This window comes from Anomaloglossus baeobatrachus, chromosome 1, assembly GCF_048569485.1.
Source record: "Anomaloglossus baeobatrachus isolate aAnoBae1 chromosome 1, aAnoBae1.hap1, whole genome shotgun sequence".
Classification (NCBI taxonomy): Eukaryota; Metazoa; Chordata; class Amphibia; order Anura; family Aromobatidae; genus Anomaloglossus; species Anomaloglossus baeobatrachus.
Genome location: NC_134353.1, coordinates 87,090,167 through 87,162,255, shown reverse-complemented (window position 1 = coordinate 87,162,255; position 72,089 = coordinate 87,090,167). Strand labels below are relative to the sequence as shown.

The window sequence follows — 72,089 nt, the reverse complement described above, 5'->3', positions numbered from 1 at the left end:
TATACTAAAATAATTAAAATCAACAAGTTAAAAACTGTCCCATACAACTTACAAAAAAGAACTAAATCCAAAATGCTCATTTAGTCCTGCAGGGGCGACCGTGCCCAGTGTATAAATCCACCTACTCTCCAATTTGCTTAAGTGCCTAAATCACCTCCTCTCGAGTCAGTTTTAATCTGGTCAATAGCCTTGATTTTTAGAGAGGAAGGATTAGAATTGTGGTATAATTTATAGTGCCTCGGTAGAGTCTTGAGATGTTCATTCTCCTGTGCTGTTTTAGATTTTTCTATATCTCGTACGTGTTCCCGTACACGGATTTTTAATTCTCTATTAGTGAGGCCTATATAATATTTGCCACAATCACATTCTGCTTCGTACACCACATTTTTTGACGAGCAGGTCAGGTGTGGTCTGATAACGTATTCCTTCGAATTTTTCACATCAAAAAATGTCTTAGATTTGACCATATGGAGGCATCCTTTACACATCCCACAGGGAAAAAACCCAGGGGATAGTTGTATTTGAGGCTTCTTTTTATAGTTTTGGTAGCAACTTTGAACCAGCAAGTCCTTCAGATTTCTTGACCGTCGGGCTGTGATCATGGGGTGATCTGGTAAACATTTTTTTAGAATAGGATCAACCATTAGAACACTCCAATGTTTTTGGAGGATCGTATGCAAATCATACCACCGATTATTATAAGTAGTGATAAGCCTGACAGGCTGTTCCATTTGTGTTTCTATGGACTGGGGATAAAGTAATTTTTCCCGAGGAGTATTTAACGCCCTCCTGTACCCTCGTCTGATACATTTCTTACTATAACCTCTGCATAAAAAACAGTTAGTCAATTCCTTAGCTTCGGATTGGAAATTACATGCAGAGGAACAAATGCGTTTTGCTCTTAAGAATTGTAAGGTAGGTATACCTTTGATTGTGGCTGGAAGGTGACACGACTGAGCATGTAACAGGGTGTTAGTGAAAGTCTTTTTTCTGAAGACATCCGTACTGATGTCCCCATTGGGAGAGGCCTGAATTTTTATGTCTAAAAATTCCACCTCTCGACCATATTTATAGGTCAAATAGATGTTTTTGTTATTCATATTTAACCGATCCATAAAGAGTTTTAATTGATCCACTGAACCCTCCCAGATGAACCAGATGTCGTCTATGTACCTGATCCAATTTTGGACCAGGTACACGGACTCATCTGGCTCAGTCTGGAAGATCTGACGTTCCCAAGCTCCCAAAAACAAATTTGCATACGAGGGGGCGCAAGACGCCCCCATCGCAGTTCCTTGTGTTTGCAGATATATCTCCTCCTTAAACATAAAGCAGTTATGTCTCAGAATAAAATTGAGTAACAGGAGGATCAAATCCACTAGTTTGGGGTCCAGGTTGCTTGATTGTAAAAAGAATTCCACAGCTGAAATTCCGTCTTGATGTTTTATGGAGGAATATAGAGCTTCCACATCCGTGGTTACCATCAAAGCCTGTGTTCCTATATTGAGATTGTCTAATCTTTGAAGAACCGCAGTAGTATCTTTAATGTGAAAGGGAAGAGTAAAGACTATAGGTTGGAGATAATACTCAATCAGATCACATATTTTCTCACAAAGGCCCCCGTTGCCTGAAACAATCGGGCGTCCTGGAGGGTTTACCTGGTTTTTATGGAGTTTAGGGATAATGTAGAATGTTGGCATCCTAGGATTTGGAATTAACAGAGAGTCCATGATTTTCTTAGGGATGGTTCCCTCGTGGAAGGCCCTATCTAGAATATCATGGAGCTCTGTTTGATATCTTGACAGTGGATTATAAGTTAGTTTTTTATAGTTGTCATTATTTCTGAGGATTTTATAAGCCTGTGTCTCATATTGATCGTTGGGCCATATAACTAAGCTCCCGCCTTTATCGGCGGGCTTAATCGTTATATTCGGCAGGCATTGTAGTTCTTTTAATGCTCTTCTCTCAGAATAACTGAGATTAGAGGACCGATGGAAGTTACCAGCCAAACCTTCTATCTCACCACTGACCAACTTCACAAAAATATCCACCGCTGGACATGCACTAAGGGGTGGAAACCTTTTAGATTTTGGATTTAAATGTTTCGGAAATTGTATAGAGTCACATGTTGTGACCTCAATTTAACTGCCGGTCAACTGCTCAGTACTTAATGATGGTTCATCACTACATAGTGCACTTACATTGTCAATATCACTGGTGTCACCTTCCATAGCCAGAGAATTTAAAGCTGATAGTGCTTCCTGTTCTTTTTGGGAATCGTATGTTTCTCCTATATTGGATTGATGAAAAAAACGTTTTAATAAAATCTTTCTGGCAAATAAATGTAAGTCTTTGACAACAGTGAATTTGTCAAGGTCATTGGAGGGTGAAAAGGATAGTCCCCTCTCCAATACCCTGATCTGACAATCTGTGAGTGCATAAGAGGAAAGGTTTATTACCTTAAGTTGATCATCACGAGTGAACCCATCATGATGGTAAATCTTGGATTGGTTTTTGGCTTTATCTCCATTCCTTGTCCTCATATATCTCTTATCCCATGTCTCCACTTCATATGTTGATGCCTCCCCCTCACTGGTTGAGGCAGCAGAAGATATTGATGAATTTCTCATTTGTATCTTTTCATTCTTTTTTGGTATTTGCCATCTAAAGATCTTTTTTGATTCAAAGTCCGCCTTATCTCGATGATATTTTTGTCCTTTTAGTTGACTGATTTCAACTTCCCACTTCTCAATATCTTTGTCTAAAGAAGTGAAGAAGTCCTGTAGGGTTTTTCCCTCTATATCTTTAACCATGATGGGTGCGGTAGTGCCTGCGTGTGCGGGGATGATGGGTGCGGTAGTGCCAGTGTGTGTGCGGTGATGATGAGGGCTGTAGTGTCGGGATGTGTGCGGGAATGATGAGGGCTGTAGTTTCGGGGTGTATGCGGTGAAGATGAGGGCTGTAGTGCCGGGGTGTGTGTAGGGATGATGAGGGCTGTAGTGTCGGGATGTGTGCGGTGATGATGGGGGCTGTAGTGTTATGATCTGGAACCATGGAAGACCACCATAAATCATTGGTAAAAGGTGACAAGAGCATTGGCAACTAATCTGGCCGCCATCCCATTACTAACCATCAACACTAGAAGTAGCCGAGGGGTGAACTAACATTCTGTGCACCGCGAACCCAGCCGGAGAAGCTAGCTATCCTAAAGGAAGGAAAGATGAATAACTCTCTGCCTCAGAAAATAGATAAAGAATAGGGTCATTCCATGTCAAGTGGACCAGTGGTGCCCACTCGACCTCCGATTTTGCTGAAAATTTATAAGGATGTACATGTATTTTTGAAAAAAGGTTCTGTAAATTTTTAGGGCCATATCTCAAATACATTGGGCACTGTTGACCTTTCACTGGAGGTCCCACCAAGCCTGCAGCTTCAGCTAAGAGGATTTTGCAAACTTTGGCACATAGCCATTAGAGTTCTATACTGGCTATGATGCTGAAATTTGGCATACTAGCTCAACTTTTGCTGCTAAACACGATAAAATTATTACCGGCTATGACAAAACAATATTTCGGCCGCAATTTTGTGTCAAAGTAGCTTGTAAAACGTGTTGCATAAAATTTATGCCTAACTTTGCCCATATATAACTCAAGAACAAAAAACAATAGTAACTGGTGCTTTGCCCTGTACACCAAACATCTACATGACTTTGCATTGCTGCAATATCACGGTCAAAGCATATGTATTTGTGGAAATATTCACACCCACATATGATGACAAACTTTAAAAAACCGAATTTTACCTATTTTTAGGTCACATTTCTCAAAAAGGGTACCCCTAAAATATAATTCCAGCACCAGCTGCAACAGCAATGGGCCGACAATACAGCTTCTCTGAACCGATTATGTTGCAAATTCAGCAACAATTCCAGACCACTTAGACTGAACATTATGGCTTGGGAACCAACAAAAGATACCCAATATTAGGCTTGGGATCCTAGGCAAAGACACCCACCCTCAGGCTTCGGAACCTGCGATAAAGAGACCGCCCGCGGCTGGCCTTGCACGGCTATCGGCCATGGCTCCTAGGCGATGGGGCTGCCAATTCTCGAAAGACAGCATTATTACAATTCTTAATAGGATTATAAGACCAATTCTTAGTGAATTGGTTGTGGTATAACCACCATGGACCAACGCAAGGGTTTGAATAGTGCAGTTACCATTCATTGCGTATTAATAAACAACACCATGTTCAGTAGCATTTTTCTTTTCTTAAACTGAGAGACTCCGAAAAAAAACCCAATGATCCTTGTAGAGAAAAATGTGCTCTTTCTAATGATATCAGAATTAATATATTTTAGGGGTACCCTTTTTGAGAAATTTGACCTAAAAATAGGTAAAATTCGTTTTTTAAAACGTTTGTCATCATATGTGGGTGTGAATATTTCCACAAATACATATGCTTTGACCGTGATATTGCAGCAATGCAAAGTCATGTAGATGTTTGGTGTACAGGGCAAAGCACCAGTTACTATTGGTTTTTGTTCTTGAGTTATATATGGGCAAAGTAAGGCATACATTTTATGCGACACGTTTTACAAGCTACTTTGACATAAAATTGCGGCCGAAATATTGTTTTGTCATAGCCGGTAATAATTGTATCGTGTTTAGCAGCAAAAGTTGAGCTAGTATGCCAAATTTCAGCATCATAGCCAGTATAGAACTCTAATGGTTATGTGCCAAAGTTTGCAAAATCCTCTTAGATGAAGGCGCAGGCTTGGTGGGACCTCCAGTGAAAGGTCAACAGTGCTCAATGTATTTGAGATCTGGCCCTAAAAAATTACAGAACCTCTTTTCAAACATACATTTACATCCTTATAAATTTTCAGCAAAATCGGAGAAGGTCGAGTGGGGACGATTTTTAAAACTGGTCCACTTGACATGGAATAACCCAATAGCAAGCCCCCCACATTCAAAGACTGCGGTGATATAGGAAAACACAATACACAGATAGATGCTAGGATTAGCAAAATGTGAGGCCCTACTGACTTAATAGGACAGGACAGGAAAGGTGGCAAGAGAAAAATCCTGCAAAAATCCAAATACATGATAGTACAAAAAGGCCCTCAGATTACTAGATCTGAACTCTGTCCTATTCCAGGCGCTCTTGTCATACCAATGAATAGAAAGCAGGAATCATTACAAATTCAAGAAGAAACAAACACATGGACTTATAGGAGTAATACTCCAAACATAGCTGTAGGGAGCTTCCCAGCTAAGCAACTGAGAGGGAAGATCCCTGCATGCAAATAAACTGACAACAACCACAGCAAATGACAAACTCAGATAAGAGGAAAAGAACCAAACAACGAATAAAGAGCAAAGCACTTATCTGAGGTAGATGTGGTCTGGAGCAGGATGAAGAAGGCTGGTGAACAAGGAACAACTGACATCCGGCATAGCCTGCTATCAGATCAGGGTTTAAATAGGCAGAGAGTTAGCAATGGAAACGCCCATTGCTCAACACACCTGGTCTCTGACCAAACCATTCCTGGCCACAAGAGGGAGCCTCACAGCAGCCAAAGCATAACTGAAATTCACAACACTGTAGTGTCGGGGTGTGTGCGGTGAAGATGTGGGCGGTAGTGTCGGGATGTGTGCGGGGATGATGAGGGCTGTAGTGTCGGGATGTGTGCGGTGATGTAGGCGGTAATGTCGGGATGTGTGCGGGGATGTAGGCGGTAGTGTCGGGATGTGTGCGGTGATATAGGCGGTAATATCGGGGTGTGTGCAGTGATGTAGGCGGTAATTTTGGGATGTGTGCGGTGATGTAGGCAGTAATGTCGGGATGTGTGCGGTGATGTAGGCGGTAATGTCGGGATGTGTGCGGTGATGTAGGCGGTAATGTCGGGATGTGTGTGGTGATGTAGGCGGTAATGTCGGGATGTGTGCGGTGATGTAGGCTGTAATGTCGGGATGTGTGCGGTGATGTAGGCGGTAGTGTCGGGGTGTGTGCGGTGATGTAGGCGGTAATGTTGGGATTAGTGATGGGCAGTCCGGCTCTTTTTGGTGATCCGTCTTCCCATGGCGCCACTCACCAAAAAGAGCCGGCTCATTCGGATCGTTCTCGGCTCCTTATTAAATATGTGTTCACCCCAGGTGAACACATAGTTAAGATTGTAGTGACGCCGCTGAAACCACGCCTACCCGCGGCTAAGCCACGCCCACTTACAAGGGACCAATTAGATTGTGGAGTGGGCGGGGTTTAGATGCGGGTGGGCGGGGTTTCAGGGGCGAAAAGAGCCGTTTAGCGATTTTAGTGGCTCACTTTGGTGATCCGGCTCCTGTCAGTCACTGCAGGGAGCCGGATCTTTATGTCGGATCGTTCGCGACCGACACATCACTAGTCAGGATGTGTGCGGTGATGTAGGCGGTAATGTCGGGATGTGTGCGGTGATGTAGGTGGTAATGTTGGGATGTGTGCGGTGATATAGGCGGTGGTGTCGGGGTTTGTGCGGTGATGATGGGGGCTCTCTCTCTTTCTTGGCTAAAGAAAATAATGCAACGCGTTATTTCACTGGAATCTGTTGCCTTTATTATCACACTATTTGCAAGGTATCCATCACATGCGTTACACAACGCATTGCGACGGATGCCGTTCAACGCAAGTGTGAAAGTAGCCTTAACCTAAGCTAATCGTGCTGCTCACTTCAGTCACTCAGGGGATTTGCGGTCACCGGTGAGTCCTTCACGGGTGACCGCTAATCAGGACGCCACACACAGACAGAGCTGCGGTATGATAATGAAGTCGGGTGAAGTTCACCCGAGTTCATTCTCATTGCGTGACTCTGTCTGTGTCTGCTGTCAGCCGGCATGTAGCAGAGCTGAATTGCCGGGGGAACGCACTGTCAAAAATGCATCCAACACGCATGCAAAATGCATGGAAAAAGCATCCAAAATGCATGCATTGTGGATGCATTTTTTTTTTTACAAACGCAGGGTCCAGTCTGCCAGAGGGTGCGTTCTTTTCCGCACTGCAGAGAACGCAACGTGCGCACATAGCCTTACACATCCTCTTTGTTGCTGCTCCGATCATTGTTTACAGGATGCAGAGGTGAGGCCACGACTACAACGTACGTCATCGCTGCTGCCAATTATATCATAGCTGCTGTCTACACTGGCAGAGTCATATTTAGTTGTGACGTCCCTGTTGCAGCCTGTAAGAAAAGACTGGCGAGGCATAGGGTGAGTAAGGGTAAAAGCACATGTTGTGTATTTAATTGCAGAAATTTCTGCACCATTTCTGCCACTTGGCAGGAAATACGCTGTTTGACTAATTTATTGTGCGTTTTTGACGTGTTTTGCTACTTTTTTTTTTTTGCATTTTTTTTTTTATAGGATTCAATGGGTGCAAAAAAACTGAAAGATTTCACCTACTGCAGATTATTTTCTGCACCAAATCTGAAAGGAGAAAAAACTCAACATGTGCACTACACTTCAGGATTCTCATTGGATTTGGTTGCAGTTTGGTGACAAAACTGCACTAAAAAACCGCATTAAAAAGGCAATAAAAACGCACTGTATGTACACAGCCTTACAGTGCAAAATATGTGGCTGAAGAAATTTATTGTAATTGAACTTGTTATATCGTCATTTGGTACATTTACTTAGAAGTTCTGCATGACTCCTATAGGGTAGTTTCCAGGAGAACCCCCCTCTGTAGTGATGGGCGATCCCCCAATTGTCGAGATCAGGGAGACTTGCCCGATCATTTTGTAAAAATTGAGATCGGGATCGAGATAACACAATCTTGCGTCCGATCACCGAACTTGGACTTTACAGTTATGGGATGGGACGGGGGGGGGCTGTAAAATAAAGACTACAGTTAATAATAAACTTTGTCATTATACTTACAGGTCCCGCAATGCGTACTGCAGACTGTCTCCCGCCGCTTCTGCTTCCGAGTCCGATTATCGCTGTGCCCGCCCGGTAACCATCGCTGACGATAGGACCCTCCGTGATGTCATAGCCGTGTGACCAGTCACGTGGGAATGTTATATTATTTCATTGGCTATAGAGTGTGTCACATGACTATGACGTCATTGAAGGTCCTGTAGTGTCAGCATACTTGCCGGTACTCGGTGCTCGCCCGAGCATCTCAGTACGGGCTCTTTCCATTTGCGTACCGCTTCCAATGTGGGAGCATCGAAAGTGATATGCTAATGACCCTCTGCTGCGGGTGTCAGCCGAGGGTCATGCGACTGTGACGTTCTCCTCATCTCCTCTGCGGTCTGTCTCTGCATGCACTGCACTGCAGTCGCATTACATGCATGTGCAGAGCGATTTTACACACGCGTGAGACGAGACTCGGTGCAAAACTCAGCATGCTGTGACTGCACCGAGAGCACGATTCGTGTGGAGAAAAAACAGGACAGAGGAAACTGCCTCATTGATTAATACTGGTGCAAGTGCAATCCAATTTTTTTATCGGATTGCACTCGCACATGAGAATCGCAGGTGGAAAAGAGCCCTACTCAGTATACTCGGCGACCGTTGTGTACCGACGAGATGCTCGAACACATGCGTGGCTCCCCTCCCTGCATGTCGGCGCACTTTACAGAGTCAGCCCACATGCAGGGATTGGTTACCACACACTGCAATGCCACAGCCGGTGAATGGTGGCACCACGAATCAGGTGATCGGGGATCACCGTTGCTATAGTAACTTGTTAGGTTACTATGGCAACGGTGGCAGCGGTGACGTCACCGCTTACCAACCCGCAGCCTCTGCTCACTCATTCAGTGATTAGACAGCCCGGGGAGGAGCTTGCTTCCTCACCCACGTGCTGTCTGATAAAGCAGATCTAAATCGGTGACACACCAGGATCATGGAGGGGTGAGAGGGATTAATAAAGATGGAGTCCCTAAGTGTGTCTGTGTATTTATTTCTAATAAAGTAATTTTTCTCTGTGTGGTGTCTTTTTTTTTAAAAAAAAAATCCTTTATTGGAGATTCTTAATGGCCGGGTCAAACTTGGCCTGACATTAAGAATCTTGGGCTTACTACCAGCTGGTAAAACAAAGCTGGTATTAACACCTTATTACCCAGAGTGACACCCGGCACTAGGGCCACTGCAAGAGTTGGATACAGCGCCAGAAGATGGCGCCTCTATGAAAGCGCCATTTTCTGGGGCGGCTGCGGACTGCAATTCGCAGCAGGGGGGGGAAAGCTGGGCCACCCTATGCTGCGGATTCCAATCTTCAGCTGCCTAGTTGTACCTGGCTGGACACAAACATTGGGCAAAGCCCACGTGGTTTTTTTTTAATTATTTCATGAAATTCATGAAATATTTAAAATATTTAAAAAAAAAAAAAGGGTTTCCCTATATTTTTGATTCCCAGCCGGGTACAAATAGGCAGCTGGGGGTTGGGGGCAGCCCGTACCTGCCTGCTGTTCCTGGCTAGAATACAAAAATATGACTAAGCTCACGTAATTTTTTTTTATTTTTGACAAAATACTTTAAAAAAAAAGGGCTTCCCTGGATTTTCCATTGCCAGTGAAGGTAACACAAGCAGTGGGGGTTAGCAGCCAGTAGCTGCTTGTATTACCCTTATTTAGCAATAGAAAATGTAGCTAGTAATAGAAAATGTAGCGGGAGCCCACGTATTTTTTTTGTATTTTTTTTTTTAAATAACTAAAAAAAAAAAAAAACGGGCTTCCATGTATTTTGATTGCCAGCAAAGGTAAAGCCAGGCAGATGGGCGCGGCAGCCCGTAGCCGTCAGCTTTATCTGCTCTGAGAATCAAAAATACCGCAGAGCGCTACGTAATTTTTTTAAATTACACAGGTCTGCGACTAAAAAGCTGTTTGATTATTTTCATCTAATTTCCATGTATTTTGGTATGCTGAAAATGAAAAAAAATATTGAAAAAAATCCTGGACGTCAGGATTTGCCACAAAATGCAAAATTCTCTTCAAATTTAGTACATTTTTCATTTTTTTTAGGGTTTTGAAATTACTATTAATTAATTCACATCAATGAATTGAAGATATATAATGCCAAAAAATATAACTTTCAAAGAAAAGAACTTTCAGAGTGAGCTAATGAAACCAGCATCAACATTTTGCAAGCTGAATGAGCGGGCTCTGACATGCCCGGGCTTGTTTCAATTGTTTTATCTTTGTCCTCGCCTGTTCACGCTTTTTAATCTCAGTTCGTGTTAGCTCTTCATATTCAACCATGTTTCCCAGAATTAGCATTATGGCTCAGCGGAAGTGTATTAATTCGCCTGACAGTTTCTGTTATATTTGTGGTGAATATACAGTGTTGAAGCAACAGCTGAATATTACAGACTTTGTGAAAAAAGTATACTTCGCATATTTCGGACTAAAGCTTGGAAATCAAGATACAGCTTGGGCGCCTCATAAAATGTGCAAACGGAGCGTTGAGGACCTCCGAAATTGGTTCAAGGGAAAGAAAAAAGCTTTCCGTCATGGGATTCCTATGGTATGGCGAGAGCAAAAGAACCATAGTGACGATTGTTACTTTTGTTCATGTGATGTGAAAGAGTATAATTCAAAATGGAAGCATTCCATTTCATACCCCAATATTCACTCAGCAATTCGTCCCATCCCCCATGACACAGATATACCAGTACCCAAAGCCCCTGCTACTTTGGAAGAGATAACTATGTCCGATGAATGTGGAGTCATACCTGAACCAGATGAATTAAGTTCTGACTTTGAAGATGATACAAGACCAAAATTGTTTTCCCTTGAGGAGATGAATGATTTGGTAAGAGACTTAAATCTTCCCAAAGATGCCGCTGACTTACTCGGCTCAAGGCTCAAAACCAAAAATGTATTGTTGCCAGGAGTGTCTTTTTCATGGTTCAGACATCGTGAAGACGAGTTCGTTCCTTACTTTGCCCAGGAAGATAAGTTGGTTTATTGTCGAAGGTTTGATGGGTCAATTCAAAATCCAATATGATTCAGCGCAATGGCATCTTTTTATAGATTCTTAAAAAAAAAGTCTAAAGCAGTTTTACTCCACAATGGCGGTTTTTATGCTTCCATCCCTGTAGGTCATTCCGTACACCTCAAGGAAACCTACGAGAACTTGGAATTGGTTATTTGTAAACTTAAATATGAAGACCACGGTTGGCAAGTGTGCAGGGATTTGAAAGTCTTGTGCATGCTGCTCGGGCAACAACCTGGGTATACCAAATACCCTTGTTTTCTATGTCTATGGGACAGTCGAGACCGACAAAATCACTGGACCAAGAAGAATTGGCAGCCGAGGGTGCTCACAGTTGGTGAAAAAAATGTCCTCCGAGAAACTTTGGTTCCTCCCCATAAAGTCCTTCTACCACCTCTCCACATCAAATTGGGATTGATGAAGCAATTCATAAAATCACTTCCAAAAGATGGAGAATGCTTCAAATACTTGGTCGCCAAGTTTCCAGGCCTCTCGGAGGCAAAATTGAAGGAATGTGTGTTCGTCGAACCAGACATTAGAAGGCTTATAGCTGATCAAGAGTTTATCAATACCATGACGCATCCTCAAAAAGAAGGGTGGATTGCATTTAAAGGGGTCATAGAGAAATTTTTAGGCAATAACAAAGACCCTGGCTACAAACAAATCGTCGGACGAATGCTGAAATCATTTCAAGCTTTAGGTTGCCTGATGAGTTTGAAAGTGCATTTCCTCCATTCCCACCTTGACAACTTTCCTGAAAATTTGGGAGCTGTGAGTGAAGAGCAAGGTGATCGATTCCACCAGGACATTAAAGAGATGGAAAGAAGATACCAGGGAAGATGGAGCATTACAATGATCGCAGACTACTGTTGGACGCTTCAGAGAGACATTGCAGATGCTACTCACAAGCGTAAATGTACCAAGAGAAGCCTCACAGGGAAGAAGAATCGATTATAGTGTGTGTTAGGCTACTTTCACACATCCGGATTTTTGCTCTGCGGCACAATACGGCGTTCTGCAGAAAAACCGCAACCGGCTTTTGTAACGCCGGTTGCGTTTTTTTTTTGCATAGACTTACATTAGTGCCGTATTGTGCTGCAGGGGCTTGCGTTCGGTCCGGTTTTTGCCGCATGCGGCAGATTTAGCCGATGCCGCGGCCGGATCAAACGTTCCCTGCAACGTTTTTTGCTCCGGCAAAAAACACCGCATCGCGCCGCATCCGGCCGCTGCGGCGCATTTTTCAATGCATACCTATGGAGGCCGGATGCGGCGCGATGCGGGAAAAACCGCATCCGGTCGCCGCATGCGGTTTTTTCCACTGCGCATGCTCAGTAGCATGCCGCAACCGGAAAAAAACGGACGGGCCGCATGTAAAAACTTATGCAAAGGATGCGGTGTTTTCGCCGCATCCGTTGCATAGTTTTCACAGCCGGATTGAGCCGCAGTGCTCAAACCGGATGTGTGAAAGTAGCCTAAGTGAGCTCATTGCAGTTAAAAAAATGATTTTCATGAAACATTTGTAATAAAAAATTCATTTTATGAGTCTATTTTCATTTATTTTGAGGTATTGTCTTATTTAACATAGTTACTTTTTTTTTTCAGACCTGTGTTATTTATTTATTTTTATACAACTATATATTGTGTACATTATATACACAGCTCTGGCAAAAATTAAGAGACTTTAGAAGAATTTTTTTTTTTTTTTACTCAAAAAAAAAAAAAAAAAAATTATATATATATATATATATATATATATATATATATATATATAAAGAGAAAAATCAAAAGAACTGAAAATTTTGCAGTGGTCTCTTAATTTTTGCCAGAGCTGCGTGTGTGTGTGTGTGTAAGTATATATATATATATATATATATATATAAAAATAAATTGTAAAATGTACACAATGTATAGTTGTATAAAGAGAAATAATTTAAAAAAATGATGTAACGCTCTGCTGTATTTTTGATTCTCAGCGCAGATAAAGCCGACGGCTACGGGCTGCCACCCCCATCTGCCTGGCTTTACCTGACTGGCAATCAAAATACAGGAAGACCATTAATTTTTTTTTAATTATTTAAAACAATAATTAAAAGAAAATGCGTGGGCTCCCACTGTATTTTGATCGCCAGTCAGGTAAAGCCAGGCAGCTGGGGGCTGGGATTCTCGGCAGCCCGCAGCTGCCCCTGGAAATAAACATTGTTTCTTAGCGCTATTTTCAGACGCTTTACCCGGCTCAGCCAGTTGCCCTAATGGTGGTGGCACGCTGAGTAATAAAGAGGTTAATACCAGCTTTGTATTCAGATGGTACTAAGCCTAAAATTCATGGTGTCACGCCAAATTAGACATGGCCACCATTTCTAGTAAACAGTAAAAAACAAAACACAACACAAGAAATAAAACAAAAAAACATTTAGAGACTCCAAATTTATTATAAAAAAAAACTCCTTAGTCTGACGTAATCCACAGGTAGAGCAATGTCAGCTACGAGTGCTCTGTATAGACACAGTTTATACACAGTGAGAAGCACAGAGAACCAAGTCAGCTCTGCTACAGCGCTCTCTACAGAGCAAGATGCAGGCTGACAGTGAGGGGATGATTGCACTTGCGTCTCGCACGTTCATCACCCCGCACGGACTGATCTCAGGACTGGAGTGCCTCAGCTGCATGGAAACACATGCAGCCGATCGCTCCTGTGGAGAGATTGTGTGCCGTGATGTGACACTTGCACAGTGACAGTCAAAGTTCAATCAAGTCCACGAGCCATGGACTCGGGTGAACCCTGACGTCATCGCGAACATAGCCGAAAACAGCCGATGACTGCCGAGTGACGAGTAGTGCAGTGAATACCCCCGAAAGTTAAGAGGACCTTTGATAACGTCATAGTCATGTGATCAGTCTGTAAGTTATTCTTGAATTTGTCGCAACCGCCTTCTTGAAATTCCATCATAGGTTTCTATTGGGTTTAAGTCAAGCAATTGTGACGGCCACTCCAGAATCAGAGGAATCAAAACAGCCTCTGGTGAGGCTATTAAGTGTTAAATTGCAATGTAATAGGAGAAAGCAACATTATTTAACACAGCAATAATATGTGGGAACGGACTGCAGCCATCCTAAGTAGTTCACAATCTGCTGGCAGTGCTTGCACAGCCTGTATCTCTTCCTGCATACTGACACAAGGAAGCAGTGTCTGCTAGGACACACTGTGATATATGTACTAACAAGTGAGTTTTCACTCATCCCAGAGTTCAGATTCTGTTTTTATGAGTAGTCATTCCACTATGCTAGAGGTCATTCCAGTTTGAATGTGGTCTGTATATGCCAGAGATCCTTATTTAAATCCAAATACCATGCCTGATGAAGAGACCTGAGTAGTCTCGAAAGCTTGCAATTATTACCATCTTTTCAGTTAGCCATTAAAAGGTATCAACCACTGAGGACTCTCAGTTCTTTTAAACAATTTTTTTTATCTCTACTGGCTAACACGGTACAAAGATATATTTTACTTGTATTTAAATCCATTCTGAATTTTTTTTGCTGCCTGTTTTATATTGTAATTTATTTAATTGGAGCATAGGACCTCTTTTGGACCACAAAATCATATGCCTCCCCACCCTGCAGTATATGTGTGATACATAACTATTAAAGAAAAGTTGCCACGTTTGTATATTAAAAAAAGAAAAGTTACATAACATGATCTTTTAACAAAAGTTGAATTGAATTTACTATATTTTTTTACATAATTGTTTAATACAGCCACTGGGGCTGCCTTTTTTTCTTTGCAGGTCACAGCACAACACTTACAATCTTCAAATATGGCAGCCCATGGTCATTGGTCATTGGAGATAGGGTCGGTGTCCGCCTGCTATCTCCTACACTAAAACCGCATCAGCTGTGACCTGGTGCTATGTTAAGATAGCCCGGCGCTGTCGATTGGGCTCCACTTATTCTCTATTGCCAGGACCTGAAACCGAAAGCAATACTGCCTAATTCCGGCATAACAGATCCTAGGTTGCTAGGAGGAAAAGCTGCAAAGAATGGAGGACAGCACGGACGGAAAAGCAGCAGACAACAGTGAGGTTCTCAAAGGAGCAGTGTGGACCTGGACTAGAGAAGCAGCTAAGACCATGCCTCAACCCGAAGGAGCAGTAAGCACCATGCCTGGACCCGGAGGAGCAGCGAGAACCGTGTGTGGACCCGGAGGAGCAGTGAGGATCATGTCTCTAACCAGAGGAGAAATGAGCATGCCTGTACCTAGAGGAGACCATATCTAGAACTGGAGGAGCAGCGAGGACCGGACCCGGACCCGAAGGAGAACTGGAACAGTGACGTCAGTAGGGCCCGTGGTGGTGACTTTATCCTTTGGTAAGATTCAATGTAGCAGCCTCTCATGAATATCAGGCAGGGCTGTGGCGGTTTGCAGGGTACTTTTTTGTATGAAGGCCAAACTCATGTTTTTTATGAATCAGAGATATGTAATTTAACTTAGGCTGAAATGTTGGGATTATCATGTGGGTGGGATAGGCACACACCATGTCACTCAGGGGAAGGCACATATCAGTCAGTCAGGGAGAGGCACACATCATGTCAGTCAGGGGGAGGCACACGTAATGTCAGTCGGGGGATGCACACGTCATGTCAGTCAGGGGAAGGCACACGTCATGTCAGTCAGGGGGAGGCACACGTCATGTAAGTTATTTAGGGAAGGCACATGTCATGTCAAACAAGATGAGGCACACATGTTAGTCAGTCAGAGGGAGGCAGACGTCATCTCAGTCAGGGGGGGGCAGACATCTTATCTACAAATAGTAGCAGATCGACATCTGAACTATTTTTTTACATTTTCTTCAATGTTAGAATAATAAAATCCCAAATAAAAGACAAATACATTTTCTTGATGAAACAAAAAGCCTATGTAAAAGAATTCAGCCTAGGTATACAGAAGAAAAAAAGTACACAAGAGGTTTGTGTTTTTTATTTCAATTTAAGTATTTGATTAGCACTACATACTAATCTTACAATACTTCTCTCTTTAAGGAATGAATGTATCAGGAGCTTCAGGAGATGAGCCAAGTGTTTCAGGACCCAATTTGCATTTTGTGTCTCTAGCCTCCCAAAAATATAGAACAGCAACAAGAACCTGAAGTTGTTCCAGACTTTGGTGTAACTGTGGATGATGTATTGAAATGCCAAGTGCCAAGGAGTATGTTTGTTGTAAGGATATACATAATGCAACTTTGATAGTAGAAGAGGAACCAACATTGTCATGCATCACCAAATGCAGAATTTTTTTTAGAAATATGTATCAACCACGATCAGTTAAAAATATGTGAAATGTACATAAACTTTGGGAATTATCATCCCCTTCCACTGGAGAATAGGTAATGGTTTATGCTTCCTGAGAAAGCCCATTTATATGTACATGCTAAACATGTACATGTTTTCCAAGAATTACAGGAATGATGCTTGCTGAGTGTTTACAATGTGGATGCATGGTTATCTGGGGCCAAAGAAATGAAGACCTATTACGTCATGTGCGGTGAAAAAAGTGAGACAATTTTTCCATGAAGAATCTGGTAACTACATTGGTTTTCAACATGTATGTGACTATTGAGCCTCTGATATGGCAGACAGCTAACTACATAAAATGTTGATTGTTGTTTATGTTGTTAAGTTCAGAATGTAGTCTAGTTCAAACTAGGTTATACACAGAAATATGAAAATATGAAAATAAAATTGATTTGAGCAATTTCTTTACAATTTCTGTTCATATGAAGTGCCTACCATTGAAACTTTAGGGTATGTATAATTCGCAAATATGCATCTTGTGCAAACATTTCAGGATTCTCATTGACATTTGTTGGCATCAGGATTCCCTTTGTTTTGTGACAAATCTGTATTAAAAAACGTATCAATAAAATGCGATAAAAACACAACATAAACAATAACATGGTTTTATTTTGACATTTTAGAGACGTACACCAAAAGATGTATTATTTTTTTTTTAAACATCTTTTGGCGATATTTAAAGGCAGCATCTGTGATCGGGAACACCAAATGTGCACCAGTCCATTTTTACATAGTTTTAGAACATCACCAAACATTGGAAACAAATATCTGAAACACATTGCCATGTACAGTTCACTTTTTACTTGCCATTTCTTAGTAATCTTGGAATAGTACAAGCTGTGACTATAAGATCCTTGGATCTTATCCTTTGGATACTTTGGACTCACTTTTTAAATTGTAGCTTGGGAACTTTCTTGATTATGTGCCAAACTAATCAGTTTGGTTCTCACCTCTAGGGCTGAGCGGATCCGGACTATAGAAGTTTCAAAGAAGCCCGGGTGTCGGACCTGGATCCGGGATTCCGGGTGCAAGATCCGGATCCGGCACTGGGGAAAATAATTGAAAAATAAAGAAAAACAAAAATAAAACAGGGTTTCATACTTACCGAGACTCAGTGTCATGGCGACACACTGCTTCTGGGTTCGCACATTCATTTCTTGTACTGTGCATCGTATACACACAGATTTCTATGTTTTCCCCGTCCACCGGCTGTCCTCTTATCTGTGATTGGTTGCAGGCTGATACTGTCACAGGCTGGGGGCGCATCTGCCTGGCGTGCAGTCATCGTGGCTCAGTCATTGTCTGCACAACCAGTGTTGATGCTCTATGGTCACTGACTGTGTTATGTAGCAAGGCTGAAGCGGCGTGGGACCTCATTGGGATTATGCTGGACCTGCAGGGTATTGGAGGTTAATAAAGAGGTGGAGGGTGTGTTTTTTGTTCTTTATTCCAAGTAAGGATTTTTCTCTGTGTCTGTGTTTATTTACTTTCATTTACAGGTTAGCGTGAGGCAGCCATCTCATAGACACCTGTGCTATCACTAACCTAGGGTTTAGTAGTAGCTGTGCGCTGCTATTAACCCCTTATTACCCCGATTGGCATTGCTCCAGGCTAACGGGAAGAGTCGGTAAAGCACCGGGATTGTCACATCTAATAGATGCGGCAATACCGGGCGGCTGTGGGCTGAGAATACCCCTGAGAAGCCCCCAGCCGGCTTTATCTTGGCTGGGTATCAAAATTAGGGGGGACCGCATGTCGTTTTTTTTTTTTAATTATTTAGTTAAATTAAAAAAAAAAAAAAAACGCATGCGGTTTCTTTTAGGCTGATGTCACACTTGTGAGGGACTCCCGCGAGTCTGACATCGCAGCACAGCCGGCACACTTCTGACAGGAGCGTGCTTGTGTTTCTAGGTACATGCACGCTCATGTTCAGAGAGTTGCAGGCTGTGCCTGGTGCTGTCATGTCAGACTTGCACGAGTCTGACATCGCATCACCAGCACAGCCACGCACACTTCTGACAGGAACGTTCATGTGTTTCTGAAACACATGCATGTTCACCATACTAACCCTCAGACACTTGCACTGCTTTACCCGCCCACCAGCCGTCCTGCCACCTGTGATTGGTTGCAGTCAGCTGACACGCTGCCACTCAGGGTGGGCACGCTTCTAACTGCAACCAATTACATGCACAGGTAGGCGGGCAAAACAATGAATATTGAATTGTCGACTCCGGAAGGGAAAAGTGTGACCCATAAGGAGTTTGCTGCCATGACACAGCCTCGGGTAAGTATACCACGCATGCTCCTACCCCTCCACAACCACAAACGTTTTTAATCTCTGGATTCTGGTCTCCATAGACTTATATGGGCACCGGAATGCGGAGCGGAGCCGGACTTTTTTTTTCAATCCGGCAGTGGTCCGCCGGTCCCGGATTTTGGCGGATTCGATCAACTCTCCATTCCATCAAAATAGTAATGAATTCTTTTAGTTCTGTATTTTAAAATAAAACTGTGGAAGACCTCTAATATATCAGTGTGGCAGTTCCATGCCAAATTATTGAAATAATTTATTTTTTTGTCTATTACAGTCTTGGCGATCTCATGAAAAGCCACTGATGATGGTGACATCTAAAGGTGTTGATGGTTCTCATCATCATTTAATGTTTTGTGAGCACATTCTGTTATTAATTCACCTTCAAATCCATGCTTTTTTTGAATGTGATACAGCAATGACAGCCATCTTTCCTGCAGAAGATACACATTTCCTGTAGCTGTACAACAGCAGTGCCAAAAATGATTTTGTTTTCTGCTGATATCCATTTAGCGTTATCTCCACAACTGAGCATTTTACTCACTGCAATTAATTTAGATTGAACACACTTCGCATATTGCTGCACATCAAACTTATGTGCAATAGGGATGTCTTTAACCTTTCCCCGTGTCTGCGCATTACAATACTTTGACCTGCCCTCAGCAGGGCAGAGAAAAGTGTGCATGCGCAAGAGCGCAATGGAGGCCTCTGAGTGGATGACGTAGGATACATCACACAAAACTGGGAAGGAGAACGGAGATGGAAGGAAGAGAGGAGGCTCTGGACACCCATCTGACCCAGCACCCTGCAGGTGAGTATAATAAAAGCTGTTTTTTTATGTTACACAAAGTGTCCTGGACACTTATATAAAGTATTCTAGAATGCTGTATATAAATAAGGGCATACAGGTGGTGGCCACAGCTTATAAGAAACAAATCTGGTGACAGGTTCCCTTCAAAAGTAAAAGAAGCAAGTAAGCTCTCCCAACAGTGGCACAAATGGCAGCAACCATATAAATCTGGAGGTTGAAGAACGGCCTAGTTGAAGCTATGCTTTAATTGTTCCCAGTGCTACAGAGGTGTGTATCAGTGATACTGGCTTGAGTCTGTCCGCAGCCTGTGAAATTCAAGAAAGCCAACACTGCACCTTCTCTAATCGTGGCAGGGAATGCTGAACATGCATCAAGTAACTGAACTTTCACAGAAATACTGTTACAGGACAGATCTGTTGCAGGTTTTGGTATTATAAATTTAAATGATCCACCATCATGGCAAGAGATAACAGACACAATTAGACAATACCTTGTACAGCACAAGACAAGAGTATACAGTTCCATGTAGTGCCCTGAGACCCCCAGGGCACTACAGGGAACTGCATCCTCTTGGGGATGCAGGACCTACCCCCTGGGACCTGTAGTACCAGTGCCTTTTCCCACCAAAACACAATCTAAATCCTAGTTTTCTCTTGACACTGGGCATAAAGGGTTAACCACGCAAGGGGATGGTCATCATGGGAATGAGTCCCTGGGTATAGCCAGCCTGGTGGGAGGGGTCAGTGAGTCAGAGAGGAGTGAGAGAGTCGGGAGCACACAGGAGAGATGTGCGGATATGCCGGAGCTGGGTCCATGTAACGGTGACCCCGGGGGCACAGGAGAGAGGTCGCCAGGATGTGTACCGAGATACCGCTGGGACCGGAGCACGCATGGGGCACAGGGCCCTAGGTCAAGCGCAAGTTTTAGACTGTTTGGAAAATACCTGCACGGTGAGGACACCTTCACGGACTTCACCGAACCAAATAATCCGGGGGCATCAGCAGTAAACTAGGATCAGAGTTCAGACACTTACCTCCCTGCAGGGTTCGCACTGCCCGCCGTACACAGGAGACTGTATCCCAAAAGGGACAGTCGGGGTCCTCAAACGCTCCACGCTACGGGGACTCAATCTACAGAGAGTGCCGGGGACAGAACAACCTGTATCACTACATTGGCACTGGTCCTCCTGGGACCTGAACCAGCAATCCCTGGGTCCACAGTGGGTAGAGACTGTTAAAGACAACCTGGTGTGGTCTCCGTTATTGCCCCTCTACATCTCCCAGGCACAGCTCTACCTGTGGAGGGCCTACCATCGCAGCTGCCACTACCACCAGCCCTGGGAGTACCCACATTGAGCAGCGGCGGTTCTCCATCATTAACCGCAACCCGCAGGTGGTGTCACATGACAAAAACTCTTATCTCCCCTGTAAATACTCCCTATTAACAAAAGGGCCCCAGGGCACGGGACCGGGCAATGGCCACCAGAGTGACATCCCTGTCTGTTACCGCCCGGGACCGAGTACCCCCTTCTCTGGGTGCTACACAAGGACCTGATTAGGGCAAAGATGTATATTTTTCAAGAACTCTTTGACATGAGGAATGCTCCTTCAACCCAAATTGTTTTTTGAAATGTGTGGGAAAATGTTGCATGCACTTGGATGATTTATTCTAAAACTCCAAATGCTTTATTTTATTTTCCTTGCATCTTATTTGGCAAACATAGTTCAGCCTTAAACCCCAAAACAAAGATTTTCAGACAGCAAAAATTTAAACCCAAGAATATCAACACATCAAAATTCTCCGGACCATCGTTCTAATGACTCTTCTTGGAAATTGATGGAAAACGCAATAAAGAAAAGACATTCCATAGATTCTGAATTGGAGAAAGTAAAATTGACAGAAAAAGAAAAGTGACGTAATGTTGTAGTGTCTTCTACAAACTGTGTTACTCTATGCCAAAAACAATCTTGGACTTAGAGGGGTCTAGTGATGTAATTGGCACTTGCCAAGCTACCATCTTTTTTGACATTGTCAAGGTGTTCGGTAAACATAACACTGCTCTGAAAGAGAAAATTGACAACATCAAATAAAAAGAATCAATTACTTCTACATACATTTTACATACTACATATTACGTATTACATACTGTACATACATCCAGTTGCAGATGTAACCGTATCCCACAATGCACTGCGGCACTGTCAGTTGCGCAGCCGCAGTTTGCGCCCACATCTTAGCCATGGTAACCAGGGACAACAGTTCAGGCGGAACCCAAATTATTGGCTGAGTAAGCACAATGCTGTTCCCAGTCTAACATTATGCTACCCATACCACATCCAGGTATAATGAAGTGAATGTGATTTAAATTACACATTTGCGATATCATGGAGCAGTAAGGAGGTGTGGCCGGGTATGTCCGCCCTTGTCTGACATCGCCATTCCTTGAGCGATGTTGCGTCGAGCGACGAGACACGGTGCACTAACGTAGACGTCTTGCTCAAGAGTCACCTCGCTCTAAAGCTATTAGATCGGCTATTCGACTAAAAATATGCTGCCACAATAGACATTTCGTCTCTACATTTCTACCACAATCACAAGGCGACGCATCACAATCTGAACACTACACCACAGATTCTACCACTGCAAGGTGTATGACCTCTCGGCAACTACTGTATCTCCACTAGCCACATCAATGCCACTGTTGTTCAGGAGCTAGGGTAAGGAAGGCGACCCAAACATCATCACCTTCAGATGTATCTTTGGGATCAGGGTCAGCCAGGGTTCCCGTAGCCTGAGATCCTGTTTAGGCTCCCCTGTCCATAGTGATCCCGTCACACCCCGTGACGTTAACTTGTTAAATAATACACTAGGTAATGTCAGAGCACAGAGATATTGCTTGGTAATGTCACAATAAAGATAGAACTCAATAAAGTTATAGCACAGGAATCATGCAAATAGTACAATACTATAGCACTATACAGGTATGATCCAAAACGTAACGAAGGACTAAAATATAGTGATGTAACAGCATAGGGATAATGCACATAGTGATGTCACAGTACAGAAACAAAACACTCATATCAATAAGAGTAAATAAACTATTTCACAACTGTCATGTACTGCAGTCAATGATTTTGGCAAGTCAATGGCCAAACCATACTGAGTCTTCTATAAGTGCTTGTAAGATCGTTCAAATGGAGCATAGCCAATAATGCTAGATATTCTGGCTGGACTCCTTAATGGACTTGACCACTATTTTAAGTATTAAACCCCCAGCTTTGTCTAAAAATAATCTGTATATACCTACCTATCCACTGCTCCTAGCTACCCAGGAATAATGCGTGCAGAAAGGCCACCATGCCAGCACCTAATGAGTTGTCATTATTGAATTCAGTGTACATAGAGGACCAAAAAATGAGCGTCTTATACCCCATTCCCTGTGTGGGTTTTAAACATGCGCACGTGACCAATCCGAGCATGCATTTACATCGATAGCTGTTAGATTTGTAACCGTGTCTCATAGTAGAATTACAGAATCAAAGAAAGAACAGTCACTGCCAAATAAAACATATTAGTTCTCTGACACGTAGAACGGTAAGATGTGCGCTAGCCACATGTAACCCACTAGAAGGACTTTACAATGTTTATACAATGCACAACAGCATTACTTACATTAAGGGTTTAACAATATTACATGATACATGATTTAGCTTGTCTTAAGAGGTACAAGGAGTCTTTCTGCTGGAATTTTACAAGTACCATATAATAATAACTGACTGCAAATATTAATCCACACAAAATATGAACTTGAATGAACTGAACCTGCGCAAAAAAATAAGAGAACACATATCACAGACCGGATTTTTCTTCTTGCACGTATAAAAGGAAATTCCAGCAGTTAATCTACAGTATATTACTACTGAAGAACATATCTATGTTAGATATTGCTGTAACCATATCTTATTGTGTGATCCAGCTTAGACCTTGGTAGTATTTCACAGCGATTAATGGATTGTAGTTCCTTTTTAATATGCGTAGATCGAGATTTATTTTCATTTGGTGTTTGATTCTGCTGAGATTCCATTAAGCTCTATTCTCAGTTGCTCCACCATGCTGCCACTCCCTTTCATTATTTAAACTCACTCCTTACTCTTACATATGCCAGTTATAGTTCTTCTGTGCTGACCTCCCAGGAGAAGTTGTCCTTGTGGAAGCTGGGGGTTCCGTTTGTTTTTTTATTCCCATTTCTTTGTCTCTCTCCCAGTGTTGTCTTATCATAGTAGTAAGACGAGTGTCTTGCTGCTCAGCTCATTAACCAGGGCTAGCCCATGGTAAGCCAGGGCTTAGGCATGTGACCACACACAGGGGGAAGGACCTGTCTAAGAATGATAGGGAGTGCAGAGTTCAGTCTCAGGTGAGTGTTTAAGGGTCACCCTTACTCCCTGTCTCTATCATCAGGGCTCCCTGTGCACCTTTTTACTTAAATTAGTTGAAGCAAAAATAAATATACCCCACATCCAAATCTAGTATTTTCTATGACCTCCATGATATTTAAGGACAGCACCAAAAAGTCTCTTAGGCCTGGAATGAACACGTTGGTGACATATTGCAACATCTATCTTTTTCCATTCTTAAGAATGAGCTCTTTTAGAGCCTGGATGCTGGATGGAGACTGATGACAACTTGACTCTTCAGAATTCTCCAGGAGTGTTGTGTTGGGTTCAGATTAGAAGACACTTGGCCACTAAATTACTTTTACCCTGTTATTCAGAAATGCAGATGTGTGTTGTGTATCACATGAGGACACTGCCACCACCATGTTTCAATGTAGACATCATGCTTTTTTCTAAATTTAAGTTTCTAACGTGGTGGTGGCAGCATCCTTATTCTTAGACCACCAGCTGCTACATTTCTAAATTCTGAGAGGCCACTCATCTATGGCCACAAACTGCTTCTTTCAGTCAAAGTGAGTATATAACTGTTGTGCGGTGTTCAACGGTGCACTCGCTGGGTGTCATGGCGGCGTCAGACTCTGTTCATACTGCAGTCCAACAGGCAGCCTGGAATCCCTTAGTTGCACGGTCTATTATGGGCGTTGGCTGGGTCTGGCTTCACTGCTCTCCAGTACTGCAGGAGTAAATTCCTACTTGCTTGTGGTCATCTGCTGGGAGCTCAGGCTGCTGATTACCATCCTCAGCTGCCTGCACCCTTTATAAGGTTCTGGATTCTGGGGCTGAGTGCCGGATATAGCTTCTGCTTCCTTAGTTCCTGTGGTTATCCAGTTCTATGGTGATCTACAAGTTTTTGCGTGCTGTGTGAGTTCTCCAGTTGTGTATTTATTTCCTACCCCTTTTGTGCTACTCCCCAATTCACATACTGTCCCTCCTTTGTGTTTGAGTGTAGTGTATACGATTTTTCGTCTACTCTTGTCAGTGCCTATTTTTGGGGTTTTGGTTACTTGGTTTCTGGCCCGCTCCCTGGGTGGGAGGGTGGAATAGTATCAGGGCTCAGACAGGTGACGGGGCCACGCTGGGGGCTTGAACTTGGCTACCATCGAGCCTACCTTTGAGATTAGGGACAGCACAGGGGCCCTAGTCTTATGGTCAGCCTAGGAGCCCCTGTTACATCTGTACATACCCCGTAACAATAACATATAGATCACCCAATACATATCTCATTTTATGGACTTGCAGCTTTTTACTATCATATTTAAAAGGTGTTGTCTAATCATCATAAATGATTAAGATTGCAAAATGTTTATAAAACAAAAAACTTTGCAATTTACTTGTTAATGCAAATCCTCTCTGTTCTCAATAATGGAGGGGTTTTATGATTTTATTGTTTACTAATTGCTGTCTACTTTACCAGTCTCTTCTGCAGTCTCAGTACTGGCTGGTAACCTAGGCAAGGAATTTTGCTATAGAGCTTGTGAATGCTGCTGTGAAGCTGCTGGATCGCTGAATGTCCCGGTGCTCCTCAGAAGCAGGCAAGGCTATGCTGTGTCATAGCAGCATCGGACAGAATACGCTTCAGGCCACTGATGCAACCATACCGCCGGTGTGAACTGCCTGTGCAGGAGCATACCAGCACCAGCAGGCAGGAGGCAGGGAGCTATGAACTCCCGAGGATCAGAAGATTTATCAAAACATTAAACAAAAAGTTGAGGAGTTGATGACATCAGAGGAACCTTTTAAACAATAGGATTGAGCAAATTTTAATAAATCGCCACTGTATTTTCTGTGACTTTTCAGGTTGGGTAGCAGTAAGCATTATATAAACTATTAGATCACATGCAAATTTTTTAGGTATGTGTAACAGTGAGAATTCTGTATCAATCACTTCCTCCTTAGTGACAGTGTTAGGTTACATGTTTGTATCAGCAGACATCGATCTATCCAGATTTTGTGTAAAAGAAAAAAGTACACATAATTGGTATCACCGCTTATGGAATGACCCGAACTATAAAACCGTCTCCATTATTCATTCCTTAAGATGAACACCATAAAATTACTAAAAACAAAAATTTGCTTTTTCATCATACTAACACACAAAAATGTCATTAAAATCAATCAAAAAGTCATATGTAAAAAAATGGTGTAAATTAAAACACCAAATCATCCTGCAAAAAAACAGGCTCTACTTTGGTTCTTTTGGCAAAAAATAAGTAAATAAAGTTACAGCTATCAGAATATAAATTATTCTAAAATATTGTTTTAGTGTTCAAAAGTAGCAAAGCATAAAAAATATATCATCAATCTGGTATCGCTAGAATTGTACTGGCCCAAAGTATAAATTGGTCTTATCACTTTAACCGCTCGGTAAACCATGCAAATGTAAGAAAATATTGCTGTTTTTTGTTAATTCTGTCTCAAAACTTCTCTGTCTGGTATCACTGTAATCACATTGATCGATTGGCACAAAAGTAAAAACTATTCTTGTACTGCTGTTTATTTGTTCATTTTGCCACCAAAAAATTGGAATTTGGCTCAATTCATATTTATCTTATGCTCTCCACTGAGCACTTATGTTAGCATTTTTGTATAAATTCCCCAAAACACGATGCATACAATAACCCCGATGGAACCACTCACTATAATGAGGCAAATTAAGTCACTTTGGATTTTCTCTTGTTTCTGTTCCGGTGGTGTTCCATCATTTTAGGCATCTAAATAAATTCCTTAAAGGGAAACTGTCAGGTGATTTTGTAGTACAATACTAATGTTATCTTTAAATAGGGCTTACAGGGACCTTTCAGGATCAGTAAGTTTTATAGCTCTACCTTATCCTGTTATCTTGTTGTAAGCGCCCTTGAATTCAGTGTATGTAAGTACAATTTACATATTCACTGCTTTCCCCTCTTAGTGCATTCACTATCACTGCTAAAAGGTAGGAAGGAGTATGGGTGGGGGCAGTAGTGCAAATTCAGTTTAGATTTAAGGCCGCTTTACACGCTGCGACATCGCTAGCAATGTCGATCGCACCCGGCCCCGTCGTTTGTGCGTCACGGGCAAATCGCTGCCCATGGCGAACAATATCGCTGGTACGCGTCACACGAACTTACCTTCCTAACGACGTTGCTGTTGCCGGTGAACAACCTCTTTTTTAAGGGGAGGTTCATGCAGCATCACAGCGACATCACACAGTGGCCCACCAATAGTAGCGGAGGGGCGGAGAGCAGCCGCATGAACAACATGCCCGCCTCGTTGCCGGAGGACGCAGGAGCGCTGTTATTCGTCATTCCTGGGGTGTCACACGTAGCGATGTGTGCTGCCTCAGGAACGACGAACAACCTGCGTCCAGAACAAGCAACGATATTTGGGAAATGAACGACATGTCAACAATCAACGATTTGGTGAGTAGTTCTGATCGTTAGCGGACGCTCGTAGGTGTCACACGCAACGACGTCGCTAACAAGGCTGGAAGTGCGTCACGAATTCCGTGACCCCAGTGATATCTCATTAGCGATATCGTTGCGTGTAAAGCTGCCTTTACTATCACCTAGATGGGAGAAGAGAGCACGGCATATGCAGTTTGTATTTACATATGCTTGTCACAGTGAATTCTACAAAGCTTACAAAAAGATAACAGGAAAAGGTAGAGCTATAAAAGTTACTGATTCTGAAAGGTCTCTTTATGCCCTATTTAAAGATAACATTAGTATTCTACTACAAAATCACCTCACAAATTTCCTTTAAGCAATACATTTTCCAATATGGGGTCACTTATGTGAAAATAAGCCCTAGTCGGTCCTTCGGATGAAAAAAATAATATAAGACCCTGTCTTATTCTTGGAGAAACACGGTACTTCTAACTGATTTGCTTTGATGTAATTGTATCCAGTCTAGATAATCCTCCATGAGCAAGTTACATCAGCAGCTGCACAAATCTCTCTCCTGTCCTGATAATTTGCTGTGCATGATAAAGTAAGAACACTTCTGAAATCTTATTAGCCTTAGGGTACCTTCACACTTAGCGATGCAGCAGCGATCCGACCAGCGATCTGACCTGGTCAGGATCGCTGCTGCATCGCTACATGGTCGCTGGTGAGCTGTCAAACAGGCAGATCTCACCAGCGACCAGTGACCAGCCCCCAGCCAGCAGCCAGCAGCGACGTGCAAGCGACGCTGCGCTTGCACGGAGCCGCCATCTGGAAGCTGCGGAGACTGGTAACTAAGGTAAACATCGGGTATGGTTACCTGATGTTTACATTAGTTACCAGCGCACACCGCTTAGCTGTGTGTGCAGGGAGCAGGGAGCCGCGCACACTGAGCGCTGGCTCCTTGCTCTCCTAGCTACAGTACACATTGGGTTAATTAACCCAATGTGTAATGCAGCTACATGTGCAGAGAGCAGGGAGCCGTGCACACTGCTTAGCGCTGGCTCCTTGCTCTCCTAGCTACAGTACACATCGGGTTAATTAACCTGATGTGTAATGCAGCTACATGTGCAGAGAGCAGGAGCCGGCGCTGGCAGCGAGAGCGGCGGAGGCTGGTAACTAAGGTAAATATCGGGTAACCACCTTGGTTACCCAATGTTTATCCTGGTTACAGCTTACCGCAGCTGCCAGACGCTGGCTCCTGCTCCCTGCTCGCTTCATTTGTCGCTCTCTCGCTGTCACACACAGCGATCTGTGTGTCACAGCGGGAGAGCGCCTTTGAAGAAAACGAACCAGGGCTGTGTGTAACGAGCAGCGATCTCGCAGCAGGGGCCAGATCGCTGCTCAGTGTCACACACAGCGAGATCGCTAATGAGGTCACTGCTGCGTCACAAAAAGCGTGACTCAGCAGCGATCTCGGCAGCGAGCTCGCTGTGTGTGAAGCACCCCTTACACTGAGCCATTCTTCTTGTGGATTAGTCTATTTTTGTCATCAAAAACACCAAAGCCCTGAAATAACAGAAAAAAACCCAGAACAGAGCCTTAAAGGGGGACTACAGATGCAGCAAGAAGATTTTACCCTTTGTACATTAAAAAAATTATAAAATTTGAATAAATATTCACTGTATTAGCTCCTCATAGGTCTCAAGATCTCTCCTTGCAGTTATTCCATGCCAGTGAACATTGGAGCAATCATTTTCTCGTATCTTCACTTTGTATGATCTGATGTAGGTAATTTGCGTTGGACACAGCAGTAAAGGGCGCTTTACACACTGCGACATCGCTAACGATATATCGTCGGGGGTCACGTTGTTAGTGACGCACTTCTGGCGCCGTTAGCGACATCGCAGCGTGTGACACCAATGAGCGACGATCAACGAGTGCAAAAACGTGAAAAATTGTTGCTCGTTGACTCGTTCATTTCCTTAATATCGTTGCTGCTGCAGGTACGATGTTGTTCGTCATTCCTGCGGCAGCACACATCGCTATGTGTGACACCGCAGGAACGACGAACATCTCCTTACCTGTGTCCACCGGCAATGACGAAGGAAGGAGGTGGGCGGCATGTTCCGGCCGCTCATCTCCGCCCCTCCTCTGCTATTGGAAGGCTGCCATGTGACGTCGCTGTGATGTCGCACGAACCGCCCCCTTAGAAAGGAGGCGGTTCGCCGGCCAGAGAAATGTCGCAGGGAAGGTAAGTCTGTGTGACGGGTGTTAGCGCTGTTGTGCGCCACGGGCAGCGATTTGCCTGTGTCGCACAACCGTCGGGGGCGGGTACGCTCGCTAGCGATATCAGTACCGATATCGCAGCGTGTAAAGTACCCTTAAGACTAGTGCTACAATCCACACTTGTCAGATGTAGTCACACATATTGGATATTTGTTTGGTGTTGCCTATATGACTGTCAAAGGTAAAAGCTGAGCATTGAATTCCCATTTTTCCTATTCTGGCATCCATTGGTTCACTTTAGGCTATGTGTCCACGGGACAATGTACCCGTGGATATTTCCGCAGGTTTCCCGCAGCTTCCCCCGGAATCCGCAGATATCCATTGCTGCAGGCTTCCAGCATTATTGCTGCGGTACAAGTGCAGAAATACCTTCGGAATTCCCGCCCTGTATCTCCATAGTGGTAAGGTGGACATCCGCAGATATTTGCGCATGAATAATTGACATGCAGTTACGTGCGGCTGCGGGAAATCCGCAGAATATTCCACAGCCGCACATACCGCAGCATTGATACAGCACTCCCCAAATTTTATAGGATAACATGGGGTGTGTCTGTACTTGCGCAAACCTGCGGATTTATCTGGAAAATCCAGATAAATCCTCAGGTTTATCGCGGCAAAATCCACAGGTACGCTGTCCTGTAGACACATAGCCTTATTGTGTGTATATTAATGCACCCCATATAGAACATTGTTGATTTATTTATGTATTGATAACATCAGTTTATGTCACGTGCCATCTAGTGGCCCAAAAAAATAGTGCAACACATTTACAGGCGTAAAACTTTATCACCCTCTACTGGTCACAGCTGATTATTACAACAATAGTGTCATGAAACAAGTAATTATTTAATTCCGATTAAACCTTGGTTTATTAGATCATTAACTACAAACAATCACTTAAAATATTTACAGCCCAAAATATTGTAAGGCGATATTCCAGCTCTGATTCTTCATACAGAATTGAGCCATGGTTTGCTGAGGTTAGTCCGTGCCGCTGATTTTTAATTAACCAATTAATCTTTAAATACTTTGCAAACGTTGAAGCCCATGACATCAGGTAACAAGGGACAGGTAAACAAATCTTATTTTATGTAACAGTGAGCGAATTGCATATTATAAGTTACTGGTAGTTGCACCGATTACAGGCAGCATGATTGGGGTTCTCGGCACATTGCAGAGCTTGTACAGGCCTGATGGGGGAGAAAAGATAAAATACAAAGTATAATTATTAGGAAACCAATGCTAATATTACAGGATGATTCACCCCAAATCCCACAGAATATAAAAGTGCAGATGCTTGATAAAGCAGTAATTGTACAAGAAGAAGTGGAGTCTGCACTAAATTATTAATGTACCCATATATACGAGATGGGTGTTGTCTAAAGGCTACTTTACACACTGCGATATCGGTCCCGATCGCTAGCGTGGGTACCCGCCCCCATCTGTTGCGCGACACGGGCAAATCGCTGCCCGTGCCGCACAACATCGCCCAGACCCGTCACACATACTTACCTGCCCGGCGACGTCGCTGTGACCGCCGAACCGCCTCCTTTCTAAGGGGGCGGTCCGTGCGGCGTCACAGCGACGTCACTGAGCGGCCGCCCAATAGCAGCGGAGGGGCGGAGATGAGCGGGACGTAACATCCCGCCCACCGTCCTTCCTCATAGCGGCCGGGAGGCAGGTAAGGAGAGGTTCCTCGTTCCTGCGGCGTCACACATAGCGATGTGTGCTGCCGCAGGAGCGACGAACTACATCGTTACTGCTGCAGTAACGATAATCGAGAATGGACCCCCATGTCACCGATGAGCGATTTTGCACGTTTTTGCAACGATGCAAAATCGCTCATCGGTGTCACACGCAGCAATATCGCTAATGCGGCCGGATGTGCGTCACAAATTCTGTGACCCCAACGACTCCGCATTAGCGATGTCGCAGCGTGTAAAGCCCCCTTAAGAAAGCAATCTTCCTCAATTCTCTGTGCATTTACATTGGTTTGAAAAAGTATTCATACCCCATAAACGTTTCAACATTTTTTTTTCACGTTTCACCTACAAACTTAAATGTATTTTATTGGTATTTTATGTGATATACCAACACTAAAGGCCACTTTACACACTGCGACATTGCTCAAGCGGTCTCGTTGGGGTCACGGAATTTGTGACGCACATCCGGTCGCTTTAGCGATGTCGTTGCGTGGGACACCTATGAGCGATTTTGAATTGTCGCAAAAACGGTCAAAATCGCTCATCGGTGACATGCCTCCTTATTCTCGAATATCGCTGCTGCTCGGTGTACGAAGTAGTTCGTCGCTCCTGCGACAGCACACATCGCTATGTGTGACACCGCAGGAACGAGGAACCTCACCTTACCGGCGGCCGCCCGCAATAGGGAAGGAAGGAGGTGGGCGGGATGTTACGTCCCACTCATCTCCGCCCCTCCGCTTCTATTGGGCGGCGGTTTGGTGACGCTGCTGTGACGCTGAACGAACCGCCCCCTTAGAAAGGAGGCGGTTTGCCGGTCACAGCGACGTCGCTAGGCAGGTAAGTAGTGTGACGGGTCAACGCGATGTTGTGCGCCACGGGCAGCGATTTTCCCGTGTCGCACAACCGATGGGGGTGGGTACGCACGCTAGCGATATCGGTCACGATATCGCAGCGTGTAAAGCGGCCTTTAGTAGAAAGTATTTGTAAATTGTAATGGGAAAAATAGACGGTTTTCTAAATATTTTAAAAATATAAATCTAAAAATTATGACGTGCATTTGTATTCAGCCCTCCTGAGTCAATATTTTGTAAGACCACCTTTAACTGAAAATACTGCTGCAAGTCTTTGGGGGTTTGTCTCTACCAGCTTTGTACATCTAGAAGCTGAAATTTTTGCCCTTTTTTCTTTGCAAAATAGCTCTAGCTCAGTGAGATTGAATGGAGACGTCTGTGATCAGCAATTTTCAAGTCTTGTCACAAATTCTCAGTGGGACTTGGGTCTGGACTGTGACTGGGTCATTCACAGACATGAATATGCTCTGATGTAAACTCTCCATTGTAGCTCTGGAAGTGTGTTTGGGGTTGTTGTCCTGCTGAAAGGGGAACCTGAACCCCAGTCTCAAGTCTTTTGCAGATTTTCCTCCAGAACTGCCATGTGCCTAGCTCCATCCATCCATCTTCCCATGAAATCTGACCAACTTCCCTCTCCCTGCAGAATAAAATGTCCCCACAGCATGATGCTGCCACCACCATGTTAGGTGGTGGGGAGGGTGTTTTCAGGGTGATGTGCAATGTTAGTTTACCACCACACATAGCGCTTTGCATTTAGCCCAAAAAGTTCTATTTTGGGCTCATCTGACCACTGTACCTTCTTACACATGCCATTAGGGGAACACAGCTTCAAAACTTGAAGAGTTCTGATTACAAACTTTGTTTCTAGTTTGTGATGCTTGTTCAACCTCACCTGTGGCTAGTAACAGGTGTGGGCAATATGAAAATCACACCTGAAACCAGATAAAAAGGGGAGAAGTTGACTCAATCTTTGTGGTGTGTCTCTGTCTGTTCTACACAAAGCAGAGACAACAGGAAGAGGAGAAGAGAACTGTCTGAGGAATTGATAACCAATGCTGTTAAAAAATATCAATAATCTCAAGATTACAAGTCCATATCCAGTGACTGTGATGTTGTTTTGTCCATGGCGCAACATAATCAAGAGTTTACAACCCATTGCACTGAGCTAATCTCCCTGGATGTGGCCAGCAGAAAAAAATTGATGAAAGGTTGCAACATTAAACAGAATAGTCCGTATGGTGGATAAGCAGCCACAATCAAGGTCCAAAAAAAATCAAACTCTACTGTTAGTTTGGGGTGCATCAGTGTTAGTGCAAACTATCCATAGATATTTAAATGAAATGAAACGCTACGGAGGAGACCCAGGAGGACCCCACTGCTGACACAGACATAAAAAAGCTAGATTTCAGTTTGCCTGAATATACTTGAATAAGCTAAAAACCTTCTGGGAAAGCATCTTGTGGCAGATGAGACCAATATAGAACTTTTTGGTAAAGCTCATCATACTACTGTATACTGAAAATGGAAGGTTTACAAAGAAAAAAAAACACAGTACCTACGGACTTTCGGGTCCGTGTTCTGTTTTTTATGGGCGTTTCTCCGGTACGTGTGACATCCGTGTGATGGCGTATGCTCGCCGTGTGTGCGTGTGGAATGTCTGTGTATGCGTGAGATACGTACATGTAATGTTCATGTGGTGTCAGTTTGAAATGATCCATGTGTGTGGCAAAATGTCGTTGCTACATACCCGCTGACAGCACACACAGACAGAGACGCGCAATGAGAATGAACTCGGATGAACTTCACCCGACTTCATTGTCATACCACGGCTCTGTCTGTGTGTGGCGTCCTGATTAGCGGTCACCCGTGAAGGACTCACCGGTGACCGATAATTCCCTGAGTGACTGACGTTATCGGCGTGATTATCGCTGGCGTAACTCAGGCTACCCGCGGCTAGCTGGAGTCCTCCACCTGAGACCGCAACTCACCTGTGATTTTTTTGCAGATCGCTCAGCTCACTTCAGTCACTCGGGCGACTTGCTGTCACAGTTGGAGGATCTAGCGGTGGCCACGAGTAACCTGAGTGACGTCATCGCTGATTGCGGGGCTCACCTCAGTTGCTGCGTGGAGCTGACAGAGAGCGGTCATGGTATGTGGCCGCTCCTGTCAGCTTCATGTAGCAGAGCTGAGAGCGTCGTGGGACCTCCGTGGATTACGCCGGACCTGGATGGGTATTTGTGGCTTAATAAAGTGGTGAAAGAGGGTGTATATTTTTGTGTATTATTCCAAATAAAGGATTTTTTGGATGTGTGTGTTTATTTTCTTTAACTTACAGGTTAATCATGGAAGGTATCTCGGGGAGACGCCTGTCATGATTAACCCCTTATTACCTTGATTGCCACCGCACCAGGGCAATTCGAGATGAGCTGGGTAGAGTCCCGGAAATGTCGCATCTAATGGATGCGGCAATTCTGGGCGGCTGCTGGCTGATATTGTTAGGCTGGGTGGCTCCCCATAACGTGGAGCCCCCCATCCTGAGAATACCAGCCATCAGCCGTGTGGCTTTACCATGGCTGTTATCAAATTTTGGGGGGGGGGAGGGGGCGCACGTCGTTTTTGTTTATTTATTTATTTTACTGCATGATATAGACCCGCCTGCCAGCAGCTGTGATTGGATGCCGTGAGACAGCTGTTACTCAGCGTGGGGGCGTGTCTGACTACAACCAATCATAATCATAGGCGGCGGAGGAAGCAGTGAATACGAGATTTAATATTAAGTGGCCGGCATTTTCAAAAAAGTAAAAGCCACTGGAGGTTTTTGACAGCTGTGCAGCTCTGCGCCAGTCATCGGGGATCAGTGAGTATGCGAGAGGGGGAGAGACCGACCGACGGACAGAGAGAGGGACAGACAGAGAGAACAGACAGACAGAGCGACCATCTGACAGCAAAAGATACCAACCGACAGAGGGAGATTGACCGACATCGCATCCAGAATTCACCAAAACAAACGCACACGGACGGTACAGGTAGAACACGGACATGCTACGTGTCACATACATGCAGACACGGACCCATTGACTTTAGCTGGTCCCTGCCTGCGTGATGCCGGAGAAAACGGATATGTTGAGCTTGTGGAAAACACACACGTACAAACGACACGGACACACGTTCCGTGTGGTTTTACGTGTGTGTGCCTGTTACCATAGGGTAACATCGGTGTACGTGTCTCTGTGCCGCCGGTACGTGCAAAAACGTACCAAACACGTATCGGCGGCACGGATGTGTGTCGGAGGCCTTACAAAGTGGAAAATTGCAATAATTTTCTTGGAAAAATACTTTTTCTGGAACAGTTTCAAGGATGCCAACACTTTTGGCTATAATTGTATGTTTTACTTAGTGTTGGTAAAGTACACCCCTCACATGTTTGTAAATATTTTATTAGCTCTTTTCATGGGACAACACTGAAGATCTGACACTTTGATACAATGTACAGTAGTCAGTGTGCGGTTTGTATAACAGTGTAAATTTGTTGTGCCCTCTAAATAGCTCAACACACGGCCATTAATGTTTAAACCGCTGGAAAGAAAAGTGAGTACACCCCTAAGTGAAAATAGCCAAATTGTGCACAAACTGTCAATATTTTGTGAAGCCATCATTATTTTCAAGCAAGCACTGCCTTAACTCTCTTGGACATGGAGTTCACTAGAGCTTTACAGGAGCCGCTGGATCCTCTTCCATCCTCCATGACGACATCATGGAGCTGGTGAATATTAGACACCTTGCACTTCTCCACCCAGGCCCGCCACTAGGAATTTCAGGGCCCCATACTGGCAAAATTTTTGGGCCCCCTTGGGACTCCGCCCAGCCTCCACCCCAGCTCCACCTCCACCCCTCAAATTTCCTACAGTCTCACTGCCACGCTTGCAAAAACATGTATGTATGAGATATATATATATATATATATATACACACACAGACAGACAGTATACATAGACAGACTGTATACACAGAGACAGACAGACTGTATACACAGACAGACTGTATACACAGACTGTATACACAGAGACAGACAGACTGTATACACAGACAGTATATAAATACAAACTGTATACACAGGCAGATAGTATACACAGACAGGCAGACTGTATATACAGTACAGACAGACTATATACAGAGACAGTTTATACATACAGATAGTATACACAGAAAGACAGTATACACAGACAGACAGTATATACAGACAGACACAGTATATACAGACAGACACAATATACAGACAGATAGTATACATAGACAGACAGTATACACAGATAGTGTACATAGACAGACAGGTACATATTGCAAACTATACAGGACACACATACTGTACCTTATACATAACGCATACAGATCAGCGGTCCCCCCTGGCTTAGATCAGCGCCCCCCCCCTTCCCGAGATCAGCGCCCCCCGGGGTAAGATCAGTGCCCCCCCGGGCTAAGATCAGCGGGCCCCCCATGAGATCAGCGGCCCCCGGGCTAAGATCAGCGCCCCCCCGGGCTGAGATCAACGAGCGGGCCCCCCGGGCGGGCCACCCCACCCCCACCCGGCGATTGTCTTCAGCTCACAGCGCTTACCTGTCCCGCTGGCTGCCGCATCCTCGCAACCTCTGCCGCTGTTACTTGCAGGAGTGTAATGAGGTCTCAGAGTGATGACCTCACCACACTGCTGCAAGGCCCAGCGATGACGTGCCGGTGCCCTGCTCCGCTCCAATGACCCTGCCTCCACTCCACCACATGGCTAATTTGCATGCTCCTCCCCATCACATGCAAATTAGTAATTTAAGGAAGTGAAGCGACACCGCCGGGCCCCTCTGCTGCTGCTGTGACTGGGGCCTGGTGAAGAGGAGGGGCCCGTCCTGCTGGGGGCTTAATAAAGATAAGTAATTACCCTGGGCCTGTCCGGGTCCCCTCTCTTCACCGGGTCCCCTACACCAGGCACAGTAGTAATGCCCTGATGGCGGCCCTGCCTCCACCTTTCATTTGAGGATGCCCCACAGATGCTTAATAGGGTTTAGATCTGGAGATACTTGGTCTGCCAGTACAGCACCTTTACCCTTAATGTCTCCAGCATGGCAGAGGTCATCATGGAGATGTATTTGGAGATGTATTTGGGGCCATTATCATGTTGGAATACCCAGTTTCCAAAGGGAGGGGACCCTTCTCTGCTTCAGCAGCACTCATGCAATCCCAAACCATGACACTCCCACCACCATGCTTAACTGTAGGCAGGACACAGTTGACTTTGTACTCGTCACCTGGTTACCACCACACACGCTTGACACCATCTGAACCAAATAAGTTTATCTTGGTCTCATCAAACTGTTTGTGGATTTGTTCTGCATCATCTTTAGAAGAGGCTTCCTTCTGGTACGACAACCATGTAAACCAATTTGATGTAGTGTGCGGTGTATGGTCTGAGCACTGACAGGCTGTCCCCTCACCTCTGCAGCAATGCTGGCAGCACTCATACGTCTATTTTGAAAAGACGACCTCTGGCTATGACACTGAGCATGGACACTGAATTTTTCTGGTCAATCATGGTGAGACAATTCTGAGTGGTACCTGACTTGTTATACCGCTGAATGGTCTTGGCCACCGTGCTGCAGCTCAGTTTCAGGGTGCTGGCAATCTTCTTATAGCCTTCGCCATCTTTATGTTGAACAACAATTCTATTTTCAGATCCTCAGAGACTTCTTTGCCATGAGGAGCCATGTTGAACTTTCGGTGACCAGTATGAGAGAGTGTGAGCGATAACACCAAATGTAACACACCTGCTCCCCATTCACACCTGAGACCATGTAATACTAATGAGTCACATGACACCGGGGAGGGAAAATGGCTGATTGGGCAAACTTTGGCCATTTTCACTTAGAGATGTACTCACTTTTGTTGCCAGCAATTTAGACATTAATGGCTGTGGGGTGAGTTATTTAGAGGGCACTAAATTTACACTGTTATACAAGCTGCACACTGACTACTGTACATTGTATCATAGTACCATATCTTCAGTTTTATCTCATGAAAAGATACAATAAAATATTTTCAAAAATGTGAGTGGTGTGCTCACTTTGGGGATGAACAAAATGGGGAAAAGCTCACAGGGTATGAATACTTTTTCAAGGCACTTCATGTATTTTCAAAAGTAGAACGAAGCAGCTTATCTTTCCTGGGTACAAAAGGATCAGGTGTTTAATAAAATTGACTGTTATCTTCCTCATTATCATCTCTGGGTTGAGAGTCGGAGACCCCCATACACATAAAATGGTCAGTCAGTCATACAGGGGGTTCCGAAAAACATACAGTGCCTACAAGTAGTCTTCAACCCCCTGCAGATTTAGCAGGTTTGATAAGATGCAAATAAGTTAGAGCCTGCAAACTTCAAACAAGAGCAGGATTTATTAACAGATGCATAAATCTTACAAACCAACAAGTTATGTTGCTCAGTTAAATTTTAATAAATTTTCAACATAAAAGTGTGGGTCAATTATTATTCAACCCCTAGGTTTAATATTTTGTGGAATAACCCTTGTTTGCAATTACAGCTAATAATCGTCTTTTATAGGACCTGATCAGGCCGGCACAGGTCTCTGGAGTTATCTTGGCCCACTCCTCCATGCAGATCTTCTCCAAGTTATCTAGGTTCTTTGGGTGTCTCATGTGGACTTTAATCTTGAGCTCCTTCCACAAGTTTTCAATTGGGTTAAGGTCAGGAGACTGACTAGGCCACTGCAACACCTTGATTTTTTCCCTCTTGAACCAGGCCTTGGTTTTCTTGGCTGTGTGCTTTGGGTCGTTGTCTTGTTGGAAGATGAAATGACGACCCACTTTAAGATCCTTGATGGAGGAGCGGAGGTTCTTGGCCAAAATCTCCAGGTAGGCCGTGCTATCCATCTTCCCATGGATGCGGACCAGATGGCCAGGCCCCTTGGCTGAGAAACAGCCCCACAGCATGATGCTGCCACCACCATGCTTGACTGTAGGGATGGTATTCTTGGGGTCGTATGCAGTGCCATCCAGTCTCCAAACGTCACGTGTGTGGTTGGCACCAAAGATCTCGATCTCGGTCTCATCAGACCAGAGAACCTTGAACCAGTCTGTCTCAGAGTCCTCCAAGTGATCATGAGCAAACTGTAGACGAGCCTTGACATGACGCTTTGAAAGTAAAGGTACCTTACGGGCTCGTCTGGAACGGAGACCATTGCAGTGGAGTACGTTACTTATGCTATTGACTGAAACCAATGTCCCCACTGCCATGAGATCTTCCCGGAGCTCCTTCCTTGTTGTCCTTGGGTTAGCCTTGACTCTTCGGACAAGCCTGGCCTCGGCACGGGTGGAAACTTTCAAAGGCTGTCCAGGCCGTGGAAGGCTAACAGTAGTTCCATAAGCCTTCCACTTCCGGATGATGCTCCCAACAGTGGAGACAGGTAGGCCCAACTCCTTGGAAAGGGTTTTGTACCCCTTGCCAGCCTTGTGACCCTCCACGATCTTGTCTCTGATGGCCTTGGAATGCTCCTTTGTCTTTCCCATGTTGACCAAGTATGAGTGCTGTTCACAAGTTTGGGGAGGGTCTTAATTAGTCAGAAAAGGCAGGAAAAAGAGATAATTAATCCAAACATGTGAAGCTCATTGTTCTTTGTGCCTGAAATACGTCTTAATACTTTAGGGGAACCAAACAGAATTCTGGTGGTTTGAGGGGTTGAATAATAAATGACCCTCTGAATAAACTTTTCACAATTTAAAAAAAAAAAGAAATAACATTCTTTTTTTGCTGCAGTGCATTTCACACTTCCAGGCTGATCTACAGTCCAAATGTCACAATGCCAAGTTAATTCCGAATGTGTAAACCTGCTAAATCTGCAGGGGGTTGAATACTACTTGTAGGCACTCTAAGTATACAGTGCCTGGTGAAAGTATCCACTCCTTTGGCATTTTTCTTGTTTTGCCACCCTACAACCTGGAATTTCACTGTTTTTGTTTGAGGGATTGCATCAGTTCGTGAAAATAACATGCCTACAACTGTGAACACCCGGTTTCCTTTTTATTGGTAAGCAAACAACAAATAGGACAAAATAACTGAAAACTTCAGTGTGCATAACTAATCCACCCCCACCCCCACCCCTAAAATTAGTACTTTGTAGTGCCTCCTTTTGCAGCAATTACACTGCACGTTGCTTTGGATAAGTCTCTATCAGCTTTCCACGTCTTTACAGTGGGATTTTTGCCTTAAGGCAAAACTGCTCCAGTTTCTTCCAAGTTAGATGGTTTCCTCTAGTGAACAGTAATATTCAAGTCTTACCACAGAGTCTCAATTGGATTAAGGTCTGGGCTTTGACCAGGCCACTCCAATACATATACAATTTTTTCCTTAAACCCCTAAAGTGTTGCTTTAGCAGTATGCTTTGGGTCATTGTCTTGTTGGAAGGTGAACCCCCATCCCAGTCTTAAAACATTGACACGATGAAACAGGTTTTGCTCAAGAATATCCTTGTATTTTGCACCTTTAATTTTTTCCTCAACTTGGATCATTTTCCCTGTGCCTGGTGCAGAAAATCATCCCCACAGTATGATGCTGCCATCACCATGTTTCACTGTGGGGATGGTGTTCTTGGTGTGAGGAGCTGTGTTGGCTTTGCGCCAGACAGTGTTTATCTTGGTGGCCAAATAGTTAAACTTTGGTGTCATCTGACCACTACACCTCCCTCCATACATTTGGAGAGTCTCCCACATATTTTTTAGCAAAATCAAAATGAGCCTTTCAATTTTTGGCTGAAAGTAAGGGCTTTTTTTTCTGACGACTCTTCCATAAAGGCCAGCTTTATGGAGTGTACGGCTTATTGGGGTCATATGGACAGATACTCCAGTCTCTGCTTGGGAACTCTGCAGCTCCTGCTGGGTTGTGTGCTGCCTCTCTGACTAATACCCTCTTTCCACGGGGTAAGTGTTTTGGTTGATCGCCCTCTATTTGCAGGTTTGTTGTGGTGCCATGTTCTTTCCATGATGATAATGAATTTGATGGTGCTCCAGGCAATCATCAGAGATTGGGATATTTTTTTAGAACCCAACTCTGACTTTTATGTCTCAAAAACGTTGTCTCTGATTTGTTTGGAGATCTCCTTGGTCTTCATGGTGTTTGGTTAGTGGGGCCTCCCGCTTTCTGATGTTGCGGCCTCTGTGGCCTATCAGAAAAGGTGAGTATAAACTGACAGACCTGGGGACACTTAGATTGTACACAGGTGGACTTCCTTTCACTTAGCATGTGACTTATGAAGGGAATTGCTTGAATCAGAGATTTTTAGGGGCTTCGCAACAGGGGTGAATACACATGCACATGGCATTTTGTATTAATTTTAACCTAGAAATTTAATTTTTGCCCATATTTTTTTTACTTCTGTCGCAGGCGGCGGGGCGCTGCGCTCACCACGCTCGGGTCCGGCGCTGCTGCTGCTGCTGCTCGGTGGCTCGAGCGGTGGGCTGGATCCGGGGACTCGAGTGAGTGAAAGGGGGGTAGTTTGGTTTGGGGATTTGGTCCGTGACGCCACCCATGGTTTGTGGTGAGGTTGGGGCACCACTGCTGCTGGTGACGGGGATCTCGGGAGCGATGGCAGGGAGCAGCCGGGAAGTTGTTTTCCCCCTCCGTGGGTAGGGTTTGGTTGTCTTGGGGCCCGGTAAGGTGTGACGGGGAGGTATGGTTGGTGAGGTGCAGGGTCGCGGGGGCAGCGCGGTGCCGGATGGCACGGTGGTACTCACTCAGCCAAGAACAGATGCAGAGTCTCCGGTAAAACAAACGGCTGGATGGACGGGTCCCGCAGCCGGCTGCTGTGGTTTCTCCCGGACGGTTGGTGGTGGCTGCCTTTCCCTGCACCTTTTGTGTAACTTCGGTCCCGATGGCTTCCCACTGGTAACCCGCTCCCCAGCGTGGATATAAGCCGGAGGAGCCCTTTTGCCCGCAGGCTCTGGCCCTGGGAATTCTAGCTGTGGCGGTAGCTGTATTTCCCTGTTGCTGTTTGGACGGTTGCCTTCAGTCGGGTCTTGACTGTTTGGAAACCCCTGGGGTTCCGGTCACTAACGGATTTGACCTGTTTAACGGCGACTCCAAGCCTAGTCGCGGTCCGCAGGCCTTGCCGGTTTGTGCTGGCTTCACTTCGCTCCCCGGTTCGGTACCGGCAGGCCACCGCCCGTCCCCGGTCCTACGGTTCCGCGTTGATCTGCCTCTCCTGCAGACGGCCACCACCGTCTGCCAACCTTGCTCTTGGTGCCCGGGCCACGTACCCGGACACGGTTAATCTGCTCCTCAACTACTACTTCACTCCTCTCCTGACTCCTACTCAGATCTGAAGTCCTTCCTTTTCCGCCTCCAGGACTGTGAACTCCTCAGTGGGTGGGGCCAACCGCCTGGCTCCACCCCACCTGGTGTGGACATCAGCCCCTGGAGGGAGGCAACAAGGATTTGTGTCTGGCTGATGTGCCTGTCTCGGGGTGTGGGGTGTGTTGTTGCAGTACCTGTGACGACCTGGCTAGTCCAGGGTGCCACACTTCACTTCCCCAACTTAGACTATTTAGTGCTGATACATCACATACACCTCAGATTACAAAAATATTGAAACACAGGTTGTAGTGTAACAAAATAAGTAAAAATCCAAGGAGGAGATGAATACTTTCACAAGATACTCTATATAGGACCTTTAGATAGATGTCGGTTGAACACTCATTTAAGGGGTTGTTCCACTCCAATAATGTAGATATCCTGTCCTTAGCTTAAAGGGTGCTTTACACGCTGCGACATCGCTACTGATATATCATTGGGGTCACGTTGCTAGTGACGCACATCCGGCGGCGGTAGCGACATCGCAGCGTGTGACACCAATGAGCGACGATCAACGATCGCAAAATTGTTCAAAAACGGTGATCGTTGACACGTCACTCCTTTCCTTAATATCGCTGCTGCCACAGGTACGATGTTGTTCATCGTTCCTGCGGCAGCACACATCGCTATGTGTGACACCGCAGGAACGACGAATATCTCCTTACCTGCGTCCACTGACAATGCGGAAGGAGGAAGGTGGGCGGCATGTTACGTCCCGCTCATCTCCGCCACTCTGCTTCTATTGACCGGCCGCTTAGTGACGTCGCTATGACGCCGAACGCACCTCCCCTTTGAGGGAGGGATTGTTCGGCAGTCACAGCGACGTCGCTGACAAGGTATGTGCGTGTGACACTGCCGTAGCGATAATGTTCGCTACGGCAGCGAGCACCAAATGTCGCACGAACGACGGGGGCGGATGCTATCGCGCACGACATCGCTAGCAATCGCTTGCGATGTCGAAGCATGTAAAGTACCCTTAAGTCATTGATATCAGATTGGTGTCCAACAATGAACAATGATGAGAACCCACAGCTCTTCCTCCCGATCTTCCCATAAATAAGCATGCTTTGCAAAGTGTGGACATATTCTCAATGGGTAGATGGGAATAAACATCTATTAGACAGCTCATATCTGCAGTAATAGATTGGCTGTGGAATCTAACATGCCGATCCTTGTTTTTCCAATATTTATTTGCATTAAGCAGACTCACCATGCCTCCATATACAACATATAAGGAGTCAGGATTGCTCACAGAACGGCTAACAGACCCTATAGCCTTCACTGAGGTCTATTTTTCCCACCAAATATGAATAAATCTGCAATGGAGGATCCAGAGATAACCTGTTACTGTTTTTTCACAGTGATAATTAGAGGACAACTTGTCTGCCATTTATCACAAAATAATAATTTATCATATTTATTAAACCTAGTTGGGATAACTTACCTGTAGTTATCAATGCAGGAATATTTCAGCTTGTGCTCCTCAATATAATGTTGTAGTTCCAATAAGGATTTGGAGTTACAGGAATTTCTGAAATAAAAAAAAAATCATATTTACTTAGGCTATGTGCCCACGCTGTGGATTTTGCGCGGATTTTGCCGCGGATTTACCGCGGATTTTCCGAAAATCTGCAGCAGCGGCACTTCCAAGCCATTTCAATGGCATTTTGGAAATGCTGTGTCCATGCTGCGGATTTTTCTGCGGCGGATTTGCCGTGGATTTTGATCCGGAAAAATCTGCAGCATGTCAATTATTGTTGCGGATTTTGGTGCGGATTTTGGGTATAGAATGGGGAAAAAAAAAAATCCGCATCAAAATCCGCGGCAAATTCGCGGTAAATCCGCGGCAAATCCGCGGCAAAAATAAGGTGCGGATTTGCCGCGAAAGTCGCGGATTTTCATGCAGAAAAATCCGCAGGTACATTCTACCGTGGACACATAGCCTTATAGTCTTCTATGCAAAAGGCATTCAGTGTGATACAAGAGTGAAAACTCTGGAGTGGGAATATAAGACCGGGGGCAGGGAACTTACATTCAAAGCGCCACTCCAGCATTTAAAAAAATAAATAAAAAAAATAATGCTGGTGTGGTGCGTAAAACATGTGGTTATACACTGCCATCTTGTGGTAGACATGAAAATTGCAGGGTGTACATTTTTCATCCAGGTGATTTCCCACCCAATTTGTCTGTATTTTTAAGATTTTGTGCTGTCTCTATAACTAATATTGTCACGAGTTTTATTTTAGATGTTAATAAAAATGTGGCTTCACATACTCTTGTGTTATATATACACACATATTTTATATATATATATATATATATATATATATATAGTGCTCAGCATAAATGAAAAGTGATTATGCTTGACCACTGAAGCACTTTAATCCTGTCCTTTAAAAATGTGTGCCGCCCTGGCAAAACCAGGTAGTCACACATAGGCCCCCGCATAACACCTTCCCTCACCTAGGTTACAACAGCCGACCTGAAACCCTAGTCACCCCCCTCAAGGCAAGACAGGCACACCAGTGGGCGGGATCAGGCGGTTAGGGAACGCCCACCTAGGAGTCTAGACAGCCCGGGCGGGAAAACAAGTAGTTCAGTTCAGTCTGGGACAGATAAGTTTGTAGTTCAAGTGGAGAGGAGTGTGGGCTGGAGCTAGGTGTAGCTCCAGCAGAGGAAGTTCAAGTTGAACGGTGCCAGGGTCGGAGCCCTGGTGCCTTGGCTAGGTAGCAGACGGTGGTCTCCGTCAGCAGGAGACGGGAAGATGGCTTGGCAGATCCGAGGAGGACCGGAGAAGGGTTGAAGCCCACCGGTACCAACACCGGAGACCCGACCGGAAACCGTGCACAGAGGGGGTACTCGCACCCTGAAGCCAGGACCGAAACCAGCAGCCTAGCTTATTAACCTATTGAGGGCAGGATTACAGGTCCTGTCTCAACCAAAGTCCCACAGGCAGACAACCACCCACAGAGAGGGATAGGGCAACCCCCAGGGCCCATAGATCCCACGGGTCAGTGTCAGCGGGCACAGCTCCTTAGGCACACAGAAAGCCGGGAGCGGACTCCTGAGTTTCAAACTCCAACTCCAACTTTGTAATTCCCTTTTTTTCTCTATCTCATTCCGTTTTCGAGATAAAAATGCTAACTCCATTGTTTTTCACCAGATGGCGCTATAGGTGGTTTCATTGCATAGCACATGGCTACTTTACTATACCTAGACACCACTTCTATGCCTATAGCTGCCGCCGTTCTCAAGTTAATGGAGGTGGAAAGGATATGGGTGGACACACTGTAGAGTCCCAGTACTTTTCATATTTTTCAGTATGGGCCCTGGCAAATTTTAGGTGGCTTTTTTGTTTATGAGCTTTAGGAAAGGCTTTGTCATGGATTGCACCCAAGGGTGCAGTTACTCTGCAGTGTACACTGTATTGTGTCACCTGAAATACCCCAGTTTGGCTTTGTAGTTCTTTAGCTAACTGCAGAGAATTTGCATGTCAGTTTTCCTCAACCCTTCTCATCAAAAGACGCTTCTGTTTAGGTGATAACTTCCTTACTTACCCTGAACATCTCTGTGAGATGGTTGCATTTCCATCTTTGTTACATTTTTCTATCCTTTCTGCTATACAGTAATATTCTGACTGATAAGTCACTATTTGCTGATCTTCTTGAATAAACGTAAAGAAATAATTTTCTTTCTGAGGTCTTGTGGCAGTTCTCTTCCATGTGGTGCCATTGTGGACAGCATGAAATGTGAAGAGCTTTTCTTTGTTAAGTAATGCCCTTTTATAGTCAATTGTCTACTGAATACCTGATTCATGAATTAGACTTACCTGTGGATGAACTCTTGTTAATTACAATATTTGTAGTCTAAACTTTAGCTCTGCGCCTAAAGGTACCGTCACACTAAGCAACATCGCTGGCAACATCGCTGCTGAGGCACAACTTGCTAGCGATGTTGCTGTGTGTGACATCCAGCAACAACCTGGCCCCTGCTGTGAGGTCGTTGGTTGTTGCTGAATGTCCTGGACCATTTTTTAGTTGTTGCTCTCTCGCTGTGAAGCACAGATCGCTGTGTGTGACAGCGACAGAGCAACAACTAAATGTGCAGGCAGCAGGAGCCGGCTTCTGCGGACGCTGGTAACCAATGTAAATATTGGGTAACCAAGAAGCCCTTCCCTTGGTTACCCGATATTTACCTTTGTTACCAGCGTCCGCCGCTCTCAGTTGTCAGTGCCGGCTCCTGCTCCCTGCACACGTAGCTGGAGTACACATAGGGTAATTAACCCGATGTGTACTGTGGCTAGGAGTGCAGGAAACAGGGAGCCGGCACTGGCAGTGTGAGAGCGGCGGATGCTGGTAACGAAGGTAAATATCGGGTAACCAAGAAGCCCTTTCCTTGGTTACCCGATATTTACCTTCGTTACCAGCGTCCGCCGCTCTCAGCTGTCAGTGCCGGCTCCCTGCTTTCTGCACATGTAGCTGGAGTACACATCGGGTAATTAACCCGATGTGTACTGTGGCTAGGAGTGCAGGAAACAGGGAGCCGGCACTGGCAGTGTGAGAGCGGCGGATGCTGGTAACGAAGGTAAATATTGGGTAACCAAGGGAAGGGCTTCTTGGTTACCCAATGTTTACCGTGGTTACCAGCGTCCGCAGAAGCCGGCTCCTGCTGCCTGCACACTTAGCAGAGTACACATCGGGTAATTAACCCGATGTGTACTGTGGTTAGGAGTGCAGGGAGCCAGCGCTAAGCGGTGTGCGCTGGTAACCAAGGTAAATATCGGGTTGGTTACCCGATATTTACCTTAGATACCAAGCGCAGCATGCTTCCACGTGTAGCGACGGTGCAGCGATCCCTGCCAGGTCAGGTTGCTGGTGGGATCGCTGGAGCGTGGCTTAGTGTGACATCTCACCAGCGACCTCCTAGCAACTTACCAGCGATCCCTATCAGGTTGTATCGTTGTTGGGATCGCTGGTAAGTTGTTTAGTGTGACTGGGCCTTAACACTTTCATTGGGGTCTACTAATTTTTGCAACATGGTCTTGAATTAATCTGTTAGTAAATATTTTGGGTGTGCAGTGTGCGTGTATAATATTACACTGATTGCAATCATCATATACAATATTTAGTACTTACTTGTCCTCTCCTTGAATGTCATCAATTACCCAGACGTTTACTTCAGAGACTCTGGTTGGGTCCATAGTGGGGATTTCCACAGTTCTTAGAATACTGGAACATCAAACAAGTGTTTACATTGATGATTCTCAGCGTCTAAATAACAACAGCTCATCATATGAGTGTATTATATGGAGAGAAGGTATGCACACCAGTGACTATGTAAGGGGAATATATGAAAAGCAGAAACTGCTGTGTGAATACTGACATGAAAAATCCAATAGCTATATGTAAGAATGAAGGTATGAAAAATGGAATCTGCATTACTGCCATTAACATATGAATAAGGATAAATTTAGCTATTGAATTAATCAATGCAATAGAGCCCCAACACTACGCCAAAGTATTTCTCTACGTTGGGGTCCCTAGCTTGTGTGTGTCCTCTCATGCAGTTAAAAAACTTACCGTGTATGGGAAGCTGAGACCCAGGCTATTTATGCGTATTATGTGGACTGGCAATAGGTGTGGGTGGGGCCGGGTTAGTAGATTTTTTAGGTTTTTGCACCCAGTTCAGACTCAGAATATGAGTTCCAGACGTTATTTCTTGATTGATTTGTAGTCTTTCGTTTGTGAACTTGGCCCCACCCAATAGCCAGCCCACATTATATGCATATATAGCCTGGGTGGCCGGACCCGGATCGTTACACGAAGTTGCCTGAGAACTCTGGGGGTCGGTGCTCGGGTTCTTTTGAGCCCACGCAGATCTGGACTTTTACAGTCGAGATCTGCTCATCATATTTGGTCAAATGTCATATTTGGATAATAATTTGGAACTGGTTTCTAAAAACAAAAATTGCCTTTCCCAAACTGAGACATTTACTACACACTAGCTTTTTTTTTTTTTAAATAAAAACCTTGATTATATGTTTTTTTTTTAATCCAAACCTATCTAGACTTGAGGATTTTTCTGTTTTTGTAGTTTGCAGCAGAATCTACAACAAACTTCCTGCTGCTTATTTCCCTCTGTGTAAGGCCCGTTTCACACGTCAGTGAAAAACAGTGCCATTTTTCACTGGCGTGTAAAACACGCACATGTCCCTGCGTGTGCCGAAAATCACGGCACACGTGGGTTGTCTAAGTGCAATCCGGGCTCCGTTCTCCGTGGCCCGTGATTGCACTTAGAGATTCACTCACCTGCGCCCGCTCCCGCTGTCCATGGTGCTGAATTCTCCCGCGACGCAGCATCAGGCCGGCGGTGACCCCTGCAGCAGCTGCTTCCGGGTCGGCTGTGTCGCGCATAATGAATATGCGTGACAGTAATGAGCCGGCACAGAAGGAGCAAGGAGAACGGGCTGCAGAGGACATCGCTGGACGCCGGGTGAGTTTAAATGTTTTTTATTTTAAAAGTACGTTTTTTTCTGGCACGTGTTTCACGGACCACACCACTGCGTGGTCCGTGGAACATCAGTGATGCCAGAAAAAAATGGACATGTCTCCGTGCAGCAATCACGCACATGCGGGTACGCTGCACGGAGACACGTGCAGTGAAAAATCACTGATGTGTGAGCAGACCCATTCATTATAATGGGTCTGCGTATGTCAGTGATTCTGGTACGTTTAAAAAAAAGCACGAACGTCCCAGAATCACTGACGTGTGAAAGGGGCCTAAGTAATGAAATAATGCAGATTGATCAGTTGTGTTATTATTGTTACTTATGTCCTGACGTCTATTTTACAATGTCATACCTCATAGATAAAATTATACCATACCTTTCTTTTCGAGCTATATCACCATCTGCTGATCCATTTAACATCACGTTTACCGATCCACATGACGCTCGAGCAAACTTGGAAAACAAAGCAGATAATTCACAACAAATATGTATACGCTCAATGTCAGGAGATATTGTATCTGGCACAGTGTAACTAATGACCACTTACCGAGTGATTGCCAGCCATCATGCACATTGCAGACATTGTTGGCCCTGTTCATTTTTATGGAATTTTAGCAGTTGTCTGACAAAATGGAGGCATAGTCCCTTACATGAAGCCCTAGCGGATCTAGCACTGGCCGCTAGGGAGGTCTACGCCAGCAGATCTAGCACTGGCCGCTAGGGAGGTCTGTACCAGCAGATCTAGCACTGGCCGCTAGGGAGGTCTGCACCAGCAGATCTAGCACTGGCCGCTAGGGAGGTCTGCACCAGCAGATCTAGCACTGGCCCCTAGGGAGGTCTGCACCAGCAGATCTAGCACTGGCCGTTAGGGAGGTCTGCACCAGCAGATCTAGCACTGGCCGCTAGGGAGGTCTGCACCAGCAGATCTAGCACTGGCCCCTAGGGAGGTCTGCACCAGCAGATCTAGCACTGGCCGCTAGGGAGGTCTGTACCAGCAGATCTAGCACTGGCCGCTAGGGAGGTCTGCACCAGCAGATCTAGCACTGGCCGCTAGGGAGGTCTGCACCAGCAGATCTAGCACTGGCCCCTAGGGAGGTCTGCACCAGCAGATCTAGCACTGGCCGTTAGGGAGGTCTGCACCAGCAGATCTAGCACTGGCCGCTAGGGAGGTCTGCACCAGCAGATCTAGCACTGGCCGCTAGGGAGGTCTGCACCAGCAGATCTAGCACTGGCCGCTAGGGAGGTCTGCACCAGCAGATCTAGCACTGGCCCCTAGGGAGGTCTGCACCAGCAGATCTAGCACTGGCCGTTAGGGAGGTCTGCACCAGCAGATCTAGCACTGGCCGCTAGGGAGGTCTGTACCAGCAGATCTAGCACTGGCCGCTAGGAAGGTCTACACCAGCAGATCTAGCACTGGCCACTAGGGAGGTCTGCACCAGCAGATCTAGCACTGGCCGCTAGGGAGGTCTGCACCAGCAAATCTAGCATGGGCCGCTAGGGAGGTCTGCACCAGCAGATCTAGCACTGGCCACTAGGGAGGTCTACACCAGCAGATCTAGCACTGGCCGCTAGGGAGGTCTGCACCAGCAAATCTAGCATGGGCCGCTAGGGAGGTCTGCACCAGCAGATCTAGCACTGGCCGCTAGGGAGGTCTGTACCAGCAGATCTAGCACTGGCCGCTAGGAAGGTCTACACCAGTAGATCTAGCCCTGGCCGCTAGGGAGGTCTGCACCAGCAGATCTAGCACTGGCCGCTAGGGAGGTCTGCACCAGCAAATCTAGCATGGGCCTCTAGGGAGGTCTGTACTAGCGGATTTAGCACTGGCCGCTCCAGAGGTCTGCACCAGATCCAAAAGCAATTCCTCTTCTGTTCAGAAGTCACTGCTGAGGCATGTGATCGGATAGCACCATGGCACAGCATTGCATTTCAACAGTTGCTATTGGTTTATCACACAGGTTACAATAAGCGACTTTGGTCCGATAAGTCAGGACTGTTGTTATTAGTTTATTATCAAAATCCTGATTGTTACTTACTGCAGCAGATGCCATCTTCCAGAAAGATAAAATTGAGTTGTGGTCACATTCATTCCAGGCGGGACAACATTTAAAGTTCATTCCTAAAAAAAAAAAAAAAAAAAAGGCCAAACGCATGTATCAAGATTTTTCTGATTAGATTGTTACCTGCTACAATAGAAATTTTAACTTTTATTTAAAGTCTGATCACCTAATGATCTATCAAATAAGTAGAAAGGATTAGACTTAAGCGGACCTATTGAAGTTTGGTTCTGCGGGTTCAACCGGACTTTCAATAAAGTTTGGGACCCGGACGTGACCTGAACCTCAATGGAAGTCACTAAATGGGCAGTTCAGGTCCCTCGCTCACATGCAGCCAGCCATAAACAGATCACTTATAGGGGCAGGTTGTTGTTTTTTTGGGTGCACACTACATCTAATAACGCTGTTACTCCCATTTATACACTGCAAGCAGCTCGACTGGGCCAAGAACGAAGTGTGCCCGAACACAGCGATGCTCGCTCCAGTGGGCAGCATACATAAAGCACCCGAACTCTGAACTCAAACACTGATTTTTTTAGTAGTGCGAACGCCAAACTTAACTTTTCAGGTTCACTCATCTCAGGTCATGTCATTCAAAATATGCTTTGTTTCAATAAGCTGAATTTGCCAGAATTAAGTTTCTGAATCTTTTATTATGGTTTATTGTTGTGAGCCTCGTCCTCCTGCCAATTGCATCAAGTGTCAACTTCTTCCCATGATTCACGAACAGCATCTCTCAGGACTAGTGATGGGCAAACCCATAGATATCTGGGATCGGCGGGTCTAACCAGATTTAAAAAAAAAGCCAGTTCTGACCTGAAATTAATCCCGGATATCTGCTTAGGGTTAATAAAGGGATTTAAGAGGGTATTTTTTTTGTACTTTATTTCAAATAAAGGATTTATTCAGTGTTTGGGTTTACTTAACGTGCCAGGATTGATGCGACAATTCTGGGCAGCTGGAGGCTGCTATTTTTACACTGGGAGGGGGCAATAACCTTGGGCCTCCTCTGTCTGAGAATAGCAGCCCCCAGCTGTCAGCTTTATCATGGCTGGGTATCTAAATTGGGGGGACTTCACACTGTTTTATAAATTATTCATTTATATAATTAAAAAAAGCTGCATGGGGTCCCTCTTATCTTGATACACAGCCAAGATAAGCACACGTCTGGGGACTGCAGCCTCTAGCTGTTTGCTTTATCTTTGCTGGGTATCATAATATGGGAGGACCCTACGCCAAATTTTTTGTTTATTTATTTTTACACCGCGATATAGACGCAGACAGCATTTGCAATTCCAAGCAGTCAGACACGCTGTCACAGTGTAGGGGTATGGTTTGACTGCAACCAAGCAGAGACACCGGGACTGCCGGTGGGCGGGGGAAGCAGTGCATATGCATGCGGGATAATGAGAGACCCCGGAAACAGTGTTATAGCCACGCAAGAGATTGGTCAGTGTAACGCCTGCTTTCTTCCTATTTTTTTTCTTTTTCTTTTATTTTTTTAATTATCTGGATGGCCGGATCCGGATAGTTACCCGAAGTTCACTGAGAACTCCGAGCCCGGTGTCAGTGCAAGGATAATGGGTATCCCACGCGAACTTTTACAGTCCAAGTTCGCCAATCACTGCTCAGGACATTCATGAACTCTGGACTGAGGTGCTCTCCAATTTGGCAGTTGCCTCAGTTAAAGTGAGAAAAAGAACTGATAAGCACCATCGACCTTTTCAGAACATTTCTCCTGGAGAAAAGGTTTGACTTCTTACCAAAAGATCCATTTAAGGACTCATTACAAGAAGCTGGCTCCTAAATATATTGGTCCATTCCAATTTATTGAGCAAATCAATCTAGTCACTTTCCATTTGAAACTGCTTTCCACATTAACCCCTTCACGACATCAGTCGTACATTTACAGCGCAAGTCAGAAGCGGGTGTATGAAGCGTGATCGCAGGGGTGACCTCACCCTAAACTCGGCAGGTAATCGTTATGTGTTGCAGCCAGGACCTGCCGCTAACAATCGCGGGTAGAGTGGAGACTGCAATTGTTAACCTTTTAAATCCAGCTGTCAAACTCTGACATGTGCCGTTATGGGAGCACCCCATTTTAAGTGCCAATGGGCGCACCCATGATCTGATCGCTGATGACTTGCACAGAAGCAGGTCTGTTGAAGACCTGTGTGCTTGTCACTACAGCACTCCTTTCAAACCTGCCTGTGGCCGGACTTCAAAGTAGACTGATTTTTACTACATACAGCAAAACTGTGGCATTGCTGGTAACAGCACAATAAATCAGACAACTGCAGTGTCAAGTCCCCTAAAGAAATTATTAAAAACAGTAAAATGGTAAAAAAAAATATGAAAAAAAAAACCCCATAAACGTTCAAATCACCCCCCTTTTACCCCATTGAAAATAAAAAAAAATAAAAAAGAGAAGTCTGAGGTAACAAAATATAAAAATAATCAACCCAATCGGTAAACACTGTAAACAAAAGAAATTTAAAAACGTCAAAAATTAAAAAATTTTTTGGTCAAGGCAATGCCACAAAAAATTTGTAACAAACGAGAAAAACGTTATATCTATTCCAAACAGTATCAATAAAAATATTGCTCTTGACTCGCAAAAAGTAAGCCATCACACTGCTCCACTGAACATGAAAACATTACGGGTAGTGATAGGTGGACCCGCAGATATTCGGGATTGCGGGTCCAAGCTAATTTGTTAAAAAAAAACTGTCTCGGGCCTGGAATTGATCCTGAATATCTGCCCAGACACCTTTCCCAATATAAGTCTAAGGCAACCCGAATTAGATGCTTTAAAATGGTAGTAGATGGGATAGGGGAATTAGAGCAAGCACGTTATACATAGCAGTCGTCTGTGTGGTTGTAACACTACTTCCAGGCAACTCATTAACCTCATACATATGCACTTCTTCCCCCTACCACCAGCAGTCCTGGTGTTTGTGATTGTTGTAGTAAGACAGCACCACCACCCATTGTGACAGTGTGTTTGACTGCTTGTAATCACACACGCTGAATGTGTCCCTATCGGGGTGTAAAAATAATTAAATTACAAAATTGTCATAGGGTCATATTATGATACCCAGCACAGATAAAGCATGTCTACAGGCTGCATCCCCCAGCTATATGCTTATCTTGCCTGTGTATCAAAATAAGAGGGACCCTATGAGGCTTTCTTAAATTATTTAAATAAATAATTAAAAAAAAAATGGTGTACGGCACCCAATTTTGATACCCAGACATGATAGAAGTTGACAACTAGGGGCTGGTATTCTCAGGCTGGGGAGGCCCATGGGTATTGGTCCCCCTCAGTCTAAAAATAGCAGCCTGCAGCTGCCCAGAATTGTCGTATCCATTAGATGCGACAATCCCATCACTTAATCCTGCTTATCCAGATTGTCACTGCCCCAGGGCAATCGGGGAAATATCAGGCGGTAATGACCGCTCACAGCTGTCACTAAACCTTAGATTTGTAATGGGAGGTGTCTATGAGACCCCCATTATTAATCTGTTGGTGAAAAAATATAAACACAAACACCAAAATAAAATACAAAAAAACCCACCCTCTTTCACCCCTTTATTGACCTCAAACACCCAGTTCCAACCTAATCCACGAGGTCACAATGATTCCGGCTCTGCTACATACATACTGAAGTCACAGCGCGTGGGCACAGAACATGTCCATACACCATGAGCTTGAGGCAGAAATGCTTGAGCCACAACTATGGGTTATTTACGGTCACAGCTGGAGGTTCCCACCATAACCCAGCTTTGACAGCAGGTAACTTGACCTCAGGTGACCTCATTAAACTCAGTGACCTCACCTCAGGTAAGGCTACTGAGTTCACAGACCTGCATCTCCTGGCAGAAAACCAACAGAATGGAGATTTGGTGCTGAAATTTATACACCATATTCCTGCACCTAATCTGCATCTTCTGGCAAGAAAAAACTCATCAAAACAGGATGTGGTTTTGATGCGATAGTGATGTGATTTTTTTTGCCAGTAGATACAGATTTGGTGCAGGAATGTGGTGTATAAATTTCAGCACCAAATTTGCATCTCTTTGCAAAAAAATGCACAAATATGGTTTTGACACCATTTCGCTGCAGTTTTCTGCCAGGAGATGCAAATTTGGTGCAAATATTTCATCACCAAATTTGCATCTCCTGGCAGAATATCGCATGGAAACTGCATCAAAACCGTTGTGTTTGCACTTTTTAAAAGTGTGGATCGTACATTTATTTATAAGCAGTGATGTTTGCATTCCACAGCACCCATCCTGCATATTATGTCCACGTTCCACAGCAGAAAGAACCAGATATGAGGTCACGGTGAGGGGCATGGTAAGGCTTCTCTTGTCTAACACACTCCAGTAGTGTAGATACAGTGTATCTTAGCCATGTGTACTTGAATCCGGGAGTCCCCACCCCCCGCCAGGACATTTAAACATACGAATGGCAATTATCCAGGTAATTCCACCCCATAGTTTTGCAGTGAGTGTTGTTCTGGCCAGTTTGGCTGTGCTTCTCTGCTCCCCTGATGAGTCCACTGACGAAACGCGTTGGAGGTATCTATTAGCATGCTGTCACAGATAGCTGTGCTCTGGCCTAATGGGTGGCTAAACCTCTGATGGCCCCACTTCTGTAACAGTCAGATGGAGCATCATTTCTGATCACCATTATACTACAGATGAGACTTTTCCATTTACGTGACTTCTCATATTTACAGTATTTGTTGCTGCTGTAGCCATGCTGGGCATTGTGTGATGCTTTTGTATTCTGCGATTTGAGTTAATTATTAACAACTGTGTTTCTTTATATTGTGTCTGATGGCCATGAGGCCTTTTAGATATAAATTCCTGTAAAAGTTATGTTTTATATTATATCTACACTGATGCAATATGGAAATCTTTCTACCTCATAGACTATAAAGGATACAGTTCCAAAGAGAGATGCTGACTTTCTGAAAATTACAGTAACACTCCAATTTTATTAAAAAAAATGTAACAAAAACATCCTCTTTCTTCTTTTACAGGCTCTTCTGGGAAAGGCCATAAAAGTGGTGAGGGGAGTACTGTTTTATGTCTCCAGGTCTGAGTCTTCCTTCTTTTATGGCCAGCTCCTATTTAATGATGATAGCCCAACAAGCACCATCCTAGATGTTTTATGGCCACATGCTTTTCCTGGAATTAGTCTCATCATCATAATAACCCTACTCCAGCCAGGTGTCTAATTATCTTCACATCTTCTCCTGTCTTCAATCTAGCAATCAGCTACGACTTCAGAGCTCAATCCAAGTATTGCTTGTGTTATTACACTCTTAGCTATGTTGCACCAAGTTCTGTTAAAAGCTCATCTTTGCTAACATGATGATGTCCATATTTGCTGCTCTACTATTCCTTTGAGTAACTACATCTCTGGAAGCAAGTTACCAGTTTGCCTATACATTTCTGCAAGCAAGTTACCGGTTTGCCTATATATCTCTGCTATACATAGTTGTAACTGCAATTCTGCAAGTAAGATTCCAATTTACCTATTCATTTCTATGATTCCTATATGTAAATGCACGTGTGCACTTGCCTAGACATCTCTGCTATTCCTATACTATCTGCACTTTTGGCTCAGTTGTATCTATTGCTTCCATCTCCACTTGCCCATCTGCCATCCAGCATATCCTGCTCCACAGTATCATCACCTTTGGTCTGTGCTGCTCACCCTAACCTAGAACTTAAAGAACCCACATCACCAGATAAGCCCTTACAAGAATCTACCTATGCATACAAGGAGTATCTGGGTGCTAAGTACAGGATCCGGTTTGCTGTAAAACTTTGTAAGCTGCTGTTACATTTGTATGATTTCATGATGTACAATTTATTTGAGCCCATTTAGTGATTGATTTTTTACATGTTGAAAGGCTGTTGCTCTCTATATAGCTTAGTGGTGGCATTTTTTCCCCCCTCTAGATAATAAATAGGTAATTACCTGGTCTAAAGGTTTTCCCACACCACATAAGACCATTGAATACGAAACCCAGGAAAGTGTCTTCTAGTGTGATGAAATTTTCTGTTGCTTTTGTGTAACGGTGAACAAGGTCATTGGTCCTGCTCCACAGAAGAGTCTGCAAAGAAAAACAATTGCTTACAGTGAGGCCCCTTCACACGTCCGTGATAAATACGCACGTTTTATACGGTCCGTGGTGTGAGTGTATACAGTATGTAACTTAAAACTATCAAAAGTAATTTTACATTTACTAAATATCAATTAATGACAATCAGACATTGCTTTTAAATTGTGGCTCAAGAGAAAAATCTAAAAAAAAACAAAGTAATGAAAATTGCCTGGGCAAAACAATGATGGTACTCCTAGAAAAGATTGAAACTATTTTAAACAGGGGAAACTAACGTGTTTCCTGTAATTAACATCACAGGTGTCTACATAATTGTAATCAGTTAGTTTGCCTATTTATGGGGTGAAAAGTAGTCACTGTACTGTTTGGTATCATGGTGTGTACCACACTAAACAAGGACCAAAGAAAGTTAAGGAGAGATTTGTTTCAGGAGAATAGAAAGAAAATTATAGACAAATCTGTGAAAGGTAAAGGCTATAATACCATCTCCAAAAAGCTTGATGTTCCAGTTACTACAGTTGCATATAATGTTAAGAAGTGTAGGGTATATGGAATTGCAGCCATCCTCCCAGCACATGGTCTCAAGACAAAAATAGTTGACAAATTGAAAAGACTGATAATATTAATGGAAACTAAAGAGCTCAGAACAACTTATAAAGAGATTAGAGGGAAACTCAAAGGTCAGATCGCACTATCCGTCACTGTCTTGGCCAAAGTGGACTTCATGCAAGACTACCGAGGAGTAGACCACTGTTGAAAGCTAATCCTATCAAAATTTGACACTGGAATTTGCCAATATACATACTAAAAAGCAACAATTCATCTGGGAAAATGTCATATGGACAGTTAAAACAGAACTGTAGCCTTTTGGCAAGTTGCATCAGCTCCATGTTCACGGGGGCAAAAATGAAGCTTATAAAGAAAAGAATATCATACCCACTGTGAAATATTAAGGAGGCTCAGTTATGTTTTGGGGCTACTTTGCCACAATTTCACTGGACTATTCTGAAGCTGCTTGTCTGATCTTGATTCTATTGAATATCTGTAGAAGGAGCTGAGACCTGCAGTCTGGAGAAGGCACCTTCACACCTGAGACACAAGAAGCCATTTGCAGACGTCTCTTTGAAAGCTAACAAAATCGTTTATTTACAGTGATTGCCTCAAAAGGTTCTGCAACAAAATATTAAGTTGCGAGAACCATCATTTTTGTCCAGACCAGTTTCATATGTTTTTTCCCTGTTGAAGCAAAATTCAAGACCAATGTTTGATTGTCATTAAGTCATGGTTGTCTCCCTGATTTTGGAGACTAGTGACAGCTTTAGGACTGAAGCCTCTCATATCCATCTGGCTCTCTACATTTAAATGTGGTTTTGTTTCTCATAGTACTAAAACGGTTAATGTCAGTTTTGCTGCTAGCAGCTTTTCCAGCATTTCCTAGCTGAGTGTTTCAGCTGCAGCTGCTTTGTAGCCACGACTCTTCAGGTTAAATAGAGGGGTTTCCCAGAATTTCTTGCTGAAGATACTAACCCTTTTGTATACTGGCCTCCTTGGTGGATGGAGCTTAGAAGGAGTGTGCCAGAAACTGGTCTTTATCCGTTTTTATTGCTGTTTTCCCCGTTTGTCTTACGCTTCTTTGTGTTATATTAGTGCAGCGGTGGAGCTAGCGTCTCCCACCTGCCAACGCATTAACCAGGGCAACTACAAGGTTTTTCTCAGGGTCTCAGGTTCCTGCTCGGCGACATTTGTGGAGACTGCATAGAGCCTGACTAGGAATGTAGGGAGAGCTGTAGGTGAGGATAGGAGGTGTACCATCTACCCTCTCAGTAGAGCTAGGGCCCACCGTTGTTATTGTGTCCCCAGTGTTCCTCCCCTTGTTTGTAGTGTTGTTTTGGTGGTTTTTTTTTGTTGGGCGTCTGATTCCTTTTGGTCTCAACGTGCTCACCACACTTGTAGTGTGACACATTGGTTGATATACAGTAAATTTAATTTGAAAATTACTTGTCAATTTTCAAGTTATTTCAGTGACCGTTGTGGGCTTTTCTTACTTTAACAGAAATGGACCATCAATTTTGTTGTCCATATGTCTATATTTGTTAATATGAAATATACAAGTTAATTCCACGTTTTCTCTGAAATGACTGAGATATGAAGAGTTTTTCACTCATAGCATGTGATGGCATATACTAGAAATATCAGGGTTTGTTTCTACTAGATGTCCTAAAGCCCCCTTTACACGCAACGACAACGCTAATGAGATGTCGTTGGGGGTCATGGAATTCATGACGCAAATCCGGTCTCGTTGTATGTGACACGTACGAGCGATCGCTAACGATCAAAAATACTCACCTTATCGTTGATCGTTGACACGTCGTTCATTTCCATAAAATCGTTGCTGGTTCAGTTTGTTCATCGTTCCTGAGGCATCACACATCGCTATGTGTGACACCCCAGGAATGACGAACAACAACGTACCTGCGTCCTGCCGGCAACGAGGTGTGCGTGACTTTCAAGCGGCTGCTCTCCGCCCCTCCGCTTCTATTGGACGCCTGCCGTGTGACATTGCTGTGACACCACACGAACCGCCCCCTTAGAAAAGAGGGTGTTCGCCAGCCACAGTGACGTCGCTAGGCAGGTAAGTACGTGTGACGGGGCCTAGCAATATTGTGCGCCACGGGCAGCGATTTGCCCACGACGCACAAACGACGGGGGTGGGTGCTTTCACTTAAGGCTGTAAAGCAGCCTTAAGTCTCTCATCTTGAAAAAAAAGTTTGTAGCAGAGCTTAAATAAAAAGTTACATGTCTTTACCTTATCACATGGTATCGTCTGTACAGCCATAAGTGCCAGATGCTTGTAATCTTCTTCTGTGATTTTACATGGATCTTTTCTCTGTACTGCATCAACTAGTTCTTGCCATATTCCTGAGCAATTCTTATCCCTTTATGAGGAAAAAAAAAATAACATGTAAGTGGGCCAGTATTTATTTAATTATGGTCTACAAACAAGGTCCCCGCACATCAGGTTTAACCTAAAACAGGTTTTGTTATTACTTTAATTGCAGCAGAAGAGCGTAAAAAGACAAAGTGGATAGAGGCACAGAACTTGGTGGTTACACACCAATGATGACATGATGCTTGGTAGTTACGCTTCAGCACTGAGTCACGGTAGAAGACTATCACACAGTAATATTGTGGCAAAACTGTGAGTTTGGTGTTTACGGTATAACAGCAACAGTCTCTTTAGCAAAAACAGTCAGCTGTTATCACTAACAATGGATATGAACATCTTTGGGTCCAAGGCATTAACATGGAACACTATGCAGTATATCACACTCTGAGCAGTCTACAGGATTTTTTATTCAAAGGGAAAGTCATCAGTTATTTAACAATGGAAAAAAAAGTTATCCTTGCAGAACTTTTTTCCCAATGCATCCCTGCAGCATCTGTAATCTGGATGATTACAGGACTTATGAACTCAGCCTAATATTACAGGCCTCAATTTCTTTCACTGTCTCAAGCCAAATTAACTTCACCTGAAGTAGCAGAGTAGGAATCCTGGCATGGTCATTCATTCCATAATTAATTGTGGTTTGAGAACTCTAAAGGCCCATTTACACACAACGATATCGCTAACGAGATATCGTCGGGGTCACGGTGTTGGTGACGCACATCCGGCCTCGTTAGCGATGTCGTTGTGTGTGACACCTTTTTGCGATCAGTAACGAAAAAGGTGTCAAATCGTTCGTCGTGTACACGTCGTTCATTTTTAAAAAATCGTTCCTCGTTTGGAACGCAGGTTGTTTGTCGTTCCTGCGGCAGCACACATCGCTATGTGTGACACCCCGGGAACGAGGAACAACATCGTACCTGCGGCCACCGGCAATGAGGAAGGAAGAAGGTGGGCGGGATCTTCCACCCGCTCATCTCCGCTCCTCGGCTTCTATTGGGCGGCCGCTTAGTGACGCCGCTGTGACGCCGAACACATCTCCCCCTTAAAGGAGAGATTGTTCGGCGGCCACAGTGACGTTGGTGACCAGGTAATTGTGTGTGACGCTGCCGTAGTGATATTGTTCGCTACTGCAGGGATCACCCCGTGACGCGCCACCGACGTGGGCGGGTGCTATCGTTCGCAACATCGCAACAGCCCGCTTTAGTCTATGTGCGTTTTTTTTCTTGGGTTTTTCCTTGCTTATTTTAATCAGTAAAAGCAAGAAAAATGCATTCCAGCAAAGTCTATGAGAATCCTGACTTGCTGTGCAAACGCTGCTTCTTTTTTCCTTGCAGATTTTGTTGTTGGAAAAAGAAGCAGCATGTCAATTGTTTCTGGGTTTATTTTCTGTGTTGCTATAATCCCCTGCAATGCTTTGTCACTACAGGGCATTATAGCACAGCATTTTGCCTCACACAGCATGGTGTGCTCAGTAACCCGGGTTTGTCATGGTCACAACACAGGATCGGGTCCTTGTGAAGAATGACTCCTCTTCTTACCTCCTGAAGGCTGCGATTGCATTAATATCTCTCTGTATTTGGTATATATATTTATCTGTAACCTCATAGTGTTATTTCCTATTTGATATTTTACTCCTGGGAGTACCCTATTGTATATAACAAGCCTATTTTTGTCATCTATTAATAACATCCTTCTAGGAGTTACCTATATTTATTATAGATTTCCCTGTATGAATTCAACCTTTATTTATTATATTGGATTTATGTGTACTCTCATACCTTTCAGGAAATGTTATATAATGTCTAGAGAGGAGCTTATTATTTCATATTATTTCAAAGCATTAATTGCCATTTATCTGTTTACTAGCTGTAGTACCCGGCGTTGCCCGGGATAGTAACTGTCTCTCTGTTTCTCTCCCAGTCTCTGTCTGTCTGTCTCTTTCCTTGTCTGTCTGTTTCTATCTCTCTGTATTTGCATCAGTCTATCTGTCTCAATCTCTGTATCTGTCTGTCTCTCTCTCTCTCTCTCTCTCTGTCTCTTTCCCGGGCTGTCTCTTTGCCCGGCTGTCTCTTTCTCCGGCTGTCTCTTTCTCTGGCTGTCTCTTTCTCCGGCTGTCTCTTTCTCCGGCTGTCTCTTTCTCTGGCTGTCTCTTTCTCCGGCTGTCTCTTTCTCCGGCTGTCTCTTTCTCTGGCTGTCTCTTTCTCCGGCTGTCTCTTTCTCTGGCTGTCTCTTTCTCTGGCTGTCTCTTTCTCCGGCTGTCTCTTTCTCTGGCTGTCTCTTTCTCCGGCTGTCTCTTTCTCCGGCTGTCTCTTTCTCCGGCTGTCTCTTTCTCCGGCTGTCTCTTTCTCTGGCTGTCTCTTTCTCCGGCTGTCTCTTTCTCTGGCTGTCTCTTTCTCCGGCTGTCTCTTTGCCCAGTCTGTCTCTCTATGTCTGTCTGTCTTTTTCTGTCTCTCTCTATCCGTCTATCCTATCTTATACTAAACAGTTTATTTTGTTCCTATAGCAACCACTGACAGTTGCTATTAATAGCCTCTAGCTCCCAGCTCCATTCAGTTTAATGGCTGTAGGATTTTGTAGCGTAACTGGAAAGCACGGGGTTAAATTTTCTCGCCCAAACATAGTCTATGACGTTCCCTGAGTCACATGGAGTGTCTGTGCAAAATTTCGTGATTGTAAATGCGAAGGTGCGAATCCCTTTAGCGGACATACACACATACACACACACACATACATACATACACATACACTGAGCTTTACATATTAAATTTGAATATTGCTGTATGGGAAGGGGATATATGCTTTTGTCCCCTGTAGGGAACAAATGTTGTAAATTAGGGCTGTTACACTTTTTTTAGTGTTTTAAGGCTATGTTCACACTAGAAAAATGATTTTTCTTAAGAAATTTCTTAAGAAATTTCTTGAGAGTGAAGGATTAGCGCACCTGCATTAAAAAATGCACCGATAATGCACTTGTGTTTTTACCGCGTTTTTTTTTCAGGTTGGTCCCTGCGTTTTTTAATGCTTTTACAGCAATAAAGCACGTTGAAAAAGAAAAAAAAATAAAGATAGAGAGATAGATGAATAGATAGATAGATGGATGGATGGATGTATGGATAGAGAGATAGACAGAGAGATGGATAGATAGATAGATAGATAATATAGATAGATAGAGGGATAGCTAGATAGATAGATAGATAGATAGATAGATAGATAATATATAGATATTTAGGGGAATAGATAGATAATAGAGGGATAGATATTCCAGCTTTATTTATGATGTTTGTGTTTCCCCCACACACACTGCAGTTCTCTCGGCTGGTAATGTGTTCCCATCACCGACCGTGAGAAATGACCTGGAGTTAACTGCAGCATCGCTCAGGGGGCTGCATTGTGCACTCGCTCACAGACGCCGCTGAACATCGCTGTGAATTACGTCAGAGCTGTGTTCGGGGGGTTTAATAAAGTGGAGAAAGAGGGGCTTTTTGTCTTTTAGTTCAAATAAAGGATTTTTCGGTGTGTGTGAGTGTTTCTTTACTTTCACTTACAGATTAGTGAAGGCATGTCATAGACACTGCCATTACTAATCTTGGACTTAGCGGCAGCTATTAGTTGCCGTTAACTCCATATTACCCTGATTGTCACCGCATCACAGCAACAGGAAGAGCCGGTAACACCCCGGGACTGCCGCATAATGGCTGCGACAGTCCCGGGGCAGCAGCGGGCTGATATTCTGGGCTGCGGGAGGAGGGGGCATTAACCCTGGCCCTCCCCAGCCTGAGAATACCGGGCCACCGCTATGTGCTTACCCGGCTGGACGGTAAATATACGGCGGAGCACACGCTTTTTTAGTCTCTTCTTCTTCCTCTTCCTGTCCTAGTGACATTACTTCCCTGCAAAACTCAGGGCAGTGATGTACACTATGTCACGAAAAACGCGAAATAACGCAGGAATAACGCAGGAATAACGCACATCACTTGCTACCTGCGTTATTCCTGCGCTATTTCATGATTACTAGTGATGAGCGAGTATGCTTGTTACTACTCGGTACTCGCACGAGTATTACTGTACTCGGGCTACTCGGCGGGTACCGAGTAATTTCGCGATACTCGTGCTTTACTCGTGGTCTTCATCCCAGCATGTTGGCGCTCTTTTGAGAGCCAGCCCTCATGCAGGGATTGGCTGGCAGACCACTGCAATGCCACAGCCCTGTTAGTTGTGGAATTGCAGTGATTGGCCGGCCTGCACAGCGTGACCGAGCCTTTATACCGGCGGGCGCGCTGTGCTCTGTACACAGCCATCTCATATTCCCTGCTTTCCACGCCCACAGGCGCCTATGATTGGTTGCAGTGAGACACGCCCCCACGCTGAGTGACAGGTGTCTCACTGCACCCAATAACAGCAGCCGGTGGGCGTTTCTATACTGTGCAGTAAAATAAATAAATAAATAATTAAAAAAAACGGCGTGCGGTCCCCCCAATTTTAATACCAGCCAGATAAAGCCATACGGCTGAAGGCTGGTATTCTCAGGATGGGGAGCTCCACATTATGGGGAGCCCCCCAGCCTAACAATATCAGTCAGCAGCCGCCCAGAATTGCCGCATACATTATATGCGACAGTTCTGGGACTGTACCCGGCTCTTCCCGATTTACCCTAGTGCGTTGGCAAATCGGGGTAATAAGGAGTTAATGGCAGCCCATAGCTGCCACTAAATCCTAGATTAATCATGTCAGGCGTCTATAAGACACTTTCCATGATTAATCTGTAAATTACAGTTAAAAAACACACACACCTGAAAAAATCCTTTATTAGAAATAAAAAACAATAACAAAGTCCCTCATCACCAATTTATTAACCCCGACAAACCCTCCATGTCCGGCGTACTCCACAGTCCTCCAGCGTCGCGTCCAGCTCTGCTGCATACAGGTGACAGGAGCAGCAGAATACACCGCCGCTTCTGTCAGCTTCACACAGCAACTGAGGTGAGTAGCGCGATCAGCTGCTGTCAGTCAGGTAACTCACGGCCACCGCTGCATCCGGCGGTGACCGCGATTAACCTCAGTGACAGCAGCTGATCGCTATACTCACCTCAGTTGCTGCATGGAGCTGACCGGAGCGGCGGTGAGTAGCGCGATCAGCTGAGCTGTCACTGAGGTTACCCACGGCCACCGCTGCATCCACCGCTGCATCCAGGTAACCTCAGTGACAGCTCAGCTGATCGCTATACTCACCTCAGTTGCTGTGTGAAGCTAACCGGAGCGGCGGTGTATTCTGCAGCTCCTGTCACCTTCATGCAGCACAGCTGGATGCAACGCTGGAGGTCCATGGATTACGCCGGACATGGAGGGTTTGTCGGGGTTAATAAATTGGTGATGAGGGACTTTGTTAGTGTTTTTTATTTCTAATAAAGGATTTTTCGGGTGTGTGTGTTTTTTAATTGTAATTTACAGATTAATCATGGAAGGAATCTCGGGGAGACGCCTGACATGATTAATCTAGGACTTATTGGCAGCTATGGGCTGCCATTAACTCCTTATTACCCCGATTGTCAACGCACCAGGGTAAATCGGGAAGAGCCGGGTACAGTCCCAGAACTGTCGCATATAATGTATGCGGCAATTCTGGGCGGCTGCTGACTGATATTGTTAGGCTGGGGGGCTCCCCATAACGTGGAGCTCCCCATCCTGAGAATACCAGCCTTCAGCCGTATGGCTTTATCTGGCTGGTATTAAAATTGGGGGGACCGCACGCCGTTTTTTTAAATTATTTAATTATTTATTTCACTGCACAGTATACACACACACACCGGCTGCTGTGTTTGGGTGCAGTGTGACACCTGTCACTCAGCGTGGAGGCGTGTCTCACTGCAACCAATCATAGGCGCCGAAAAGCAGGAAAGTAGGGAATACGAGATTGTTTAATGAGCGGCCGGCTTTTTCAAGAGGAAAAGCCGCCGGAGTTTAGTGAACAGCTGTGCAGCGCCGCGGCAGTGATCGGGGAACGGTAAGTAAGAGAGAGGGGGGGAACTAACCGACAGACTGTGAGAGGGGTACAGACAAGACAGAGAGACCGACAGAGCGAGACCGACCGACGGGAGATAGAATGAAAAAAAAAATGACCGACATCGCTAGTAAAAAGCACCAAACGTGCGTTTTGGACATCGGAGTGCCACACAATGTTTTACGTAAAATCTTTCATGTATTAATCTCAAAAAGTAACATACATTAGCTCTATCTCACTATTGGGTATGTGCCCTTAACATTTCCGCCATGAAAATTCATTTTGGTGTCATTTTGGAAGGTTTTCTGGTGAGTCCGTAAAAATGGCGTAAAACGCGGACAAAATTGTTCACAGCTGTGACTTTTGAGTGATAAATGCTTCAAGGGGTCTTCCCCATGCTGTTGCCATGTCATTTGAGCACTCTTCTGAGACTTTTGTGACATTTTTAGGGTTTCTACATGCTGCCGGGGGGTCATTTCATAAAAATACTCGGGTCTCCCATAGGATAACATTGGGCTCGGTGCTCGGGCCGAGTACACGAGTATCTTGGGATGCTCGACCCGAGCCTCGAGCACCCGAGCTTTTTAGTACTCGCTCATCACTAATGATTACATTACAATCAATGGAGGGAAATAACGCAGTTAGCTGCAGAAAAGAAAAGACATGCTTATTCTTTTTCTTAAGAATATCTACTGAAAGAATTTTTTTGGTGCGATTACGTATTGAGAATTTCACAAGAAAAACAATGGTGTGCTTGGTTTTAATGTAACTTTATTTGTTCATTAGTTATTTACAATTTTATGACCACTTATAAAATATGTTCAAAGTGCTGCCCATTGTGGTGGATTGTCAATGCAACCCTCTTCTCCCACTCTTGACACACTGATCGCAACACCGCAGAAGAAATGCTAGCACAGGCTACCAGTATCTGTTGTTTCAGATGCTCCACAACCACAATTGGCTTCAGATGACCCCAAATATAAAAGTCTAAGGGGGTCAGATCGGGAGACCTTGGTGGCCATTCAACTGGCCCATGATGACCAATCCACTTTCCAGGACACTGTTCATGTAGGAATCCTCGGACCTGACACCCATAATGGGATGGTGCACCATCTTGCTGGAAAAACTCAGAGAACGTGCCATCTTCAATGCATAAAAAACGAATACTGGAAGCCTGTGCTGGCATTTCTTCTTCGGTGTTGCTATCAGTGTGTCAAGAGTGGGAGAAGAGGGTTGCATTGACAATCCAACACAATGGGCAGCACTTTGAACACATTTTATAAGTGGTCATAAAATTGTAAATAACTAATAAATGAATAAAGTTACGTTAAAACCAAGCACACCATTGTTTTTCTTGTGAAATGCTCAATAACTTTGATGTGTTACATGACCTTCTTCCCATTGGAAAAAATAAAGTTGGATCCACAATGGTCGCCTTCAAAATGGCTGTAATGGTCACCACCAATCTTGAAAAGTTTCCCCCCTCCCATATACTAATGAGCCACAAACAGGAAGTTGATATCACCAACCATTCCCATTTTATTTAGATGTATCCTTATAAATGGACCACGCTGTATTAGCAAATACCTCCAAGTAGAAATATAGTATAGTTCTCGTGATTCACTGTGTCTCTTACCTCATGTGCAGGGCATTGTAGCTTAGGTATCCATGGTTATATCCACTCATATAGTGACAGTTAGGGCACGCTCACAAGATCGTATGACTCAGATGAGTGCAATGCGAGAAAATCTCGCATTGCATGCTGACCAATGTTATTCAATGAGAGAGAGCAGATTGTCAACTTTTTTCTCATCCAGATTCTGGATGAGCAAGAAGTCGCAGCATGCCACGATTGTCAGCGATAGCCATGTCACTCGCACCCATACAAGTCTACGGGTGCGACTGAAACATCGGACTGCACACGGATGACATCCGAGTGCAGTGAGATAATCACATCAGCTGACAATGGAGGGGATGGGGAGATTAATCTTTCCCTCTCCTCCGCAACTTCTGCCCTCTCCTCCGCAGCTGTGATCCAATTGCAGGATCGGATCACAGTTGCATGACACTGGCAGCACAGCGAGAGCCAAGGGTCATCATCATATCGCATTGGATGCTATATGTTCGTGTGAATCCAGCCTTAGTTAGTTGTTCGTTGTCATAACCATGGATACCTAAGCTGTAATGCCCCGCACATTAGGTAAGAGACTTAGCTATATCAAGAGAACTATTCTGAGATATTTGATAATATTATTACACCTACTACATAGTGTGGCAGGCTACTTTTTTGCAGCTTCTGACAAACCACATTTCACAAGGATTATTTCTTATCATATTTTGCCTCACACTATTTGCATAAGAAATAGTAGCACGATACTGTGGTCACTAGGAACACGTTATCTCTACTCACCCAACGCCTGGATGCAGAGACATGTAGTGATAGCAGCGTCCAATGATGATGTTCCTCAGGTTGTATGTTGTTCCTGCTCCATTGTATTTTTTGCTTGGGTTTTTCTGCAGACCTGGTGCATGTGCATTCACGATATTGACCACTAACACCACCAGTACCAGAGCCTGTATGCTCCTCAGCCAGTGGTCTGTAATCACAGGTCTAGATGCCCGGTGCCAAGACATTGCCTTCTGCTGTCGGTCAGGACTGCTCACTATGCACTGGCCTTTGGATGTGCTACCCACTCCTCGGTCCGCACAGCCAGACGGGGCACTGAGCAGTCAGCAGATCACTTTATATTCTGTTTCTGCCCTTCCTCCTACTCTTGTTTTCCAGCTTATACAGACATGCAGGTCTTTGTCAAGTTGTAAAAGGCGGATTCATGATGGGACGCAATGGAATTTCTAAGTGAATGATTAATGTTTTACCATTTAGACCAAAACTGATGCACTTTGAGCCCCATATAGATGGATAGGATCAAATGTGACTAATGCACATACACTTGGTTCTGACATGTTGAAATCCATCTATCTTTTATTTCATCTGAAATTTGCGTCAAGGAATATTCAGGATGCAATGTTAGTCTGCTGTTCTGACCGTAATATTTTGTGTATGAAACTCTGGAAAAAGGGTTAATTCAGACTTAGTAAAACATGGCTGCTTTTTTTGCAAATCCAACATCTCACTTGCCCAAGGATTATTGTGTCTTAATATAGCTCCATTGAAGTGCGGCTGACCTGCAATGGCACACACAACCTGAGGATAGATGTGGCACTCTTTTTCGTAAAGAGCAGTGTGATCTAATTGGGAATGTGTTAAATCCATAATAAAGAATCAAAATTAAAAAAAGTTTCTTCTTTGAATGATTGGATCATTTATGCCGGCATAAAACTTATTATTGACAGCACATCGCCCCGTGTGCTACCAATAACGGGATGCTAAATGTGGACAGAACAATCATATTAACATATTAATTATTCTGATCCCTTCAGTATTCATTAGCCTTTGTATACATTCCAGTAAACCTGGGACAATTAACCAGACAAAATTGGTCCACCTAAATCCATTACAGATCTACATCATATCAGCTAATATCTCCTTATCCTAGGTTGTTCTAGAGCTTGGACTCCAATCTTTTATCAAATATCATCTGCTAAAACAATATCGCCCTGATCATTAACAGGGAGGGTCTCATCAGATGCTGCAGCCGCAACAAGCATCTCATTTCGATAATAGAAATTGTGACAGTAGCCTGGATGGGAGCCAGTCTCAGGGTGCACTAGGGTGATGTACACTGATGGTTAGTCATCACAGCTAACCATGGATCTGTACAAGGTTTAGCTTCTATAGCCCACTATTTGGACAACCTCTTCTCAATTGATGTATTTTCCAATTTAAAATAACACTAGCCTATACTCACTTTCGGTTGTCCGGTGACATCGGCATTTGGTCTCACGTGACTTTGGCTGCAGGACTCGGGTGACATAACAATCACCAGCTGCTTGACTCCCACATCCATAAGATGAAACTGACACCTGGAAGAAGTGAAAGCTGTTGCTGCCCTCTGACTTCTTCCAAATGTCATTTATGTCTGATGGACGTGAGAGAGAAGCGGCTGCTGATTTGCTGGAGGTCTTGAGTAACAATCAACTAAATGAAAACTTAGCACTCAAAGGCTCTGTGACACCAAAAAATGTTTATTAAAGTGCTTGCAGTCAAAAAATAGATGTTTTGGTCCACCGCGGACCTTCATCAGTACAGATTGCAGACAGAAAGCTGTGGCAGAGAGGCTGCATTCATAGCTGACACACAGACATGTCTCCCTGCCAGAGCTTTCTCTCTGCAATCTGTACTGATGAAGGTCCGTGGCGGACCGAAACGACTATTTTTTGGATTACAAGCACTTTGTTAAACAATTTTTGGTTTCATTGAGACTCTGAGTGCCAAGTTTTGAATTAGTTGACAACAGTATAGGATCCGACTTGACCACCACCACCACAGAAGTGCCACCGCCCGTGTTCCATCTATCGAGTGACATAATGTAACATGAGACTACACGACCAATGTTGCTGGAATGGTGTCGGCAACAAACGCGAGTACGGCTGGTCTTTTTTTTCATATAGTGATTGAAAAGGGGTTGCCTAGTAAAGGACATCCCCTTTTAATGCTTGCATAATCCTTAAAAAGTAATCATCAAGTTGCTTATTTCCGATGTTTATTTTTTTTTCATTTGTGGCACCAAAAATTAGCTCAGATAATTTCTTATGCATGTTAACAGGGTTATTGAAAACCTCTTTCAATTAATGTTTACAAAAAGCAGATTTAGGAATGAAATCCATAACGAAAAAATGCTGGCTAATATTACTTATGGGTATGGTCAGACAGCGTGGCTGGCCAAATACATCCAAAACACGGCCCACCTCAATAGTCAATTGCCACATAATTGTCACCGGAGTGGCGAGTGACTGAAAGGTTGACCCTCCGCTGACCCTCAAACTAAGGGTGCCCTAGGCTTTTCCTCAATCCAGGGGTATGCTTAAAAGTATCGAGGTCTGGGCCCCCTACATCTCCATATCTCCTGTCCTTGTCCCAGATGGTAAGACCCCCCTCCACAACCCACCACCCGGGTGGAAGGGCAAGGACAGAAATGGAAAACCCCATCGACAAAAGTGACAAACAGGGGTACAAACAAAACTAACTCACACCTAATACCGACAATAGGGGTACAGGGAGGGGTAGAACAAAGGGTGTACAGGGAGGCGGAAACACAGAAAGGAGAAAGTAACAAAACAAGCTACCTTCACACACCAATGCAAGCAGCAAGCACCTCCTCACAGCTCCAGGCCTGGCTCCAGACTGAACAGAATAACCAGCACCCTCTGCAGTAAACAGAGGGTTTTTATCCAGGCCTAAAGTGGTCATCACAGAAATTACCTGAGCAGAGTTAATGCGCTTGCTGCTAGCAAGGAAAGCTGACATTAACTCTGCGACTGCCAAAAAAACCCATACGTTTAATGTGTATGGACTCTGATGATAAAAGAGACCCTGAGCCTGTCACTAACCTCACCAAGAAGTGACCATGATAATAGTTTTATTCATTGTTTTATGGCCATTGCATAGTAGCTGGTGGGCAGAGCTCTTCATTTCAGCCTCATAAAGAGCCCTGAGGAGGGGGATTACAAATCTCTGATGTTTTATGAACTTTTAGGTCGCCTGGACAGGTGTTGTCTTTAAGGGGTAATAATTATCATCTCAGTGATGAAATGGGAGTATCCATCCTTCATATCTGACCAGGTGAATTTATGGTAATATTCTTCCTCACAAGCAGGGAGCCCTCTTGCCATTCAGTTCTATTGGGCATGCGACGTGGTATTCAGACTCACTAACACAGCTTGGCCCCTGATCTGAACACAAATATACAACTGGGTGTGTGTAAATGTCATAGACACAATATATGGAGTGCACAGGACCAGCAATTTTACAGG

At 44.4% G+C, this 72,089-nt stretch overlaps 1 protein-coding gene across 2 annotated transcripts; it reads right to left on the bottom strand.

Moving 5' to 3' along the window:
- Window positions 1–30,391: 30,391 nt before the first annotated feature.
- Window positions 30,392–68,889, bottom strand: LOC142305908 (ADP-ribosyl cyclase/cyclic ADP-ribose hydrolase 1-like). 2 transcript variants are annotated; one of them, XM_075346902.1, is made up of 8 exons: window positions 68,566–68,888; window positions 60,017–60,146; window positions 57,066–57,201; window positions 51,047–51,129; window positions 49,390–49,466; window positions 47,641–47,733; window positions 43,950–44,036; window positions 30,392–30,739 (listed from the first exon to the last, which is right to left on the bottom strand). In XM_075346902.1, exons 1-8 carry the CDS (start codon window positions 68,787–68,789, stop codon window positions 30,670–30,672), a joined length of 900 nt encoding a protein of 299 aa, XP_075203017.1. In that variant the 5' UTR covers window positions 68,790–68,888; the 3' UTR covers window positions 30,392–30,669. The 2 variants fall into 2 exon arrangements, with proteins under 2 accessions (XP_075203017.1, XP_075203018.1); XM_075346903.1 differs by lacking the exon at window positions 43,950–44,036 and having other exon boundaries at window positions 68,566–68,889.
- Window positions 68,890–72,089: the final 3,200 nt, after the last annotated feature.

What these genes read in the sequence shown, in the direction of transcription:
- LOC142305908 (XM_075346902.1), bottom strand. Translation starts at nt 68,789, where the DNA reads ATGTCTTGGCACCGGGCATCTAGACCTGTGATTACAGACCACTGGCTG. An exon ending in AGACGATACCATGTGATAAG is followed by an intron (nt 57,202 to 60,016) that starts GTAAAGACATGT and finishes TTTTCTTTGCAG; the next exon opens with ACTCTTCTGTGGAGCAGGAC. An exon ending in GATATAGCTCGAAAAGAAAG is followed by an intron (nt 47,734 to 49,389) that starts GTATGGTATAAT and finishes TTGATGTTCCAG; the next exon opens with TATTCTAAGAACTGTGGAAA.